Here is a 72,089-nt window from a genome sequence, read left to right as displayed (position 1 = left end):
TTTCAAACTGTGGCAAAATAAGAATCTGTGTATGGGAAGAAAGCGTAGACAGGTTTTTCCTTGTCGTTCTTTCACAATTACGTCAATTTTAAAATAAAAACAATCAAATACATAACATATGAACTTTAAAAAAAGTAAAAGCCCTGATGCAGATAAAATCATGCATGACTTGCAATAAAACATAGATAACATTTTACAAAAAATGGCTAAATCATGCACTGGCTCGTTCTCTCTCAGAACGCACAAGGCAGAAAGCTCAGAATCCTGACTACTACGACTCGCCGCCACCTTAAATCTAAGGGGCATATTCACAAGGAGCTATGGCCAAATTTACGGCACTTTGGCACAGCAAATGTCATGATAAATGTACCCCTCGTCCCCATTCACAAGCTGGTGGTCACAGCCCATAGCATCAGTTTACCGCAATAGCAGCTGCAAAAAACATTGCCACAGAGGACCCCCGCAACTATCGCAAATGAGATGCAGAGTAGGCGTACCCGTGCAAAAAAGCTGCGACAACACCACACCACAACATTCACAATGACCAGAGACACCGCAATAAGAACACAAAACAGGCGATAAGGCGCGTTAGCAGCAGGAAATTAACACCTGCTCTGACCTGGTGTAAAGTCTGGCCACAGTCTGCATTACCAAAGGGAGCACAGCCCAGAGCCACACAGGAAGAACAAAAGTTGCCCACGAGCAACTGAACATGCAGCACGGACACCCAAGAGGGCCACAACACCCACCGACACCACACCCAGGCCCGCAACATCACATTCCGAAAACGCAAGTAGTAGTGAGAAAACATCAGGGATGAAAGCTCCATTGTTCCAATGCAGTAGGCAGGAGGACACCTGCACCTCTGACCTTGGTCCAGAACGCGCCTGGATCACCCTGAGAGAGATTCCATGGCAGATGTCGAAGACTCTCACACCACACATTGCGCAAATTAACTATCTGACTTATCTACACCCCACACACACAAGCCCCTGCCTGAGGATGCCCTTGACACTCACGGAAACAGCAATCCATTCAGCCCAAAGTTGCACACACATTCGAATCATTGCTCAGAGCTGTGGCATATCCTCCACACAACTGCCGCAGTTCAGAATAGTGCTGGTTCCATGAGACGCACAAAGGCAACGGCAGGGTATGCTGGGCACATGCACAACACCCGTCACGTGAAACACTACTGTGCACATATGCTGCATTTCCTGGGTGCAGTGCCACTGGCAGTGCTGTGGATCAGTTACCTGCTCAGCTTCCGCATTGCCTACATCACCTGCGTCCAGCCCTGCTTCCACTGCCGAACATGCACATTCGAGTGTCCCATGGATGTCTGCCTATCCAATACAATCATAGATGAATTGGACTATGACTTGTGTCTGTACCCCCTGTTGGATCATGAACAGGAGTGTAACAGAGACAGCCGTACATGGGATGCCTTGACATGCTGAGTATGTATTGGCAGTTGTGCATGGGAGATGGCACAATTGTATTACAGGACACGGAGGCTTCGGATTATGCTATCTCTTTCTTTACTGTATTAAACACAGCAGCCAATAAAACATTCAATTTGTTTTAACAAACTACATTGCCCATGAGTCTTTGCAATGGTAATGCCTCCTTGGCCCTCCATAAGAGCCCTGAGTCCAATCCCATCATCCTCTTTCTTTGCTGCTCACAGCAAGAGATGAGTGCCCATCTATTGCTCCACATATGCTACATGTTTAGTGGATTTAATGAACAGTATATGTTTTTTTGCTTGACTTAGACTTATGGTTGTGTAATACCTTTGTTAAATCTTACCCGCTGCCTTGTTTGCGGTTTTATTTTGTCTGATATTCTGCCTTTCAGCTTGGGGAAGTTTTTACTTGTTTACAGGACTTAGCGCATGCTGCGCGCGGTGACTGGACTTTGTCCTGAAGTTTTCCAGCATTGCTGCATCGTGCTTCCTTGCCATTGTCAAGCACTCTAGTGGCCCGAGTACCGGACCGCGTACCACGGTCTCCTGAGCCGTTTTCCTTCGGCCGTGCGATCAGCTCTAAGCTCTCTGGCTCCCCGAATTACCGAGCATGACGCTTGAGCCGGGTGGTTCACGGCGGGCGTGCTCAGCTCAAGCGATCCCATTGGGCTGGTTTTGGGCTGGTTTTGGGGTCGCTTTGGGCTGCACACGTCGCACTCGTGCCAAGAGTCATTAGAGCCCCGTTTTTTCTTAGGAGTAAGCAAGAATAGTTGGTGGAGGTGACGCCTGAGTCGGCTGCAATTAATATCTGCCTTTTGGAGTGAGCACACGCTCATTGGGGTTTCAAGAACAGTTGTTTACAGCTTTGCTGAGAAGGCTTGGTGCTAACTTTAGCCATCAGTGGTTGTGTGCTATGTCTCTGCCCCCCTCCTTTACTCCTCATTGATACTTGAATTATTTTATGCAGAGAGTTTTATAGTGTTTTATCTGCACAGTGCAGCACATTCTTTGAAGTATAATGGATGACTGGGTGCCTTATGAAGATGACACAGAGGAGGTGTTTTATGAAGGTCAGCAAGAGACTGTACTTGAGGATAATATCGTGGAGGCCTTGGATGCTTCTGTCCAATCCTCAGTCAATAAGGCTATTGAGAGCACAGTTCCTAACAAGAAGCTCTAGCTGCTGCGCTTAAACCCATCACTAAGCAGCTAGAGAGCTTTGCAAAAAGGCATGGTTTCACTAAAGAAAAAGGGAAAAGCACTCCACCAACTGCATGTGCATCGCAGGGAAGTCAATGGCCACATGCCAGCGCTTTAAGCAATCTCCCTTCCCCTCCTTCGGGAGAACATGGATATTCCGGTGGCGGCAAAGCAAAGAGTAAACACAAGGTATACCCCGATACCGATTCAACCAATACCGATACGTACACTACGACTTCAGATTAACCCTGGGCAAAGCAGTAGGCTACGCTCACGTAGTTTGCGTAGTTTGTGCTACTTCGCCCTACGCGAACTGCATATAGCACAGTGCAAACATGCAGAGTGCATCGTTGTGCAGCGATCATTTTGTGCTTGCTCGAGGTTCTCAACATCAAGTTGGTGACCGCGAGCAAGCAAAATGACATCCCGGCAAGACTTTTTCCTCGTTTGCGATCAGTTGACGATCGTGAGCGTGGAAATTAAACCTCCTGGCGGGATTCTCAACGCGGGGAGGTCAGGTTTCTCATTGCGAGTGATCGCGTATGCTGGCGACCACTTGCGATGAGAAACCACCAGTCCGCATTGAGAAAGCTGCCGCTCGAGTAAAAATCTACTCGAGCGGCAGAAAACTACAGCTCGCACTGTACAAGATGCCGCTTTCAATGACTGCTGCATCTTGCATAGTGCGAACAGGGTACTACGCAGTTCGCGTAGTGCTACGCGTAGCTCGCGTAGTGCGAAGTGCCCATTGCGTAGCTTCGCGTAGTGCTACTTCGCAAACTACGCCCAGCCCAACTTCAGATGAGGAACCCCCTCCTAAAAAGAAAGCAAAGACAGCGGCTCCTGTCATCCCTGAAAGTGCGCACAACACCCCGTTCACCTTCAACCCCAATGATATCGTGCACCCCAGATCTACGGATTGGTCTCCAGCACCGGAAGTCACTGAACATCTTCATGAGCACCTTTGCAAAGGTTTTGACAAGGAGGTTCGTAATCGCCTCAGGTCCGAATGTCCTCGGCCTGAGGTTTCGGATAAGGTAGTCAAGACCCCAGAAATAGACGTAGTCTTCACTCTTTTCTAAAGAAATTTGCCAAGGATCCCAAGAAGGGGATTGACCGCGCCTGGCACAGGTGCCAAGATAAACTTCTTTATGTCGCGGGTCCGCTTGCGTAAATTCTAGAGATGGCCCTGGTGGCCAAGGAGGCGGCAACCCTAATTGAACCGGACATATTAGCAGGTTGGACCCAGAGGGCCATTTGCCTTTTAGGCAATGCAAATTGCGTCATATCCACCGAAAGGCGCAGGACCTTGCTGATGCGAATGGCCACCAACCTTACGGATCTTGCTGCAGCGGAGCCTGGGCCCCTAGTGGAAGGTAATCTCTTCGGGGACTGCTTCGTAAAGGATGTTTCAAAATATATGGGGACATTCACCTCCCTTGGTGAGGAGCAGTCAGGTATTAAGCGCTTTTGCCACGAGGCCTTTTTAACAGGGCCGGACGAGGCAGGGGTCGCTCATCATGGATACATGCAAGGCCCCCACTGAGGTGACTATGGTTGTGGACGAGGAGAATGGGACTCAAAAAGAGGGGTCACCTTCTACCCCACTCGTAGACGTTTCAACGGAGGGCATTTCCACGGCGGTGGAAACAGAGCTGGTTTCCAGGCACAGAATTCCTCAGGTAAGCGTATCAGATGTTTTGCTGCTTCCATTGGGGGGTCGGACTAAGTCATAGACTCCGAAATAGCAGAATTGCTGTAGAAACACTTGATTACGCCTTGCGACGGCAAGCCTCACGGCTTTTGCAGCAATGTCTTTCTAGTCCAAAAGAAAGGTGGTGGATAAAGACTAGTTTGGAATTTGAGGGAGTTCAATCAGTACCTCATTTACCAACATTTCAAAATGGAAGGGATCCACCTCCTGGCGCATCTACTGAAACATGGGGACTGGATGGTCTGGTTAAATGTCAAACATGCATACCTGTCCATTCCGATTTTTCCTCCACACCGCTGTTTCCTGCAAATTCAATGGAAAGGTCGGTGGTACTAGTATTTGGCCATTCCTTTTGGGCTTTCCTCGGCTCCTTGGTGTTTCACCAAGGTAATGAAGCCGGTTGTGGCCCACCTGCGGGAGCAAGGGGGGGCGCATGACTTTTTATCTGGACAACATCCTAATCATGGAGCAGAGCCCGGAGCTGGTAGCTCAACATCTTCAAATGACAATGTCCCTATTGCAGAGTCTGGGTTTTGTGATCAATCACGCCAAATCTGCACTGATTCTGGCGCAGGTGACGGACTTTCTGGGGTTTGTGATAGACTCCCAGTCGGCACAATTGAGTCTTCCCAAATCGAAGCTGAAGGATCTCAGGAAAGAGATTACGTCGCTTCCCAGCAAGCAACGGGTGTCTCTCAGAGTTATTGCAAGAATAGTGGGCCTATTAGCGTTGTCCATTCATGCCATCTTCCCCGGGACCACTGCACTGCAGAGCATTGCAGACACTGAAAATCCAACATTTACAGAAGGGCCTCTCTTACACGGACTTGGTTCCGTTGACCCAAGAGGTGAGAGAGGAGATGCAGTGGTGGCTGGGCCACGTGGAAGCGTGGAACGGAAGAGCCATTTTCGGCTCCCAGTCAGAAATTATCATCGAATCCGACGCCAGCCTTTGGGGTTGGGGGGGCGCTTTGCGGAGATATCTCCACAGGCGGTCGATGGTCACCCCAAGAACTGTCATTATACCTAAATTGTCTAGAGCTTCTGGCGGGGTCCTTTCCAATTCGGACTCTATCCCTCAAGCTGGCTTCGTGCTGCATCCTTCTATGGATGGACAGCATCTCAGCGGTGAGATACATAGACAAGTTGGGGGGAACGAGAGTGTCTCTTCTAGTAGGGATTGCCAAGGATTTTTGGCATTATTGCCTGAATCGGCAGATCACACTGATAGCGGAATACATCCCGGGTCAGTCCAATCTAGTGGCGGACTGGAATTCAAGATACCTCAGGGATTACAGCGATTGGAAGCTGAATCAGAGAGTGTTCCAGTGGTTCCAAAATCTTTGGGGTCCATGTCAGACGGATTTATTTGCGTCCAGGTTGACCCGTCAGCTTCCAAATTTCTTCAGTTGGAGGCCAGACCCAGTGGCGAAAGCGACGGACATATTCCTGCAGAACTGGTCGGGAGCATTGAATTATGCGTTCCTGCCATTCCTCTTAATACCCAGGGTTCCATCACACATTTTCAAGCAGCAGGAAGAAGTGATTTTGGTGACGCCCCTGTGGAGGTCACAGCCATGGTTCCCAGTGTTGCTTGAGATGAACTGCGACCTTCCCAGGATGCTACCGTGGTCGGGGTCCCTACTCCTGGGACCTCACGGGGAACAGCATCTGTTGATCTTAGAGAGGAGGCTGTCCCTGATGGCATGGCGGCTTTCTGGCAACAGTGGGAGATGCCCGGGTTTTCTGAGACTGCGTCAGCAAGCATTCATCAAGCAGGCTTGGGCCCCGTCCACTAGAAAACGATACTCTTCAGCCAGGAAGGGCTGGATGGGTTGGTGCCTGGAACGGCACCTGGATCCCGTGGGGGCAGGCCTATCCCATGTTTTAAATTTCCTTTCTGACAATAGCAGCCCAGGGTTTGGCATACCGGTAGGTAAATAATTTTAGATCGGCCATATCGGCAGGACATAGTCCAGTGGATGGGAAACCTATGGGTATTCATCCATTGATATGTAAGCTTCTGAAGGGTATACGGGTGGCGAATCTGCCTAAATCTAAATACTCTGGCTTATGGGATGTCTCCCTTGTTGTTTCCTTGTTTAATAACTGTCCGGTGAATAATCTTCTATCCCGGAAACAGTTGTTTGCCAAGCTGGCAATGCTTCTATGTCTTTCTACATGCAGGCATTCATCGGATGTTAGAGCATTGGAAGTTACAGGTAGAGTATTTACTCCGGAAGGAGTTTCTTTTACTATCTCAGGTCGTACTAAAAGGCATATTTCATATAATGCTTTTCCCAGCAATGAGAAACTATGTGTTGTGCACTGTTTAAAAGAATACGAAGAATGTACTAGGATATTGAGACCAGAGGGTTCCACTCAACTGCTCCTCGCAGTACAGAAACCTTTTAAGATGGTGTCAGCAGCAACTATTGCCAGATGGCTACGTTACCCTATGAAAGAGGCTGGTATTGACATTCAGAAATGTGGGGCACATTCAGTGCGGGGTGCCATGGCATCTAAGTCTTACATGCTAGGGTCTAGCATTCAGGATATTATGCATTGTGCCGATTGGTCTGCAGAATCAACTTTTAAACAATTTTATTATAAGCCGGTGGGAGATATTACATCTGTGGTATTTAATGAAGCGTTAAACTAGCATCATCCGAAGCCTCCGGTCCTGTAATAGAATCAAAAATTTGCTAGCATTCGCACCAAGAACTTTCAATTCTATAAAGGACACAGAGGCGAGGATTATCCCACCCGGCTATGTACAAGACTGTTGTTCATATTACCCACCCGTTTATATAATGATGATGATTTGTGACACTTGGATGTTACGGGATTTTTTTTCTTTTCTAGGCGCAGACAAGAAGTCTGAATAGATGTTCGTCCAGTTGAAGACTACAGATGGAGCTTGGATCCTTATTAACTTCCATGTTGGACAGTTATTTGTTGATATATGGACTGTTGCAGTTAGAGCAAAGAAAGAGGATGATGGGATTGGACTCAGGGCTCTTATGGAGGGCCAAGGAGGCGTTACCATTGCAAAGACTCATGGGCAATGTAGTTTGATAAAACTAATTGAATGTTTTTATTGCTAGCTGTGTTTAATACAGTAAAGAAAGAGATAGCATAATCCTCGCCTCCGTGTCCTTAATAGAATTGAAAATTCTTGGCGCGAATGCTAGCACATTTTTGATTCCTCGTGTGCAGTGATTACATCAAGGCGCTCCCATATTAGGTTGTGTTGCGGATTGGTGAAACGGCATGGGCTGAACACACTTGCCTCGACCAGTTAATGGATTGGCTCAGCCTGGAGTTCCATGAACATGACAACGACGTACTATTGGAACAAATTGCACACGAAGCTGCTCAGGCATTCATGGATGAGAAACTATGGTCCTGCAGTCACATCCGATTGTTACCCACAGCACAGGTCCAAACAACTTGTTGCATCGTGGGAATTGCTCACATATCCCACCACAACAGTGGACACGTCTGCCATTGTCTGGACCCAGGATGCATGTGCGTGGAACAACGCGTGTGTACACACACCTGTGCAAGTGATGCAGGTCCATGGTTGGAGAAACACAGCGTCGTTCTGCAATGTTGCCAATTCGGACACACTGCTGGGGGAGGGCACACACATGGCAATGTAGCGCGACATGTGACCCTGTCGGACCCTTTCTCCTGATCAGACAATCGGCGAACTCCGGTGGCAGAGCACTAAGCAGGTTCCAAGGGCAGTGAGTCATGCCCCCTCACAAAGGGCAATGGGCAGATGCTAAACAACACATGAGTCATCCAGCAAACAAGGTGGGGTGAGGTGCTGCCGTACGTGATGATTGTTGTCCATTTTTGCACCAACATTTTCTGAACCTCGAGATGTACCCATGCTGCGTGTAAGTGTCTTAAGCATGTCCCTGCCTTTTATTTATTTATTTATTAATACAATTTATAAAGCGCATACGTTTGCCCGTGGGCGTCTTGGTAAACCTGTTACCTCGTCCATACTGACACCCACATGCCAATGAAGTCTATTCCACCCCACTGGTGTCTAACTGTGAAGTGTGTTGATTAAATTGTCCACTTGTGTACCACAATGAGCATCGTCCCTACACCAGGAGGAACTGACTGATGCATGTGTAATGGGGGTGTGTCCCTTCTGCAAGCTCAGCCTCTGTGAGCCACACATTGTTTTGGGATAGGTGCTGGCCGACATGTGCATTTATGTGACTTCAGCAATGTGAGTATGGTGTCTAACCTCTGACCATGTGGAGCAATGTCATATATCATAACAGAATGTGTCTACACAGATCTGAGTAAGTAGGTATACGTCATGAAGTTCTGTTGTAGGACACCACTCCTGGCTTGCTATCGATTTGGTCACTCCTACACATAGCCCTATTCAATGTGTGCCTACGTTGGGGGGTCATGAGATTGTTGTTCATGTGTAATGGGTACATAGCTAGTACTCACCTTCACAGTCATCCAATTTGCCATGTGTCTCAGGGATACACATGCGCATAGATGTCAACTACCATGGTGTACCTTCATGTGCAATCATTGTCCCTACATCCAGCCATTCTACTATACCTGAGTGAACATAGTAATGACACATCTGTGTGATTTAGAATGTTTTATTCACATTCAGGAGATTGACTGAGTTGGAGCTGTACATGGCCATCCAAGCCCAAATCGCAACGAAGCCCAGTTGTGGGCCAACCAGAGTCCCTTGGGAATTGAGAAGTGATTAGGAAGTTGGAGAGTGCAATCCGTAGCAGGATTGCTGTGTAATTGGCCAACAGTGATGAAATGGAAGTCTGTGTCAGGGTCCGGGTTAATGTTTCAGATTGTTCCTGGGGTCAGTAGGAGGTTTTTCCCAGGGCATGATGCATAGGTCATGACCAGGCAGGGACAGGGCATATGCTGGTGATGGATGCTACTGCCTCATTCCTCACACAGTAATTCTCATCCCCTTCTTACTCCCCTGATATGGGTTCTGTGTCCAGTATGTTCAGTGTGTGTGGCGGGGTGAAGGCTGCATTACTGTGTGCCACTGACATAACAGACTGCGAAGGTGATGGGGCAGCATCCCTGTGTGCCACCGACACATATGGGGTCGGAGCTGTGTGTGTCGATGTTTCCGCTGCAGTCATCTGGAATGGCTCAGTGACAGCAATGGCATGATGAAGTACTGCAGGGCATTGAAGTTCCCAGATACTACTCACTGGTGTCCAACCGTGGCAGACATACTTCCAGCCTGCATCTACTCCATGGTCTCCATTAAACCTCTGCATCTGTGCCTACTCCGTGCTGTAATATCCGGTGCCTGTCTGACCAGACAGTTCTTGTATTCGATTCATGGCCCCTGCGAGGTCAGCCAAGGTTTGTGGCGGAGCATGGTGCGTACATGGGGTCTCCAATAGGGACTGTACATGGTCCGTAATGGGTCCCAGACACCCACGAATGGCATCAAGTTTTGCTGCCATGAGTTCAAAACCCACCCACAGCTGTTCAGTCAACTCCACCTGGCAACCCCACACACGTTATTGGAACTCCAAGTATTGGTCAGGGGTGCTGGGAGACAGCTGTGGTGGTGTTTGTTTCCTGCTGTGTGGTCTATGTAGGTGGTGGACTCACCTCGGGCAGCTGGCCTGCCCTGCTCCTGGGGATGGGGTGAAGAGGCTGTCCATTATCCGTTGGAGGGTGTCTTGACATGTGTGCAGGTTGTCCTCTTCATCATCAATAATGTGAAGTGTAGTGTGCCCTGCAGGAGGGGTTGTTTGTCCTTCAGCAATGTGAAAGGTGAGATGCAGGTTAACAGAGTTACACATGTATGATGAGGATTTGCAGATGTTTACATTCAAACTACATGCCACTGTTTTGGTGGAGCTGGCTATTTGATGGCAGTCATTGTGTTTTTCGACTACATGACGGATGTCTGGTCAGTAGCAGACTCGACTATGGAAACGCCCTCTACGCGGGAGCAACGGCCAAGCTCATCAAATGACTGCAACGCATTCAAAGCGCCTCTGCACGCCTGATCCTCGGCGTACCAAGCCACAGCCACATCACCCCCCACCTGAGAATTCCGCACTGGCTCCCCGTCAACAAGAGGATTTCCTCAAGCTCCTCATCCACGCACACAAGGCACTCCACAAGACCGGCTTAGCCTACCTCAACAGACGACTCTTCTTCTACATCCCCAACCGCCAGCTCCGTTCCGCTGACCTCGCCCTCGCCACCATCCCTCGCATCCGAAGAACAACCACCGGCGGCAGATCCTTCTCCCACCTCGCCGCCAAGACCTGGAACACCCTCCCACTGAACCTATGACAGACCCAAGACCTGCTGACCTTCAGGAGGCTTCTCAAGACCTGGCTGTTCGACCAGTAGCGCCCCTGTCCATTTTTTCCCCCAGCGCCTTGAGACCCTCACGGGTAAGTAGTGCGCTCTACAAATTCTTGATTGATTGATTGATTGATTGATTGGTAGTACCCGTGCATTATCATCACACAGTGTCAGGCAATTCCAGATGTGAGTGGACAGTTACTACCTATGTTCGGGACCTTTTGTGACCCGTGTCCTATGGTGTTGAAGTTGCACTTTGTACTTCATTGCTGTCATTGCTGATGTTCTGTGTTTGCTATGTGTGTGTGCAGCATTGTGGGGGTGTTGTCCCTGCAGTTCTGATTTCATGTAGCCTTCTCCCTTTGAAGCGGAGTGCCTTTAATTTGTGTGCTTTTCGGGGCCTGATTTGTTTTTGACTTGGATCATATGTGCTTGTGGACAGATTTTGTGGCCTGGTGCATTGTTCATCTGCTGCGTGCATTGTACTGCATGGGTTGTGTGTGCACATAGGCATGTCAGGTGTGACCTGCTCCTTTACGGATGTGATCCGCACTGGGCTAGCTCTATGTCGATTTGTGGGCCATCTCATGTTTTTTGGGCTGCTGCCATGCTATCGGGCATGCAGTGTTATTTGCGTAGTCAGTGTGGGTCACAGAGACGCTGCTTTGCTGGATTCAGCACATGTGCATGGGTTGGTTGTGACATTGGAGATATGGAGGGGGCCCCTTTGTGCACATTGTGGACGGGGCCTACTTGGCATTTCTATGTGTGCTGCAGTATGCCAGGGCTATCAGTGACATGTTACACGATCATTGTGGGTGTGTAGTGTGCTACACATAATTGTGCGTGTGTGTCATTGTGCCCATCTCAACCCATCCCCCACCGTCCCTGGTCGTTACTCACCCTGTTGTTGTTGGGTCAGGTTGTATTGTGCTGTGTCCAGGCCCCCAATTCCTGCCATCATCTACAAACTGCTGACTGAGGCCACCATTTCCTCCAGCTCATCAATCTCCTCCTGTGTCGCAGGACTCCCACCTCCAGTCGCCCTTGCTGCCTTCCTGTTAGAGGAGGCAATAACAACAATTGATGGACAGAATGCAGAACAATGTCATACTTTCACCCCAGTACAGAGATCTGGCCCTAAATCCATCGTTTTTTTGCTCACCATGCCATTTCAGTTTGAACCCAGCCATATGCAAATCAGTCTTGACCCTGCACCCAATGGGAACAGTCCAGCCCGAACTGCCAGGCCAGGTCCTCTCTGGACTGGAAACAAGCCTCCTAGGACCGGTTTTAGGCTTTCAGCCCTCATCAGCCAGGTTAGCTTGACTCCAGTGGCATGGAGATCAAGGGACCCACGTCTGGGAATACCCGTCCCACTCGGGGTGACAAATGCAAAAACAAACAATTGATGGACAGAATGCAGAACAATGCCATACATTCAACCCAGTACAGACATTTGGTCTTAAATCCATCGTTTTTTGCTCGCCATGCCATTCCAGTTAGAACACAGCCATATGCAAATCAGTCTTGACCCTGCGCCCAATGGGAAACGTACAGCCCGAACTGCCGGGCCAGGTCCTCCCTGGACTGGAACCAAGCATCCTAGAACCGGTTTTGGGCTTTCAGCCCTCATCAGCCAGTATAGCTTGACTCCAGTGGCATGGAGAGCACGGGACCCACGTCTGGGCATACCCGTCCAACTCGGGGTGACAAATGCAAAAACAACAATTGATAGATAGAGTGCAGAACAATGATATACATTCACCCCAGTACAGAGATTTGGTCTTAAATCCATCTTATTTTGCTCATCATGCCATTCCAGTTTGAACCCAGCCATATGCAAATCAGTCTTGACCCTGCGCCCAATGGGAACAGTCCAGGTCCTCCCTGGACAGAAAACAAGCATCCTAGGACTGGTTTTGGGCTTTCAGCCCTCATCAGCCAGGATAGCTTGATTCCAGTGGCATGGAAAGCACGGGACCCACGTCTGGGCATACCTGTCCCACTCGGGGTGAAAAATTAAAAAACAATTGATGGACAGAATGCAGAACAATGTCATACATTCTGCCGAGTACAGAGATCTGGTCCTAAATCTATAGTTTTTTTGCTCACCATGTCATTCCAGTTTAAACCCAGCCATATGCAAATCAGTCTTGACCCTGCGCCTAATGGGAAAAGTCCAGCCTGAACTGCCAGGTCAGGTCCTCCCTGGACTAGAAACAAGCATCCTAGGACTGGTTTCGGGTTTTCAGCCATCATCAGCCAGGATAGCTTGACTCCAATGGCATGGAGAGTACGAGACCCACGTCTGGGCATACCCATCCCACTCGAGGTGACAAATGCAAAAACAACAATTGATGGACAGAATGCAGAACAATGTCACACATTCACCCCAGTACAGAGATCTGGTCTTAAATCCTTCGTGGTTTTGCTCACCATGTCATTCCAGTTTGAACCCAGCCATATGCAAATCAGTCTTCAACATGCGCCCAATGGAAACAATCCAGCCCGAACTGCCTGTCCAGGTCCTCCCTGGACTGGAAACAAGCATCCTAGGACCAGTTTCGGGCTTTCAACCCTCATCAGCCAGGATAGCTTGACTCCAGTGGCATGGAGAGCACAGGACCCATGTTTGGGCATACCCGTCCCACTCGGGGTAACAAATGCAAAAACAACAATTGATGGACAGAATGCAGAACAATGTCGTACATTCACCCCAGTAAAGAGATCTGGTCCTAAATCCATAATTTTTTGCTCACCATGTTATTCCAGTTTGAACACAACGATATGCAAATCAGTCTTGACCCTGCACCCAATGGGTACAGTCCAGTCCGAACTGCCAGGCCAGTTCCTCCCTGGATTGCAACCAAGCATCCTAGGACCGGTTTGGGGCTTTCAACCCTCATCAGCCAGGATAGCTTGACTCCAGGGGCATGGAGAGCACGGGACCCAAGTCTGGGCATACCCGTCCCACTCGGGGTGACAAATGCAAAAACAACAATTGATGGACCGAATTCAGAACAATGTCATACATTCACCCCAGTACAGAGATTTGGTCTTAAATCCATCTTTTTTTTGCTCACCATGCCATTCCAGTTAGAACACAGCCACATGCAAATCAGTCTTGACCCTGCGCCCAATGGGAACAGTCCAGCCCGAACTGCCAGGCAAGGTCCTCCCAGGACTGGAAACAAGCATCCTAGGACCGCTTTCGGTCTTTTAGCCCTCATCAGCCAGAATAGCTGATGGCAGCTGATAGCTGTTGATAGCTGTTGGAGGAGAGCTTCTCATTGGTTTGGCTGTGCACTTCATGCCAGCGCCTCTTGACCTCCTCCAGTGACCTCCTCGACACTCCAAATTCATTGATGTTGTTGACAATGGCCTGCCATATTTCCGTTTGGGTTGCCAGTGCCGCAGTGGAGGTGCCGAACAGTTGTTGATAGTGTTCTATTACCTCTGTGACGATGATCCGGTGTTCCTGCGGACTGAACCCCGTCTTTCTCTTATTCTTGTCCTTGGCCTTCCCCGAACACAGTGTTCCTGGCAGTACCTCCGTGGGGCTCGTGGAGTTCAGCTTGTCTTCTGCACTCAGACTGGGTGCATACATGTTGCAGCTCAGTTTGAATTTCTATTTTTTTTATTTTTATATTTCTTTTATAGTGCATTTTCCCACCAGATGCGTGGGATTTGCAGGCCTGTGACTGTTTGTATCGCAATTGGCCTCCTCGCATGGTTTTTTGCATTACCGTTTCGTATTTTTGTGGCGTGGTGTTGATTTTCACACGTTATCTGGTGACTATCACATGCTTCAGCCTTGTTGTGAATTCCGCGTTGACACAGGGTTATTTTCCCACGATGGGCTGCGATGTTGAAAGTTGCGTTACGCTACTCTTGCAGTAGTTATCACACGTTCTTCTGAATATACCCCTAAGTCTCCTACCTCGCCCACCCTCGTCTCATTTCCTGGACTTCTCCCCCTCCAAAAATGGACGTCGCTCATGAGTCAATGTATACATTAGTTTTATTGTTGTGATTTCTATGCTACCAATTTTTGGTAAACCGAGTCAATATTTTCGACCTGTCATGAATCAATGTTTCTACTATTTCCAAACTAAGTAACCAGTAACCTCTCCGCTGCTAATGTTGTAAAGCGCTCCGATACCTTCGGGTCTTGCCAGCGCTATACAAAACTCATCAATAAATAAATAAATAAAATAAGCATAAAAATACCACTAAATCAACTTGGAATATTTTAAAAACTGTAGTTTGAGACTACAATATAGCAACACTGATAAGAAAAAGAGATCTATGGGATACACTAAACTAAACAAAAATAATCTGTTTCAAAATTGTTCATCAAAACTGGCATGATGTGCCCTCCTGTTAGAGAGATCAAATCCCTTCCATAATCACTGCAGGTTTTTGACAGCCGTCTATAGGTGATGAGAACATCATTGGCCCGGTTGCCCGGCTGTGTTCTTCCTGCTGTGTTTTCTTTCTCCGATGCAATTAAGGCATTGCGGTTATGGTTGTTACGGGAACCCACCAGCTGGAAGTCACACTGGCTGAAATAAGCAACATGCTCAGGTGATGTCCCCTCGCAATAACTTTGGTAATGCTGCCACCGTGAGTTGCGATTGAGTGCGTGTTGAAGTGACAAGCATTGTCAGTGAGGAATATGGAAATTGGCAGATGAAGTCGAGTGTGAAGTATGACAAATGGTTGCTGTGCGAGGGGAATTCAGCGATGCGTGACGATTAGAAGTGAACTGACATTTTCTGCAATTCATTTGGGGCTTTTAAGGACTGGCTGAAAGACATGAAGTAAAATATAGGCTCGTAGCAAAATTAAAAAAAAACACAAATCATTGGATTGGATTCAATAACAGTAAACCAACGAATAATAAAATATTGGGATTCATTCTTAACATTTATATTTCTGATCTGGGTTATTGCAAGTTGGTGATGTACACATTTTGCATTTGTGCAAAAATAAGAATTTGTGTACACATAAAACTGTGCAAAGAATTTATTAAAACGTTAACGTGTACAATTTACTTTTTCTCATTGATGCAATTAGCAAAATACACCTCGGTGCGGGCAGGGGGTTCTGACAATAACGAGGTTGTAATCTCGTACAAAGTATTTTACCAAAATGTGGTTGTCAGAATATTGTCTGTCATAATTATTGTGTCCTATACATCATTTAAAAAATGATCACCGCATGGCAGTTAACAGTAGAAGGGCAACACTCAATAGTATGCTAATTTTTGTAAACTTTTTAAAACATAAGAAAGGTAAATAAATCAATCGGGCATTAGCCAATTTCTATACATGTTAGGGGTCAGAACACACACACTGGGCAGTGATCAACAGTGCCCAGTGTGCAGAATTTAAACAAACGCAAGGAGATGATTGACGGAGCGCTGAAACGTTTCAGAAACTCACCCCCATTTACAAATCTGGATTGAAGATATCATCATTGTTTAGCTCACTTCACCACCCTAGTTAAGACCTAGCCATATGCAAATCAGTCTTGACCCTGTGCCTCAGACTGGAAAAAGTTTCAGTGCCCCGTCCATCATCTTCTTGTGTTTGCTTTGTTCGCCCTTAGTTGGCACGGTATGCCCAGACTTTGCCCCTTGCTCACTTTGCCACTGGTTTCAAGCTAGCCTGGCTGATGAAGAGTGTTACCATGAAACCGGTCCCAGGATGCTTGTTTCCAGTTCTGGGAAGACTTGGCTTGGTAGTTCGGGCTGGACAGTACTCATGAGGCAAAGGGTTAAGACTGGTTTGCATATACCTGGGTCTTAACTGAGGTGGCAAAGTGAGCTAAAGCACGATGATGGATTCAACCCAGATCTGTGACTGGGGATGAGTGTCAGAAAAGTTTCAGTGCTCCGTCTATCATCTCTTTGTGTCTCCTTGTGTTTGCTTTGTTCACCCTTCTTTGTCAGGGTATGCCCAGACGTGGGTCCCTTGCTCACGTTGCCACTGGATTCAAGCTAACCTGGCTGATGAGGGGTGTAAAGAAACCGGTCCCAGTATGCATGTTTCCGGATCAGGGAAAAATTAGCTTGGCAGTTCGGGCTGAACTGTACCCATGAGGCAAATGGTCAAGACTGATTGGCATAAGGCTGGGTCTGAACTGAGGTAGCGAAGTAAGCTAAAGAACGATGATGGATGCAACCCAGATCTGTGACAAGGGGTGGGTGTCTGAAAACTTTTTAGTGCTCTGGCCATCATCTCCTTGTTTTTGCCTCAGGGAAACAGTCCAGCCTGAACTGCCAGCCAGGTCTTCCCTGGACAAGAAACAAGCATCCTGGTTCGGGGCAACATCTCTCATCAGACAGGTTAGCTTGAATCCAGTAGCAAAGGGAGCCAGATACCCACACCTAGGCATACCCTGTCAACTTAGGGTGAACAAAGCAAACACAAAGAGATGATGGACAGAGCGCTGAAACTTTTTTCAGACACTCACCCTCAGTCATAGATCTGGGATGAATACGTAATTTTTCTTTATCTCACTTTGTTCAGACCCAGCTATATGCAAATCAGTCTTGACCCTGTTCCTCATGAGAACAGTCCAGCCCGAACTGCCAAGTCTGGTCTTCTCTGGACCGGAAACAAGCATCCTGGGACCAGTTTTGGGATAACACCAGCAATATCATTCTGCAAAAAGAGGAGGAGAACACGCAAAAATGCAATTTATCACAGTGTCTTCATGCCTAACTTCATGTAATTCTGCAGAAAGTTTTCTTTCACTTTAAAACAAAACAAAAAGCAGCAATATTTCATATATGAAAAAGAAACAATAATCACATACTAGGTCTTAATTACAGCACACATCTTTCAAGCAAGGGTGTACTTGAAGCCTCATCACTTAAAACAAAGGAACATCATGTAACAATTTACACTTTACATAATGTTATAATCGTAAAATCCATAAAATACCCTAACTTTAATACAATGACCTGTCCTCTTTAGTAAAGCTACTAAGCATGTTTCAGACTGTGAGAAATTGAGTTGTTGGTTAAGTGGGGTGTTATCCCTGCTCAAGCAACAGTTACAATCCTTGACAGGGCGAACAACTAAAGTCACAAAATTAACCTGTGCTTAACCCACTGGTAGCTTGGCACGAATCAGCCAGGCTAAACTGGAAAGTAATTTGTAAAGTATTTGTGCAACCCACAAACAGCAATAAAGTGAAAAGACAGCACAAGGAAAAATCCCACATCAATTTAGGAAAATAGAGCACCTTTTTAAAAAAAAAATATCTTCATAGCCTTTTCGTTTCACATGGTAGACAGAACCTCATCTAGTGTACAGTAATAACACTCCATATTGGTGGAAGGAAGTCAGGTAAATTTCAAACACATCTGCCCATATCTCTTTCTAATACAGCATGCAGGGTATGCACATCCGCCTATGGTGGTCCATTGTCCCAGGAGAGCCCTCAGACTGAGCTATATTGGCATAAAGTATTTACCAATACCAAGCAGATAACCATTACAAGTACATTGACATCTCATAATAAACACAATACAATGGCACCAATTGAACTGTGTAAACCACCCTTCCCCAAACCCCATACTGTGTGTATCCTTGTGAATAATCTCCGCCTACACTACTATCTATGTCCCCTGCAGGTCTTATGTGGTATTCTAGCAGTGATTGGAGTGCCCCAAAGCCACCAACCCCATTGACGCCTCTCAGGGTCCATTCAGTACCTATGCTCACCCTTTCTTCCAGATCCCCCTTGATAGTCAGTCGTATCTTAAGTCAGTTGATGTTCCTTCCCTCCCTACCTGAGTAGGACTGGTGAAAGTGCCTTCAAGGATAGCGGTAATCAGTACACGCCTCTAGCTTCTCTAAAGAAGTGTCTCAGACTCCCTGTGGGTGCACCCTTTCACCTCTTGTGCATAATTATCTGGGTCTGCTATCTCGACCAGCGCCCATTTACGCATGTCTGTCAGCCGTTATTTCAGTGAAGATGCTGTGGCAGATTTCGAGGCCATGGTGATGCAACCAAACTCATTACCAGGTTCTGGCAACCCATTTGTTCTTTTGGTGATATGTCCCACATTGAGTAGCCATTGAACTGAGTCTAATGGGAACAGACTGTTCGTGACCTCTAAAACAGCCTGCGCAATCTGCACCCAAAAGGGACGCAACACCATACATGACCACACAATGTTCAGAAAATCTGCATCAGTCGGCTGCATCAGGGGCATGTGTCAGGTGTATCAGGGAACATCCTACCAATCCTCTCAGGGTTAAGATAAGCATGATGTAAACATTGAAACTGAAAAGGCAAAAACGCGCTTTATGTGCCACCTGCCTAACAGCTTGAAAATATTAGTTCCTCTTTGACCGGGATGTCTAGTTCAAACGCTAGGTTCCACCAGTCTCATAGTTCTGCAGTTGCTTCTGTGGGTCGATGTTGCAGTGCAGAGTATTGGCATGGGATGGCCCTGGTAGAGGTTCCTCTCACCAAAACTGACTCCAACAATACCCCAAGAGGAGACTGTACCTGGTAAGACCGCCATATTCTCCTCAGTACATCCCTAAGGGCCGATTAGAGTAAGAACTAGTCTGGTCATAGGTGTGACCAAGTGACAGGGCTTCAAAAGTACGGAATTTGCAGTCCCTTGTGAGGTATGTGCCCCTCAGTCCCACAGTTTCAAGCATCGTCCAGATCAGTAACCTGGCGCATATGGCATGGAGTGCGAGCCCTTGCAGGTGTGCAGTCTTCAAACATGGAGAGCTGTTCACAACAGCATGCTGTCCGAGTTTCGAGTAGTGTCGAAGAACCTCTTCAAAAGGGAGCATCCCACTAGCTCGTCACTAACAAGCCTGGGAAAAGCTCAATGAGTTGCACTCTGCAGAATTCCGCGGAGTTGCGGAAAAACTCTGCCAAATTCAGCGTAGTTCTGTGAGAGGGTGGAGTATTGCTCAGCCACCCCTAATGAAGTACCCATGGCTGCTGAGGGTCGTTTGGAGGCAAGAACCCCTATTGTTGTCACAAGTAAGTCCCCCACAGCAGGATTGCTGAGACGTTGCTGAAAGCCTGCACCTTTTTCAACTACTCTCCAATGGGGCCTCCTGGAGCACTACTGGTTGGGGGATGAAGTTGCCTTGGTTGCTGAGGATCGCTAGGGGCAGGAACACCTATTTTTGCAACCAGTTAGTCCCCCACAGCGGGACTGTTGAGATGTCATCATATGCCCACCCCCTTTCTCTACCACTCTGCAAAGGGGCCTCCTGGTGCATTACTGGTTGGGGGATGAAGCCCCCTTGGCTGCTGCTGGTCATGTGGGGCAAAGAACCCATATTTTTTCCACAAGTAAGTACCCCACAGCGGGATTGCTGAGACATCATCAGAGGCCACATCCTCATTCTCAACCACTCTGCAAAGGGGCATCATGGCACACTATTGGTTGGGGGTAGAAGTCCAAGTGGCTGCTGAGGGTCGTTGGGGATCAAGAATCACCATTGTTATCACAAATAAGTCTCCCTCAGTGGGTTTGATGAGACATCATCGGAGGCTCCATCCCCTTTCTCAAAAACTCTGCAAAGGGGCTTCCTTGTGCACTACAGGTTGCAACCATGGTGGCACAAGCTTGATTGCAGTTGGCTATGGCACAAAAGAAGCACCAGAAGCCACTGGTGTGTACTAAAGAGGAGTTAGTGGCTGCAAATTCTTGTGGGCATGCGCAGGTGGCTAGAAAATCTCATGGCCATTTGTGAGCTTCAGTCAAGTCTTGTCACGCTCCCCACGTGCACAAAAGGACATGACAAGAGCACCAACCTAAATTACCAATGCCAAATTCTGTAAACTCCGCAAGTGGAGAGGAATTTTACACCCAGGCCTAATCTCAAATCCCCACAAATTTGAATGATGGTGAACCAACTAGCCACCTCATTGGCCTCTGTAGCTAGGCCGTGGCATAGGGCATAGTAGAGTTCTTTGTCGAGGGCGCTAAGACCTCCCCCTTCTAAGAGGCAAATCATTTATGCCATCAGCTGGTACCCTATATCAAACTCATCAGGACTCCTTGCAAGTCCTCCAGGAATGCTTTCCATATAATCAGTGGGATGGCTGCAAAGAAATTCAGTAGCTTGGTTAGTACCAACATTTTGGCGATGGCAATTTGGCCCATTGGCGACAGTGGTAACTGAGTCCCAAAGGGAAGTGAGTGGCAGACAGAGGACACAGGTTTCCACTTGGTTTTCTTCCATGAGGGCATGCACCTCATAGTATATTTGCACCCCCAATTAATTAATGGACTCAAACTGCCAGGGCAACTCTGAGTGTTGTAGCGCCTCTCTCCGGTCATTGGGTATTGGAGACAAAGGAAGTAGGCAGAGCCTATCTCAGTTAATATGGAGTCCCAACAACCACCCAAAACCGTATAACACTTCCATAGCAACTGGTAACACAGTGTGGTCTACCCTTAAGTTAAAAAGTGTGTAGCCCACAGATAGAGATGTAATCTGGGGCATCCTAGTATCAGGAGGCCCCACTGTGTGCACAGTCTCTTATCAAGCATGCTAAGGGTTCCATCGCCATGTGGAACAATATTGGAGACAAGGGGCAGCCCTGTCTAGTGCCTCTAACAACTGGGTCTTATGTCACTTCCCCTGTGCCTATCCAGACAGCCGTTCTGGTGTACAGCAGTGCAACCCATCTATGGAAGGGCTGCCCAAACCCCATATGTGTCAGGAACGTCATATGTGAAGGCCATCACATGGTAGCAATCGCTTTGTCTGTCAATCAACAAAGGGGGGGCCATAGGGCTCTTTATAGAGGTCCAGCATGCATGCCCTGTCAATCAGTGAGAGAAGAGGGTATGCAGTTCCTCGGATAGAGCAGGGAGAGAAAAGAGGCGACTGATCAAATGTTGAGTCAGTGACGCTGAAGAGGAGGGAGGAAAGGAATTCCTCCTGTTGGAACTTGGGTCCTCACACACCCAGCCAACTAGGTGTCATGCTACATCATATAGACCTGCTCCTTATCGGGTCGGCTCTGCAATACCCGACGGGCACCCATAAAGGGGCTCTTTGACAGAGATCTTTTGTTCCTTGCTGTTTGATGCAGTGGGTGTGAGGGACCTAGATGGTATATATGTAATAGAGATAGTGATTAAAACAGGTTAGATAGTCCAAAAAAGACTTTATTTAGGCCGGCTATCCACCTGATTAAAAAGAGAATGAGAGTGGCAGCTTTCTTGACATTCACCCGTTTACCGCTAGGAAAATCTTGCTGCGGTGCAGCAGTTCGACTGAGTGGGCGGGGCTGCATCAGCTGTTAGTCGTGCGCAGCACCAGGGAGGTAGTGCTTGCGTCGGCCAACGGCCGACGTGAGCACAGAAGGGGTTAAGGTTGAGTCTAGCTATGGTCAATTCTAACGGTCAACATATTTAATGCCTTTTGGTCATAGCGATCAGTGGCAATTCTTCAGGACCTAGTGCATAAACTATCCACACAATGTGGTGGGTGCAAGTACTACCTACCATGTCCTAGTACTGTAGAAACAGTCTCACCAGTATCAATAGGCGACCGAAGAAAAATACTGAATGGAATCACAACTGTTTCAGTGGTAATACGGTAGTCCTCTCTTCAGCTCACACTTTCAACTCTTTCCCTCTGTGTCAAATCATATTCGTGAGTATCCAACAATGTGGGCACAGAAGGTGGTATATGATGATTAAGGAGGTGCCAATGATGGCCTCCAATAAGGTTAGGTAACCTATCACTATGTGATAATAAAAACAGAAGTTTAAAAACAGAAGTCTGTATAACCAATGCGGCGTACACTCAAGAGTGCCTGCTAGCGGAGTGGATCAAGCAGTTATTCTACTCACCTATCTTAATATATATTGACGATCCAATCTGTGTCCAATGCGGTTCTGGAACACCTAGAGCATGGTGTCCTGTAAGTCAAAGATAGTATGAGAGGTAATGTAAGCCACAGTCGTAAGGTTGTGATGCAAGGGTATCGATGACCCCTGCGTCGCTGTGCTCCGTATATATGGCTAATGGGCAAGTGGGGGACCATCACTTGTCAACTACCCCATGAGGAGGCGGTCTTGCAGCCGCACCCAGGTGCGGCCGATGTCGGTGTGTAATCAGGTAGCACAAGTCCGTGCAGAAAGGGCTAGTACCTCCAAGTACGAAGGTGTCCCTCAGTGACTGGTGTGTATCTCATAAACACCCATCTAGGGGCTCACTCCAAGATACAGTCAGAGGGGTGCCATGGTAGTAGCATGTTTGGTATTTAGCCAGCAACCCCCCCCCCACCACCACAATGCCAAGGCACACAGTTCTGAGCAAATCCTGCAGACCGTGTACTCACAATTCTGTTCGCCGGAGTGGGCCGAATATCCTACCCCTCACCGCCTGGACTGGGAAGACAGCAGCTACCTGAGGCTGGCACTGAAATACATTCTGGCACTGCTGGCGGGGCGGGGGAGGCTTCCAGGATTTGTTCGCGGGGACATGTGATGGGTATAAAGCATTACTCTCAGTGGTACGTGGCGGACATCTTGTAGTGTGGTATACTGTACATGAATCTATTGACAGCGAGAGGTCTGGGATCGGATGATACCCATGAGGACCTGTATATAAGATATGTGGTGCGTTCAAAAATCATAATATTGTGCAAATGTCGGCAGCATACAAAGTACCCCTGATAGATCGATATCATGTACGTGTGGGCATGATTACCAAAATGGGCAAATGAGCGGGGGGAGTCTCACTAGTGCAATCAACCCAGGTCTGCGGTGGGAATCCAGTTGATATCCATCAAGTGAAAACTGAGGCCGAAGTGTAGATGCCTTGCATACTAGACATAGTGCATGTATGCGTAACATGTGTAACTCCATCATACCTATCTATTCATGTTCCTGGGTGGTGGTCTCCTCATTGTGGGCCAGCGTGAAAAAGGGGGAGGGGCAACTAATGGTGCAAGTAGGGGATGGTAGTAAGGAGACATAACCTGGCATCATATAGCCCCAGTCACAGATAATCTGGTTGGACCAAGCGGTTAATATAGAGGTGGTGATCCTCATCTGACAGTCAAGGATGCCCAGGGAATATCGTTATTCAGGCTATGGAGGTCAGATAAAAGACGATGGACCCATCTTTGTTCTATTCTGAACAATGACTGTTGTGTAATTCTGGGGTGGGTTTCCAGAACGAGCCATCGTAAGGACTCGGGGGTATGATTGAGTTCCTTGTAATGTGTATATATCTTTGTGGTGGCCCGTTGGTCTTATGCTCAGTGATGCGCGTTTTGACTGCTCTCAGGGTCATACCCACATATCTCATGCTGCATGAGGTATTGCAGTTGGTATGTCTTAGCATTCTCCAAGTGAATGTGTCCGAGAAAGTTATCTCCTTAATCGCTCTAGTCTGATTCCACACTGAGCAAGTGCCACAAGGGTGGTGCCCTATGACAGGAGGAAGATCCCACAGTGTTCTTCAGGCTATGCTAACCTCTGTCTTAGCTCTAGCGTGCACTAGAATGTCTTTAAGGTTTTGTATTCATTCGAAAATGAACCTTGGTGTGGGAATACACAGGTTTACTGTCTTCAGAATTCCCCAATGCTTTTTAATAATGCCTTTTACGCACGTGGAATCTTGTGTGAAAGATGTGACACATGTCATAGTGTCTGTTAACTCCTTAGGGGTGGGTTGCAGTTGTGCTTCATGGGGGTTGTTCCTTGCCCTTTTAAGGGAGTTTCTGATCTGGCATTCTGGGTAACCCTTTGATCTCAGGTTGGACCCCAATGATTGTGCCTCAGCTTTGTAGTCTGTGATGGAGTTGCAATTTCTCCTGATCCGAAGTAACTGCCCAAAGGGTAAATTGTCTTTTAGGGCCCTGGGGTGGTGACTGCTATATGGTAGCAGGCTATTCCTGTCCGTCGTTTTCTTGTAGAGTCATGCTCAGTCCTGAGCATTACACTCAGATCCAGGAAAGGTCTGCTTGTGATGGAGATGATGTGTGTGAATCTGAGGTATTCATTTTGTGTGTTGATCCACTAGCAAAATTCAATACAGGTAGGTTGATCCTCTCTCCAAAAAATCAGAATGTCGTCTATGAACCTCTTTCATGAGGTCAGGTTGTTGATATAGGGGTTACTTGGGTGCATGATGACGTTCTCCTCGAAGGTGGCCATGTAGATGCAGGCCAAACACGGGGCAAATGTACATCCCATGGATGTACCTTGGGACTGGTGAAATAGCTGTTTCTTAGATTCAAAGTAATTTTCAGTCAATGCTAAAGTAGCGCACTCCATGATAAAGGAGACCGGGGTAGGCAAAGTCCATTCCTCTCTCAAAAGTGATGTTTCAATCGCAGTCAAGGTGGCACATTGGGGGATATTCGTGTATAGTGCTTCTACATCCAGTGTGATTAGAAGGTTGATTTCGTTAGGGCCATGCTTTTCCTCTATAATCCCTAGGATGTCTGTCATGTCGCGGACAAAGGACAGGGCCTTTTTCACTAAGGGTTGTAAAAATTGGTCACAAAATCTTGACAAGGGTTCAAGGAGCGACCCTATGCCAGAGACTACAGATCGTCCTGGAACCGGTGTTGTGCCCTTGTGAATTTTGGGTAGTGTATAGAAGTAGGGTGTTTTAGGGTCCTTAGTTATGAGGAAGTCTGCCTCTTGCCTATTTATCCACCCGTTACTCTCTGCTTCAATCACCAGCGTTACGATCTCAAAAGCAAGTCTGGGTGTTGGATCTACAGAAATAGGAGTGTAATACCTTGTATTCTCAAGCTGGCGCAGACATTCAAGTTCATAGTCAGTGGTGGATTGAATCACAGTGGCCCCTCCCTTGTCTTCCTGTTTTATGGCAATGCTGGTGTCTTCTGCTAGTGATCTGGCAGCAGCCAATTCAGCGCCCAACATGTTGTGAAATGCATTCCCTTTAGTAAGGGCAGCCAGGTCTTTAAGAACTGCTTTTTCAAATGTAAGCACTTCCGGAGGGACCATACTATTGTTGGGGTTAAAAGTAGAGGGATTGCGTAGGCCACAGTAGTTGGTATCTGCCTGGGGTTTATCTTGAAAAAATGCCTTCAGGCGTATATTCCTGAGGAATTCTTGGATCTCGCAGTTGTCTCTAAACCTATCCACCGTGGTGTAGGGACATAACCCAGTCCTTTTTCTAGTATGGTCTTTTCTAACTCAGTTAGTGGTCTATGCGACAGGTTAACCACTAGTCCTTTTTGCCTCTGGTCCTGCTCCTGGTCTACACTGTGTGTTGTTCTTGGTTTTGCCACTGCACTCCTTTTTGCATCCCTCTTTTTCGCCCTCTTCCTCTGCCCTAGCCTGCCTAAAATAGGGGGGTTACCCATGGGGTAGACCAAGGTTGCCCTTGCCGGTACACAGGGAATTGCCAAAAAGTGGGTGGTAGGTGACCCAACCCGCTGTCCCCTCACGCCTTGCCCTGTCCATATTGTGGAACATTTACAGCTGGTTTATGAATGTGTTGTGCCCAGGTATAAAACTGTTTTGTTCCGAATCGACTAGCAAGGAGACCACCATCATCAGGTGGTTGGCCAGGACTTTGTGAGGAACCTTGCAAATGAGGATTAAGAAAGACAGAGGGCGATAGGACATCACATTCTGGGAATCAGGGCCAGGTTTAGGAAGGATAGAAATTACTGTTTATCTCATGGAGTTCAGTAAGGTCTTGTTTACTACCACTGCCTCATACACCTTCAGTAACCGAGGGGTCAACTAGGTGCAGTAATGTACATAGAATTTAATCGCAAACCTGTCAGTGCCTGGCACCTTTCTGTGGGCCATCTGTGTTATTTCCCCTTTCACTTACTCCAAGGTGATCAGGCTATCTAGTTTGTGGCACTGCAGGAGGTTAACGATAGTGGTGTAAATGCATGCTAGGTAAGTTGAGATCTACTATGGTCCATGGCTGTAGCATTCCTCAAATGGACTTTATAACATTTAACAGAGTGTTCACCACCCACCCTGTCTGGAGTGGGAGCCCAGCAGTCAGGTTTCAGGGGCTCTCATGAGCACAGCGACCATGCTATAAATTGGCTGGCTTTGTCACCATGCTCACATTGTCATCATAGGTGAACTTTGCAGCCAAAATATGGCTGCCTATCTACTAGTGGTCTGTACATCTTCTGCGTAGCTCACAGAGTCACATGCCTACTATGGTCAATCAGAAATTCCCTTTCCAGCCTTCCAATATGATCCTCTGCCACAAGCACTTCTGTGTTTAAGCCCCCTACACACACCGTACACTATCTTAAGACACAACCCCGTAGGTCCACCTTGAAGAAATCCCACACAACCATGAAGTCTGAGGCTGTCCCTTCATTTTCTTGAAAGTAATGGTCTATGGCTTCTCAGATCTGAGCACTAAATCCTGACTCCTCTAAAGCAACCGTGGCAAATCACCAGGTGGGAATGTTCTGTGGCGCAACTTTGCTCTGTTACACCTCTATTTGATCGTTGATATAATTTTCAGGGTCAATTGAAGTATATGTTCTGTCTTTTAAACACAAAAAAAGAAAAAAATGATTTATATGCATATCTATGTTCATTTACACCAATAGAAAATTGGTCAAGTGGTATTATAGTGGAACACTCTTGTTTTTAATGTCTGGAATGTATGGTCTCGCTTACGAGTGGGAATGATTGACTTGAACTGTGAGGATATGGCTGTGTTTTTTAGTTCAGATTTTGAGTATGTAGGGAGCTCATATAATACCTGTATATTTTTGTGAAAATTGATCAATGTAAAATCTCTTTAATATATATTTTGAAAATAAAATATAAACAAAATTGGTCTGACTTATGGCTATAAATATTTAAGGAATTTTCCTTGTTTCAAATCTTCTGGAGAAGCAATTTCTGTGTTTCATTGTGAATGCTATGTCCCCTGGGTTGCTTCTCATGATTTATATTTCAGGGGCCTTCTTCTGTCCTGACCCTATCCCATCCAAACAAGATCAACAAGGGATTATGAAGGGAAATGGTGTGTCTTAAATGCTCTGTGTGCAAGCACTGTGACTAGCACGGGGGAGGGGTCAAAGATCATGTCCAATCATGAGTGCAGTGCATGTACTGCAGAGTAGTGGGAATATTTCCTATCAAAGGGTGTAAAATGTTGCAAAGCTCCCCAATCTACATGTTATGGGCTCAGACCTTCAGGTGTTGCGAGACAGTATAGGATTGTGCCCCTGGCAGGGTGGGCATGGACCTATCTGCTGTCAGGTCTAGTTAATCCCCACACCAGAGTGCGGGGTCCATTTGGTCTGCAAAAAAAGCAAGTGTCGAAGTCATAAAGAATGTCACCTGTCCCAAGATTAGAGCACAGACCACCACGAAAGTCAACGGCAGACCATCCTGTACCCCTCCCACCATTGTGTAGCGGCCCTCTGGGTCTATTTTTGTGTGAGCCACTGTGAAAAGCACTCCAGGGGCCACCCAAACCAGCATTCCTCTTGCATAGCTGGAGTAAGCTGTACCATAGTCCCTGCCCCTCCATCACCAACTCAGTCTTGTAAGTTCCAGTGTAGTGAGGTGCGGCTCTTGGAGACATGCAAAGTGTACCTGTCGCCTCCTCAAGTAAGCATCGATCTGGTTTCAATTCACATAGGAGCCCATGCCTCCTAATTTCCACGTGAGTAGCCTATAGTCCTGAAAAACCTGTATCCTCAGGGAAATCCCAAGTGTTGAGACCAGGGGGGGTAGTATTATTCAAAGTAACTGCACATGCAGGTACCTAAACATAACCAAACGCCCAAACTCTCTTCCCCAGGCCACTGTGCAACAGTGCAATGTCCGGCCACAAATCTTACTGTGTGTATAGCATATAAAAAAAAGTCCTATGGGTAGTGTGTGGTAATACGTGACAACTATAGTCTTTGTTAATACAACCCATTGTGTCTCCTGACCCACTGTTCAGAGTGAGATCCCGCTGCCACAGTATATCAAAAGCACTACGATGTAATCTGAGACAGGCACAACATCAGTAACTTTAACTTCCCTCCAGAGTAAGGAAAAAAGGATATATGATCTACAACGTCTTCAGAGGAGATCAGCCGTCAACGGCCCACTTCTCAGTGACTTCAGGATCCTCTTGAACCGGGAGTCACTCATGGAGAGCATCTTTGAAGCATCCAAAGTACCCTCTGAACCCTTAGTACGGTGTTCTTACAACACCTGGACTAAATACAACGCAATTTCCTATGCACACACAAATCAATTAAGGTACAAATTGTATTATAAACAGACATCAATAAATTTCATCCTAGAAAATAAATGTTTCCGCTTCTTTTGTTTGAGCAATATTCTGCTGTTTTATTGCCCAAAAAATCTTTTCGCCAGCCGACACGTGTTTCGTCAGAGTCAAGATTACTCTGACTCTTTCGCATCATTCGAGAAGACTGGAGAGGCAGACCGCCGGATTCGTGGCTGAACACTGCTTAAGGTCCAGGGACATACGGATCCTTATATAGCAACGCCTACACGGTAGGAGGGGATTCCCTCGCCCTCATTGGAGCACGTAATTTTGAATATTGTGACTGCGTCCTTACTAAAGATTTCGAAGATTCGTGAGAGGATCTATTGCAACCATTGAACGTACATGATACCCTTACCGGGTTGGAATTATCACCGGTTAAGTGGGACTACAATATTCGCCATCATTGAAAGAAAGCCCTGAAGAGTCAGAGTAATCTTGACTCTGACGAAACACGTGTCGGCTGGCGAAAAGATTTTTTGGGCAATAAAACAGCAGAATATTGCTCAAACAAAAGAAGCGGAAACATTTATTTTCTAGGATGAAATTTATTGATGTCTGTTTATAATACAATTTGTACCTTAATTGATTTGTGTGTGCATAGGAAATTGCGTTGAACTATGTATACGGGTCATTCCTCCCGTCATCCTAGCCCGACATGACACAGCAAGGTAGATCCCCGAGGGTACCACTTTGGGTCTATAAACACCGTATCTTTGCTGAGAGAGAGAGAGGAGATTAAGGACTTCCATGCTGATACACTGATGCAAGACGCTGAGGTTTCTGCAAACAGACACTCCAACTCGCAGTGGTCTGACATCCCTTGTAGTGTGCCCATATCGAGACCAAGACGGAGTCTCACAGTCTCTCACTTCAGGTAATGGGATTGGCTTCAGCCTAGGGGGATTCTTGGCTCTACACCTACATACATGCTAGGTACACGTAGGTACATCTGGTTAGAGTTGCATCGTAGGAGTATGCATTTTACTGTCAGGGATTTTTATACTTGCCAGTATTCATTGTTTTAGCACTGTGATAGGAATCTACCGTCCTTTATATTCTATTGGTGCTCACAATCATTTAGAACTGTTTCTGTCTTATGGTTGTTTCAGCACAACTATTTTACACTAGCTGTACCCTGCCACGCATTGCTGTGGCTCAGTCTGGTTAAATGGAAGAGAAAGAAAAGAGTAAGCGCACGTTTCTAATATGTTTAATTACACAATGCTTGTGGGCACACAATATGTTTTTGTGACTATTGTCATGTTGTGTATATATAAACACATAATTTCACAATGCTTGTGGGTATACAATATGTTTTTGTGACTATTGTCTCTATGTGTCCCTTGTAGTTGTTGAGCAGCAAGCAAATCGATAGGGTCTGTTCCTCCTTTCGATTAAAAACACACACGTATTGTACACACGCGTATTCGTTTCCAACGTTGTGTATATATAAACACATGCTAATGTTGCAAAGTGAACCAACTCCACCCACTTCCCGGTCTGCCATCCTGACACCAACTGTCCATCCTAAAATATGTAGACTATTGTCTCTATGCGTCCTTTCTTAATGTTGCAAAGTGAGCCAACTCCTCCCCCTTCCCTCCACCCACTTCCCGGTCTGCCATCCTGACACCAACTGTCCATCCTAATATATGTAGACTATTGTCTCTATGCGTCCCTCGCAACAACCAAATCAGTAGGGTCTGTTCAGCCTTTCGGTTAAAAACATGCGCGTATTTGACACGTGCGCATTCAAATCCAACATTGTGTATATTTAAACACGCGCTTAATCGAATTCAACGTCGTGTCAAAATTTCAAAATAATTGGTGAAGAACTTTCGGAGATTTAAGATTTTGAACAAACAAACATTGACATTTTTATGTGTCTGTTTGGGCTTTCGATCAAAAACACACACGTATTCGACATACGAGTATTGGAATCCAACGCTGTGTATATAAAAAAAGCGCGTATTCAAATCCAATGTTGTGTCAAAATTTCAAAGCATTTGGTGAAGAACTTTCAGAGATTTGCAATTTTGAACAAACTAACATTTAAATTTGTATTTATATAGAAGATTAGAGAGATGCTAGTTTAATAAATGCTTATTGAAAAAAGTCCCCACAATTTATTCTGTGTATCTTTCTGGGACAAAGTGAGCACAAGAGACTGAGCAAAATGTACTGTACTGTTGCTACGACCTCTGATGGGACAGAGTTTTCATGTTCGATAGTTGCCAATGGTTATTCTCTCCTTGGTAAGAGGAGTTTACAGTGGCACTGTGAGCTAGCTGGTATACAGGCAAACATTCCCGGTGGGGATGTCTTGTATTAGTCTGGATACCAATCCCGCAGTATATGTTGTTTAAATGTGCAGATCCTTTGTAGGTTTATAGGAGCTACATGACCAGCAGCCCTGGTCTCTTTCTGGCTGTAGTGACGTGAGGCTGTAGGGCCCTTCAGGGCAAATACACAGGTGACTCTGACTGTAATGCCTGTGGTAAACGTAACAAGGTGGGAAGGGGGGGGCAACTTGCTGCTCCAGTCTGCAGCCCTCTCTCATGATGGTTGGTCCAGTCTGCAGCCCTCTCTCATGATGGTTGGTACAGGCTCTCACTCTGTGGAAAAAGGCTGCACTGGTCAGCAGCATGCCACAAGTCTCTCTCCCCTCTGTGGGGAGCCTCCAGCTCACCGGCTGACGACAGGGTGATGAATCCCTGTTGTTGCCGCCCAGGGCGCTGACAGCCCAGTTCTACCCTGCTGCAGCCAACACCAGACCAAGCCCGCTCTGATTCTTTTGATTGAGACTCCAGGTACTTCCTGGAGGCAGCTAAATCTAGGATAGCTATTGTAGCGGGATGGGGGTATCAAGTCCCCGTGAGTATTGCAGCCCCGGGTAGGAGCTCATTACTTTGCAATTGCTCCTGCGACCATCTCTTGGTCATGTACCCAAAATAGAGTTCATCTTAATAAATTGACACCAAAACTACAAAAAATCCAATCAGTAGAACAAAAGTTATTATTTTTTAACATTTAAGGTAAATATTAGTGACTAACAAATCAAAATGTCTACTGCAAACATCTAGGTGTGTGAGACTGGGTTAAAGTAAAAAATAATGCTGACCATAATGGAGCATGAGTTGAATACAAAGAGTGGATTGTGCTTGGTCAGCGCTTACCTTCGGACTTGGAAGAAATTCCAAGAAAAATGTTCTGAGAAGATAGAAATTCAGCAGACAAGGCAGCAAGCAGTCTCCGAGGTGGAGGCTTCATCGTCAGGGAGTTGCTGGACGAAGTAACCGTGAAAATGTCTGCCTTTGGACTTGGTTTCTATTTTGTCATTTGACAATTTCCAGTGGTACAAGGCTGGAGGATGTTGCCGACAAGTTCTCCACAAGGCCAGGGACCCTTCTACTAAGGACCCCTGAACAGGATTTGCTGCTGTGGAGTATAATGCAGAGAGAGCTGCTGTGAAGTTACTATTACCAGTGATGCACCTTGGGTGGATGGACGAGAAGTTTGGTCCCGGTCTCCTCTTTGTTCTCAGAGCAGTTTCTAGCCAAAAAATCCTTAAGTCCCAAGTTTTAAATTTTGGCTTTTGCCTTTAGCACCACTCACAAAGGTCCAAGACTATGGAGGCTCCACTTGGAGGGTGACATTCACTCAGACTGGGTACAGGTGCTTACTGAAGATGGTTGGAGCCTTTTCTGTCCCTGAGCTTCTGATTAGGAGGCCCACAACCTAGCTCTTGGAATCAGCCTGGTAGTCCTGGGTCCAGTAGTAGAACAAGGCTCAAGCAACAGTGCTGGTCTTTGAGGGTTCAAGGCAGGCTTCAAGCAGCAGAGCAGTCCTAGGTGCCTCAAAACAGGCGTCTGAAGTATACAGCAGGCCCCTGCAGCTGTTCGTCCTCTGAGAATCCTTCCGCAGGGGCTGAAAGTGAACTTTAGAGTTGATCTGAGAGTCCTATGTTTATGCCTGGTGCATTCTTTGATCTAGGGGAGGTTTCTAGAGAATTTTCTTTGACATGCTGGAAGTTTCTTTACTTCTCTGCCCTGTCTCCAGGATGCCTGTATGAATAATGAAGTAGTGACAAATCCTTGGTGTGAGGAGAGGACACAGCCTTTTGATTTGTAAGTGGGTTTGTGCTCAGCTCTGCCCCCATATATTCAGTGACGGCCCATCCAGAGACACCTAATCCTTCTGTTGTGTGACTGTCTGGGAGCAATAAACTAAGACCAACTGCCAACTAAACCCAGGCAAGTGACCCAGGAACAAGTTGCAGGCACCAAATAGTTCATGAAACACAAGGAGATGATGGACGGAGTGCTGAAACTTTCCATACACTCACCCCAGTCACAGATCTGGTTAAATCCATCAAATGTCATTAGCTCACTTTGTTACCCAGTTCAGACCAATCTATATGCAAATCAGTCTTGATCCTGTGCCTCATTTAATTTACATGCCCTGGGTATATGATATACCACTTTACTAGAGACCTATAAGTAAATTAGATATGCCAATCAGGTGTAAGTCAATTTTACCATGTTTTAGGGATTCATCACAAGCACTTTAGCACTCATTAGCAGTGTTAAAGTTGTAATGCAGGCAAAAACTAATTCAGGAAATTAGGAGGGTAAAGGCAAAAAGTGTGGGGCAATACCACCTAAGGATGATAGGTCTAACACGTGCCCCCGAGCTGAAAGTGGGGAGCAACACCCAGCTTTCTGGAAGTGCTCATCACTAAGGCAATAGGACCAGAACAAGCCATCAGCACTGGAGTGGTCTGACACAGGAAGATTTTCCACCATGAAGTACATTCCCTGTAGGGAGATGGACCTCCTCAAATTTTAGGATTCTCACCCCTTATCTGCATGAGCCATCTGAGGGGTCTGTGGTCTGTCTGAACCTAGAAGGAATTTACCAACAGGTATGGTCTCAGCTTCTTTAGTGCCCACATCACAGAAAAAGCTTCCCTTTCAATAGCACTCCACCTCTTTTCCCTAGGAAGGAGCCACATATTGATGAAGGCTACAGGCTGGTCTTGGCCCTCCTCATTCAACTGTGATAACAATGCCTCAATGCTATACTCTGAGGCATCAGTTTACCCAACAAACTCCTGGAAAACATCAGGCCTTGAGTACAGATAGTTTTTTTTTGTGATTGGCCTACCCCTGCTACTAACTAGTATTCCAACCACTGTGTAGATGGCAACTCGGTTTATGGTCCTGACGAATTGCCAGTTGATCACTTGTGTGACAGATCAGGCAAGAAACATGTTGATCTTTTTGCAAAAGCAAAAGCAACAACAGAACAATATGTCAATGGCTTGCCCCTTTTATTTTTAGCTAGGCAAGCAGACTCATCCATTTAAATTACTTAACCACTTCCGACATCACAGTGGGCATGTGCTTTGGACGGCCCGGGGCCGTCCGATCTGCGCACACATTAAATTCGCCCACACTGCGGCGGAATGTGCGTGGCAGTGAAGCGGTTAAGAGTACTAGTTAGTCTATTTTTTACTTCCCTATGCACATTCCACATCAACACACCCATCCACACTTCAAGACCCAACACCCGTACTTCACATTAGGGCTTCAGAAAAAAGATCTCCAATTAAAAGCCTCTTCAAGGGTACCCGTCGGGCATTGCAGCACCGGCCTGACGAGGAGCAAGCCCAATGATGAAGCATGACACCCATTTGGGTGTGTGAGGGCCCCAGTTCCAAAAGGAACGCACTCTTGTGCCATCCTTAATACACTAAACCAACCAGTCCCATATTCTCTTGTTTTAACTCTCTCCAAAAGAATTGCATACTTGGTTAATATTACCAAATAGGTTAGGGCAGAATGCCACCTTTCTCCAAGTGGTATTTTCAAAATTGTAACTTAAAAGTCGACTTTACTGTTTTTTTTTATTATTCTTTTTATTAAGTTTGGATATCATATACCACTAGTAAAACATTTTGCCAGTGAGTGCTACATGTATTATCACTGAACATTTATCCTGGATAATGCCACAGAGGTGAGATCAATCAAAATATACATGGTCTTCATGTTCTAGAGTTACAAACACAGTCTTATACATTAGGTTTCATTAGACCTTGACATTAAATAGGCTGTAAATGGGCTCCGCATATCTTCTGGTCTTCAGGGTTTTGACAATCTTCTACATACAGTTAAAATTAGTCTCTGCAATATTTCAATTCCTTGGGCTATTGGCAGTTTTTGGTACAGTCTTTTTTCCTTAATGTATAGTGACCTTTTGCTTCTCCAAGAGGAAGGCCAACGAAGTTTCAGACTGGTCTTTAACTGGATTATGTTTTAACCTAAATCTATAAACAATGGAAGAGTAGAGGAACTTGTTGGTACGCCCGTCAAAAGAAACTTTAATTCAATGTAAGCTTCAGCACCTCTCATGACTGCACTTACCACCTGTGCATCAAAGGCTCTAATTATTTGTGATAAAGCCTTGCCCTCTGTCTAGTTGAAAATCTTCTAAATGCACCACCTCAAAAACTCAATATTGCCAAACTCTTACTTAGTTGACCTTCCCAGTGCCTAGTTTCTGGAAAGTGAATGCTTAGATAATCAAAAGCAGAGACACTCTCCAACATGTTTTTTTTGAGCGAAGTAGCCATCTTGAAAGATTTGTGGGGATTAAATAGACTTCATTTTGCTCTTACTGAGTAAAATACCGCTGAAATCACAAATGTTCTCAAAAGCATTAAGTACAACAGACAATTCCATGGGAGTTAGGGAAATAAGAGCAGCAGCAGCTACAAAAAACTGAGTTTCAACCACGTTTCCTGCACGCCTCGGGACATCAGATAAATCTAAAGTTAGAAAAGTGTGAAGGACATTAATGTAACGTCATAAAGGGGATGGGGTTATTCCACAGCCTTCTCTGACTCAAACTGAGAGCAGAAAATCTATAGCAATTTATTCTCCTTGCCCTCAAATAACTCTGGTATAATAGTTTATTTATAAGGAATTGAGGGAGTCTAGAAGCTTTGATGGAACTCTGATACCTGCAGAGCAGTCCACAGTTTGGACCTCAAGACACTATTGAAATTGCATATAAGAACTACAAATGCAACTTATGAATGTTGATTAATATAGCCTTACAGCCCGCCGTAGTGGGATCTACCTACCATTAAAGGCCTGCTCCAGCTTTAGCAAGGGAACAGTCCTTTAATGGCCAGTAGAGTCCACTATGGAGGGCTCTAAAGCTCTTAGAACATTTTGGGCCCGATTCACAGAACTAACTTAAGACAAAATCCTAAACTTACTACTTTTGGTATTCACAGAAGTTAGGATTTTGTCTTAAGTTTGTCTTAAGACAAACTTAAGACAAACTTAAGACAGACGATTTTTTCTTAAGTCTGTCTTAAGTTTGTCTTAAGACAAAATCCTAACTTCTGTGAATACCAAAAGTAGTAAGTTTAGGATTTTGTCTTAAGTTAGTTCTGTGAATCGGGCCCTCCTCCCCTAGAGGGAAAAATATCCTAATTTGAAATCCCCTCGGTCTCCGTGAGGCCTTTGTTCACAGCAACAGCTGCGGACATACATTGGAATACCAGTCATTAGAAGCCACACTCCATTGTTTTCAATGGAGCTCCCAACATTCGATTTTCTAACAGGTAATGCATATTCATCAATCAGCTGTAAGCATATTAGATCAACACAGCATATTTTTTCCAGAACCTTATATAACGAGGTGAAATGATATTACTAGACTTTGCTTCGAGCCTACTTAGAAGACGTTTGCCCTATAACTTCTGCAGGGAGACAATCAATTCCTGGGGCAGTTCTCCACATTTTACCAGCAAATATTTTATATGACTGAAGATCCTTCAAGCTCTGTAAGTTGTCCAAGTTGGCATATCAGATTCAAACATTCCATTTCACGAGATAATATCTGTCTCTTTCTGAAAGCAATAGATTTAAAAGGTGCGCTTGCAATGCTCTGCGGGCTCATCCCTCAATGTTTTAACTCAGAATGCCCAAAAACCAACCACCTCATTAATGACCTTTCAAAATTCCTAAATTACCTCAAACTTAATGTTGAAATCTTGACCAATCAGATCCATCTCCAGATGGTCCCCAGACAGAGTAACACTTACAATGCTTGTATTCTCTAATATGTCAAAAATGTTTGATGTGGCATACTTATCCTCTCATGTAATGTATATGTTGAATAATTAACCCGCAACCCACCTCTAAACAAAACAGTCCTAGTTTTAAGCAAGAGGGTAAGGTCTCTGAAAGTGCGCCCCTCAATTGCTTTACATTTCTCAACACTATCATTTAGATAAATATGATTCAAAACTTGGACAATACCTCACGTTTTTTGGGAGAGCCAAATAACTTCTAAAGACACTCGTTTTGCAAATCCGCATCTTCGAATATCCATATTACCAGGTTACTGGGTGCAATTTCTCAAATGATTATTAAGGGCCATATGTATCAAGCACATTTGCATTCGTGAAGGCAGAAATTCGCAGAATTTCGGCCTTTGCGAAATTGCGAATTTGCTAAATGGTATTTTGTTTGGATTTCTATGGGGGCGCACAAGAAAAGAAGTCCAGAAAAATAGTCACTGTATATATGGAAAAATTCTTTATTTATTATTGTTCATTCTTTTAAAAGTAATCACCGTGCACTTTACAAACAGATTAGCCAATGCGTTTCACTCCCTACCAGGGAGTTTCTTCAGGGCGACTAAAGCTGGGGACTATCCATGCCGTTGTGGTGAGACGACCGAGGAAACCTTTCCAGGTTCACGACTTTGGAACCTACAAACGACTGTGGCAGGAGAAAGCTACACGACTTCCCTTACCAGAAATCCTAGCACCGGAGCGTGAGACGCCACCAATAGGGGATTCCATATTATTCCTATCATGAGGTTTGTTGGAGACTTTTTAGAACTATCAAAAACTAAAACTAATCCATCTATACTCAATTCCAAGGACAAGTAGAAAATTCAACCGTCAGGAACAAGAGATACAAACTTTGTTTATGAATTTGGAGGATCCATACGTGCGCTTCCGGTGAAAACTTTAGTCGCCCTGAAGAAACTCCCTGGTAGGGAGTGAAACGCGTTGGCTAATCTGTTTGAAAAGTGCACGGTGATTACTTTTAAAAGAATGAACAATAATAAATAAAGAACTTTTCCATATATACAGTGACTATTTTTCTGGACTTCTTTTCTTGTGCGCCCCCCTAGAAATCCAAACAAAGTACTTTTGATCTGGACAGCACAGCGACGCCAATTAGCAGCTGACGTCGGGGTTGGCGGCACAAAACTTTACAGACTTTTTTGGAACTGGGTTTTAGGTGCGGCATCGTACGGTCCGCTGCAATAATTTTTGTGCTTATCATTTGCTAAATGGTATGTATAAAGCAAAATCTGGTGCTAAACAAGGAATCGCAAAATTTGCGATTCCTTATTTTGCAATTGCATTTAAGGAATCGCAAATTTTGCGATTCCTTAATTGCAATGTATGAAGCAAAAAAAATTTGCTAAATGTCCTTAATCCCCTCCCTGCTGATGATGGAACCGCTCCGTCATCAGCCGCGGTGGCGCTGTGCTGATGACGGAGCGGTTCAGTCATGTCCTGCCCGACGCTCCTGCGCGGCGCAAATTCCGCGCCTGCCCTGTACGTTCTATTGAGCGGGCGGGGCCATGACGGAACCGCTCCGTCATAAGCACAGTGCAACTGACGCTGGTGACGGAGCGGTTCCGTCACCAGCATGCGCCCGCCGCATTTCCGCCCCGCCCCCTTAGCACGGCGGCGGAATAGCCGCCGCAGTGAAGGGGTTAAGGAATCGCAAATTACCACCAACTTCTAGTTGTTGGTAAGTTGCGAATTCCTTGAAAAATACACATTTATGCATTTTAGGGCATGTATGTGCGCCACATGTGCACCCATGCATACTTCAGGTGTGCAACAGGGTGTCCTTTGGACACCCCTGCACCCTTGAAATTATTCTCAATTTGTGATTAGCAAATTGCGAATCGCAAATTGAGAATAACTTCCCATTCATTCCTATGGGCCTCCTTGCCCACAGAAATGATTGGGAAAGTATTCCTTAATTGCGATTCGCAATTTGCTAATCGCAATTAAGGAATTTTAAGAAATCTAAAAAAAAATGTGATTTTGTACATACATACCTATTTGCGATACTCAAATAGCGATTTCTTAAAAATGGCTATTTGAGAATCGCAAATCAGGTTGATGATACATATGGCCTTATATGTCTGAATATGTCTACAATATCATGCACGGAGAAACATAACCGAGCATTGGTGGTACTGACACCTGAGTATTAGTTGGATGGCACCGAGATTATGGTGGGGTTTTTACGGAGTTCCTTTCTGACAGATGCGAAGAAGTTATCTGCCAGGGCATGGCATGGTTCTGCAGATGATATTTAGGATCGTACCACTCAATCAAATAATGAAATGTTCTATCAGAGAGTTTTAGTGTATGGTTTGTAAAAAATTCAATAAAATCAGCTTTGGAAGCAATTCTAGAAATTAGATACGTTATATTGTGTTCAATTATGAATTGTATGCATAATAAATCGCGTTATTGCACAAGTTTTTTAGCCAGAGCATAGATAGACAATTACAATTAAATGCAGTGAACTGAGCCACTGAACAATTCTGTTCGAAAGGGAAATCGGTTACAAAGTGGCAGGCTTCTTTTGTTTCACGATGGTTTGATGATGCAATGTTCTTTTCTATTAAAAGTGAAGGAAAGGCTTAGTCCAGAATATAATGTGAAATGAGAATCATGAAAATTAGTGCCTAACTATTTTTTTGAAACCTAAATGTCATTTGTTCCACTGATTTACAGTGTGTTCATATTCTTGTTTGTTTCCTGCTGACCTGCGATAAACTGCAAAGACACAATATGAGGAAACGATCCACCCAATGAGAAAAGGCATACCTTCAAAGTGGTGCCACGCCATTTATACAAACGATCCTAATCCTAATGTTTCTCCATAGTAAATATATATATATATATATATATATGTTTTCCACAAAGTTGCCCTTGAAGGAGATCACACACCTCGGGGTGTCCGCACACTGGACTTCAGGCGGCACCACCAACAGCATGCCACACGCAATCACGAAGCCATGGCTTGAAACGCGTATGGCTTCGTGATTGCGTGTGGCATGCTGTTGGTGGTGCCGCCTGAAGTCCAGTGTGCGGACACCCCGAGGTGTGTGATCTCCTTCAAGGGCAACTTTGTGGAAAACAGTTAATGCGGCTGGTCCGGTCGCGTGGAGGTCCTGACGCTCAAGAGGCGTTCCCTGGCGTTTACATTGAAGCGCCGTTGGGGACCGAGGGGGCCTTGGATTTCCTGAAGACGGGGCAGCATCGATCAGAGTGCCGGCATGTCTCTCACCCTGATGGAATGACATTTTGAGGCAGACAGCGGGCAGCCACTTGGCGAGAGAACTATTGAAGTCCTTGGCAATATTGGGACTACAGGTACCATCATGCCTACAGTGACGCCCACATGGGCGGGACTTTGTAATTGATTAAAACACATGTTCTGCTAAGCCCGCATCTTACCTCATTTCTGCCAGTGAACAAGGGCTGTAAAGGCTTGAAACGCGTATGGCTTCGTGATTGCGTGTGGCATGCTGTTGGTGGTGCCGCCTGAAGTCCAGTGTGCGGACACCCCGAGGTGTGTGATCTCCTTCAAGGGCAACTTTGTGGAAAACAGTTAATGCGGCTGGTCCGGTCGCGTGGAGGTCCTGACGCTCAAGAGGCGTTCCCTGGCGTTTACATTGAAGCGCCGTTGGGGACCGAGGGGGCCTTGGATTTCCTGAAGACGGGGCAGCATCGATCAGAGTGCCGGCATGTCTCTCACCCTGATGGAATGACATTTTGAGGCAGACAGCGGGCAGCCACTTGGCGAGAGAACTATTGAAGTCCTTGGCAATATTGGGACTACAGGTACCATCATGCCTACAGTGACGCCCACATGGGCGGGACTTTGTAATTGATTAAAACACATGTTCTGCTAAGCCCGCATCTTACCTCATTTCTGCCAGTGAACAAGGGCTGTAAAGGCTTGAAACGCGTATGGCTTCGTGATTGCGTGTGGCATGCTGTTGGTGGTGCCGCCTGAAGTCCAGTGTGCGGACACCCCGAGGTGTGTGATCTCCTTCAAGGGCAACTTTGTGGAAAACAGTTAATGCGGCTGGTCCGGTCGCGTGGAGGTCCTGACGCTCAAGAGGGGTTCCCTGGCGTTTACATTGAAGCGCCGTTGGGGACCGAGGGGGCCTTGGATTTCCTGAAGACGGGGCAGCATCGATCAGAGTGCCGGCATGTCTCTCACCCTGATGGAATGACATTTTGAGGCAGACAGCGGGCAGCCACTTGGCGAGAGAACTATTGAAGTCCTTGGCAATATTGGGACTACAGGTACCATCATGCCTACAGTGACGCCCACATGGGCGGGACTTTGTAATTGATTAAAACACATGTTCTGCTAAGCCCGCATCTTACCTCATTTCTGCCAGTGAACAAGGGCTGTAAAGGCTTGAAGCGCGTATGGCTTCGTGATTGCGTGTGGCATGCTGTTGGTGGTGCCGCCTGAAGTCCAGTGTGCGGACACCCCGAGGTGTGTGATCTCCTTCAAGGGCAACTTTGTGGAAAACAGTTAATGCGGCTGGTCCGGTCGCGTGGAGGTCCTGACGCTCAAGAGGCGTTCCCTGGCGTTTACATTGAAGCGCCGTTGGGGACCGAGGGGGCCTTGGATTTCCTGAAGACGGGGCAGCATCGATCAGAGTGCCGGCATGTCTCTCACCCTGATGGAATGACATTTTGAGGCAGACAGCGGGCAGCCACTTGGCGAGAGAACTATTGAAGTCCTTGGCAATATTGGGACTACAGGTACCATCATGCCTACAGTGACGCCCACATGGGCGGGACTTTGTAATTGATTAAAACACATGTTCTGCTAAGCCCGCATCTTACCTCATTTCTGCCAGTGAACAAGGGCTGTAAAGGCTTGAAACGCGTATGGCTTCGTGATTGCGTGTGGCATGCTGTTGGTGGTGCCGCCTGAAGTCCAGTGTGCGGACACCCCGAGGTGTGTGATCTCCTTCAAGGGCAACTTTGTGGAAAACAGTTAATCCGGCTGGTCCGGTCGCGTGGAGGTCCTGACGCTCAAGAGGCGTTCCCTGGCGTTTACATTGAAGCGCCGTTGGGGACCGAGGGGGCCTTGGATTTCCTGAAGACGGGGCAGCATCGATCAGAGTGCCGGCATGTCTCTCACCCTGATGGAATGACATTTTGAGGCAGACAGCGGGCAGCCACTTGGCGAGAGAACTATTGAAGTCCTTGGCAATATTGGGACTACAGGTACCATCATGCCTACAGTGACGCCCACATGGGCGGGACTTTGTAATTGATTAAAACACATGTTCTGCTAAGCCCGCATCTTACCTCATTTCTGCCAGTGAACAAGGGCTGTAAAGGCTTGAAACGCGTATGGCTTCGTGATTGCGTGTGGCATGCTGTTGGTGGTGCCGCCTGAAGTCCAGTGTGCGGACACCCCGAGGTGTGTGATCTCCTTCAAGGGCAACTTTGTGGAAAACAGTTAATGCGGCTGGTCCGGTCGCGTGGAGGTCCTGACGCTCAAGAGGCGTTCCCTGGCGTTTACATTGAAGCGCCGTTGGGGACCGAGGGGGCCTTGGATTTCCTGAAGACGGGGCAGCATCGATCAGAGTGCCGGCATGTCTCTCACCCTGATGGAATGACATTTTGAGGCAGACAGCGGGCAGCCACTTGGCGAGAGAACTATTGAAGTCCTTGGCAATATTGGGACTACAGGTACCATCATGCCTACAGTGACGCCCACATGGGCGGGACTTTGTAATTGATTAAAACACATGTTCTGCTAAGCCCGCATCTTACCTCATTTCTGCCAGTGAACAAGGGCTGTAAAGGCTTGAAACGCGTATGGCTTCGTGATTGCGTGTGGCATGCTGTTGGTGGTGCCGCCTGAAGTCCAGTGTGCGGACACCCCGAGGTGTGTGATCTCCTTCAAGGGCAACTTTGTGGAAATATATATATATATATATATATATATATATATATATATATATATATATATATATATATATATATATATATATATATATATATATATATATATATATATATATGTATATATATCAAAAGAAACATTCCACTCTATCCAAGAAGAAGAGGCACGTAATCGAGGTAGGTAGGAATAGGGCTCATGTATTGCAGTTCAGGTCTCCTTCGACCCCGCATTAGCTGAGATGCATCCATTTCTAACGATAATGGCATTACTCCTAGTCCTACTCCCTCACCTTCCTTCAGTACGATTGAGGCCCCGCCTCCCACCCAGAACCTCCCCAGCATAAAAACTCTGCCCGCCCCACCTCCACCTGTACATCAACAAGCCGAGCTAGCACTCAATTGAACCGCATCGGGAGGGAGGGAGGGTCCTCGAAGGAAGGCGAGGGAGTAGGACTAGGAGCAATGCCGTCCCTCCCTCGCCTTCCTTCGGTAAGATTGAGGACATAGCAAGGAGAAGAAAACAGAGACGGACAACTGAGTGACAAAGAACACAAAAGAGTGCCCCCAAACACAGCAGATCAACATCCCGGGCCCCGCAAAGAGGACAAGACCCCGTGGTCCGAACCCCCAAATGAGGAACCACTCCCACAAGAGGAAGAGCCACCAAGACTGCGGACCGAAACCAACAACCAGAGTTGGACTACAGCGAACAGACAAAGAGACCCCCACCCGGAAGGACTCCACAACAAGCAGGCCCCAGAGCAAAAGACGCTGGACAGACAAACTGAGCAAACGAGACTCCACAGCCAAGAAAGGAGCAGGACAGAACACAGGCAAAACCAACCCGTGACAGAGCCAAAAAGCCGAGCCACCGGAAGGGACAAAGGACGGAACTGGACCCAAAAGCAACAGAGCTGAACAGCCCAGACAGTAGGGAAATGTCCAAGACAGGGCCCAGAACACCCCAAAGCGCCCCGCAGGGGCGATGACAACCAAAAAAAAAGGCCCAAAGGCGAAAGCCGCAACCCAAGACCCCCAAGGGGCCCAAAGGGAGGACCGACAGGACATCCAACAGCAGCAGCAAAGACCCCAAAGGGAAGGACCCGACAGGGCGGGGAACAAACACACCAGACCCGGCAAAAAGAACCAGGCAACAGGCAACAGACCCCAGGCAACACGCAAGGAAGCCAGGAGCACCAAGAAGCCGGAAAGCTGCCCACTGCACCCGCAGAGGGGCCACCGACAACCCCAGCAGAACCCCAGCCGGAGGGAACCTCCACACCAAAAGGAGGCCAGCACCCAGGGAACAACACCCAGAGCAGAACATCAGGCCAAAAAAGGGCAGCAAACACCAAGCACAGGACAGCCAAGAGGAGCCCGCAAGCCACCGCCAACCGAACAGGAACCCCCAACACAGCCAAGTCCAGCCGCACAACCACCAGGCAGTAGGCACAAATCCCACACAGAACTCAGGGGAAGGGCACGAAACTCCAAAGGGCACGGAGCCACCAGAAGGAACCACCACCGAGCGACACACAACCCGGACAGGAGAGGAAAACAATGAGCCCAAGGCCAACAGGGGCAACCAACAACCCCCGAGCACAGACCCACAGAGCCCGCACCAGAAAGGCCCGAGCATCGGAAAGGCAGGGCAGGGGAAGGGGGAGGCACACAGAAGACCCAGAGGCCTAGGAGAGGGCCAGAGGCTGACCCCCCTCCAAAGACCCGGGACCCCAGTCCAGAGACCAGAACCGGGCCACCCAGGCCGACCCCAGTGCCGCAAACAGGACCACCACAGGGAGGCCCCAATGACCCACCAACAGGCCAGATATAGGGAAGGAGAGAGAAAACCCAGGAGGAAGGAAGGACCCAGCACAACAGAACTGCCAGCACACAGGTCACCCACTGAGGCAGAGAGCCGACAGTCCCAGCGCCCAGACCAGAGTCCACAGAAACAGGACGCAGGCAACCAAGGAACAAGGACCAGAACCTGGACCCACCCCGGACGCGGCAGAGGACAACGCCACCGGAAAGTCAGACGGAGCCAACACCCACAGACCCACAGAGAGCCCTGAAAGGGCACCAGGGCAAGCCCAAATGCCGCAACAGCCTCCAGCAAGTGGACCCCCGGGAGAGCAGCAGGAACCAGAACAGGAACCCGAACCGAACCCAGCCAAGCCCGAACAGGCCGGCGACCGAAGCCACCACAAGTGGAGCCCGAGGAGCCAGCGAACACCCAGCCAGAAGGTAACAGCGGCCGAGCCACCAGGAGAGCCCCCCCGTGGACCGACTGACAAAGCAGCAGAGACAACAGACCCCGGAGACCAACCCAACAGGAGCCATAGGGACAGGCCGAGAAGAAGAAAACAAGCCCAGGGAACCAGAAACACCATAGAAGCCAGGCGCCCCAGCACAAGCAGCCACAGGACACGCTGGAGGAGCCCCCGGGGCCACAAGGCTCGAACCCACGAAGGAAGAGAGACCAGGCACCGGCCGGACAAGGGGACGGGGCTGAGCACAGTCCAAAGACGAGCCCCGACAAACACCCTGCCCCAAGAGGGGACCGGAGAAGAAACACCCCAGGTCACCAAAAACCCCGAACTCCAGAAGAACCACCAAGGACCTCCTGCACAGATTAAGCAAAAAGACACTTCACCGGCATGCCGCAAGAGGCTGACCAGAGAAGGAAGAAGGAAAACCCCTGCTGCATGAAGGAGAGCCACAAGAGCGTCGGGACATGCGTGAAAACCCAGGGCGAAGGCCCGAGGCCGAAGGGGAAGGACACAACACAGAAACGGGCGTACCCCACTAAGAACTGCAGGAAACGCAGAAAAGAAGCAGTGACTGGGAAGCGGAGAGAAGCGACCCCAAAACACAGGGCACGCCAAAAACCACCAGGTAGGCCCTGCGGAAAGGCAGCCCGAAGCGCCAACACACGCAAGGGAACGGGCCGAATCCAGGAGCAGAACCCCAGGAGAACCAGGAGGGGCACAAAGCCCCCGGACACCCCAGCCCCAGCAACAGAATGGAGCGGGCCCCAGACCGGAGCCCCACCGACATAATCCAGCAGACGGAACACATGGCAAGCAAACAGGACTCCCAGTCCAGCAGTGCCACCCAGCAGGAACCGAAGACAGGCACCAGAGGCAGCCAAACCCTCTCCAAACTGGTGAAACCCGCACCAAGCCGACCCAGCACCCAAGAACCACCGTACACCGGACCCCGCCAACAGAAACCTTCCACTGCCACTGAGGAGGAAACGCCAAAGACGACCACCCACAGCCAGGGAACCAACCAGACAGCAGGGACAGGAACCCAACAGGGCAAGGCACTCAGACCAGGAGACAGCAACCCAGGGTGACAAATAAACGGCCAAAACCAGGCCCACCCGAAAGAGGAAGGAGACATCCACAGCAGGGACCATGGAGAGGCCCCAGTGCAAGGCACATGAGAAAGGCAGGATGCCCCAACCAAGGCAAGGCAAGCAGAGGGCCCAAAGCGGCGACACCCAGCCACCACGAACCGCCGCCGCAAACTCCACGAAACCCCGCACCAAGGAGGGCACAGAAGAAGCAGAGAACAGGCCCGCCAGTGCCTTGGCAGCAGCCAAGCAGAATAACAGACCCACCAAGCAGTGCGGCCAGGACAGAGTCCAACAGCACAACCGGAGGAATGGACCCTCACCAAGAAGCAAAGCCACTGGAGGAAGAGAGGGACGCGCAGCCCAGAAGCGAACGCCCCGGCGCAAACTGAGCACGCAGAGAAACCTGACACTAATCAGGACTAACACAGTGCAGAAGGAATAAGGAGGGCCGAGAAGAGAACGCCAACGGCAGGCCGCACAGGCAATCGACAAGCAACTGTCAGCAGGGCAGCACCACAGTGGACAAAGCCACACGCACAATGCACATACAACAAGTACGAGCAACGTAGGCCACACACAGCACCAACCCCCACCCTGGGACCTAAGGGCAAGCCCAACCGGGAGGGTTGGGAACACCAAGGAAAGAAACCCAGAGGCCCTGCCCAGCAGGAAAGAGGAAAACCCTGCCGACCAGCACAGGAGTCCAGTGACCCACGGCCCAAACGCTCACCACCCTGGAGCCACACGCAAAGCAGAGGTGAGAGAAGGATGCACATCCAAGGACCCAGACGGGAACCAGTCGCACACAGGACCAGCCGGTTGAGGAGGGGACGCAAAAGGCATCAACCAAACCCCATAACACAGGACAGGGCAGCTGACATGCACCTCCCCTTGTGAAAAAGCAATTCTGCTTTGCTTCATTGAAGCGAGAGCAGGTTTTCCTGCTCCCGCTTCAATGGAGCAAATCAGGGTTTGCTGTGGCAGGGTGGGAGCTGTGCTCCACCATGCCATAACAAATGGCAAATTCCCGGGGGTGGGCAACCCGGGACGTTGCAGGAGCCGGCCCTGGGGGTGGCGGTCCCAAGGGTCATGAAGGGCTCCAGGAGGGGGGGCACGCGGCCCCCCTCTCAATGTGTGCAAAGCCCCGGGGAGGTGGTGGTCCCCAGGGCTCAGGGGTTTGTAACGGACCCCTGCATTTGCATACTTAGTGCACCGGGGAGGTGGTGGTCCCTGGGGCTATGGGGGGGCTGCGATCCTCCCGCAAAACATAAATAAAGCCCCAGGGAGGAGGCGGTCTTGGGAGCATGTGGGGGGGCATGAGCCCCCCAGAGGTTTTTTTTTTAAAAGGAAAGCCCCAGGGAGGTGGTGGTCTCCGGGGCTGCAGGGGGCTGTGTGCCCCCAGCAAAACATAAATAAAGTCCAGGGAAGGTCGTGGTCCCCGGGGTTGCGGGTGCCCCCATGGGCCCCCGCTATTACTATTGCGCATGCCCCCTGGACCTCGGCCACCCGGGAGATCAATAAGAACAAAGCATGAAGCCCGCGCTTCGTTTTTTAAAAATGTTATCAGCAGGATTTGCGCACCTAGTGCAAATTCTGCTTTTTTTCAGAAAAACATGCTTTTTTGGGCCCTGGGGGTCCTTGGGGGACCCCTGCGCAGGCCTATGGGGTCAGGGTGTTTCTACCCTGCCCCCTTTCCTTGTTTTTTAACCTTTGTCTTACTGTTGTCTTATGACTCAGTTCTACCGAGTCACAAGATGGCTGCCAACACTTCCTGGTTTGGAGTGTTGGCAGCAAATCAGATTGAAGCTCGTGCCCGGGAGGGTTCGCGAACCCACCGCCGCCCCAGATATAGAAACGTTTTATTTTTCTAATTTCTCAGGAACTACTGAACGGATTTACATCATTTAACAAAAAAAGGGCTCTTTCTGAACCAAGGGCTACCTTTTTCCCAAATTTGGTGTAATTCTTTTCAGCAGTTCAGGCTTTAGCTTTGTTTAATGTTTCCTATGGAAAATAATATGAGGAAAACGCGTTTTGGGACCCCCCTTTTTTCTCAGCTCCCCCTTGACATTTCACCCTGAAACTTTCAAGACAGAAGCTGACCGGAGCACCCCACTAGTTTTGAAAATTTCACGAAGATTCATCAACCACCGCCAAAGGTATTGGGAAAACAAAAAACGCTTTTTGAATAGAAACTAGGTCCTAACTATAACTACCTACTGGCTACAGTGAAGTAGTGTGGCTCACTGGTTAGAGGCGGCAGACCCGAGAGCAGAGGACGGCCCGGGACCAGGGTTCGATTCCCGGCGCGGCAGGTTTCGGGACCAGGGTCAGCGGACTCGATAATTCTCTCGCCTCGGTGCCCACTCTGATCAGCGGTCACACTCGGCAACTCTGGGCATTAGCTTGCCTCATCTTCACTAACGGCCCCCCAGACCGCCGGGGATGCCTGGTCGCACCCTGGAGATACCCATTAAGGGACCATCTCTCAGGGAAGCCAGGAAGGGTTTCGCAGCGGTCGAAGCGCCAGGACGCCTACGGGTAGCAGTGCGCTATATAAATGCCAACACATTTACATTTACTGGCGACCGCCAGTAGGTAATATATATATGGAGCTCTTCTTTGAATGCTTTATTTAAAAAAACATCATAAACTGACAAAAGCGTTTCGGTCTAACAGGAGTTTGTCAAAGTCAGCGTCTTAGTTACCCACCATCATTTTTAACCCTTCAAAATCTTTTACTTCTGGCATAAAGTATGTAATTACAATAAATAATGGCCTTATATATCAATTGCAGTTTTGCAGTATGTAAACAGTGCAGCCATTTTAAAGAGATGTTTTTCTTCATATACTCTTTCGTCCAAATTACATCATTTTGCAATTGCCCAGTAATAACACTGACATTTCTATTATAATTATACTATCAGCAAGCAATTGCAATAAGACACTGAGGGCCAGATGTAGGAAGCCTAATTCCGGTCGGTAACAGCCGAAATTACTGAATTTTGGCCGTTAGCGACCGGAATTAGGCTTTTCAGATGTAGGTGTCCAAATTGTAGGATTCAGTAATTTACCGAATCTGTAACTTAAGGAATTGTAAATTACCGAATTCTTAACATACTTATTCGGTAAATTACCGAATCCTTAATGTAGAGAGCACTCAAGTGAGTGCGTTTTACATTTAAGGATTCGTTATTTACCACCAACTATTAGTTGGTAGTAAATTCTGAATACCTTTCAAAAAGCAATTTTTAGCTTTTTATTCAGTGCCATGTGGCAGACATACATGACCTTAGGGCATGTATGTCTGCCACATGTGCAGCCATGCACTATACAGGGGTGCAACAGGCTGTCAATGTGACACCCAGCCACTCTTGTAAGTCTACCCCCTATTACCCATTCGGTATTTACCAAATCGGTAATTCTCATTCATTCCTATGGGCCTCCATGCCCATAGGAATGAATGGGGAATACCAATTTGGTAAATACCGAATCGGTATTTACCGAATTTTACCGATTTGGTAACATTTACCGAATCATTATCTACATGTCATTATCCGATTCTAAAATACCGAATCGGTAAAATTCGGTATTTTAAAATCGGTAAATGATATTTACCTACATCTGGCCCTGAATCTTTATTTTTGCCCATACAGAGCATAATGAAATGTATTATGGGGGTTTGGGTGTGTCACTTTATCAAAAGTTAACTGATAAGTTTAGATCAGCACTTAGGCATTTTACCCAAGCCCATTTGGGGCGTAAAGGAATGAATTATGCAATAGGAAATGTCTAGTTAAAAATAATGCCAGGAATGCCAGAGCAAGGGGTTGGGCCATACATCATCAGCTTCAAAGGAAGAATAGGTCAAGCCAGCCTGTCAGCCAGGACCACCCCTGTCACTGCCAGATGGGAGGCTTAAGGAAGGGATTCACAGATGTGAGTGGGGGAGTTTATAGAAATAAGCCATGTTCTGAGTTTGGTTTAGTTAGCTCTTGCTGCTCTGCTGGAATTTCAGTCATGAAGGATTTTCAGAGAATAGTGCTTTCTGGGACAGAGCTTTTCCACACTTTGGAGGAAGTTATCATGTTTGGGGTGTTGCCCTGCACCTCGTTAGACAGGGATGCTCCTCTGCTTGTTGCCAAAGAACACTGGATAAATATGTGAGGTGCACAGCCCCTCAGTTCTGGTGCTTGAGACTACAAGAAGAAGGAACATTGTCCTGCTGGAATACTCAACTTGACTCAAGGGCCTGCCTGGTGAAAACCACGCCTACTGCACTATCTGGAACAACAGCTCTGAGGACTTTGCCTTTCTTAATGAAGGGGTAAGCACTGGACTCCCTGCAGCTAGAGGTTAACAGAGCTCAACTGACCTTTCTCCAGCCAGCGTCCCCCTCCTGGAGTGTGTTCAGTGGATTTTTAAGGGGTTTACCAAGTGCATTGTGGGAAATGAAGTCCAGGCCTGCCCAGGACCATCTAGGGAGATTCCAGACCCTTGGATATGAGTTTTGGATACTTGGAACCCACCAGGAGACCTTCTGGAGGGACCCACAGTGTAAATGTATTTATTTATTTATTTATAGCATTTGTAGAGCGCTCTGTAACCCTACGGGCATCCTGGCGCTAAAGTACATATAGATAAGAACTCTGTGGGGACAGGAGAGTGGACATGGTGCTGATCAGGATAGGATTATTTATTTTAGTGGGTTTTTTGGGGATTTTTTGGGAAAAGCCAAGTTTTCACCTTTTTACGAAAGGTCATAAATTCGTTAGTTTTTCTAATGTCGATAAGGAGGTTGTTCCATAGGTGGGCTGCGGCTATACTAAAAGCTCGTCCCCCACAGGTGGCTTTCTTGATCCTAGGAATGCTAATGAAGTTTAAAGATGAGGATCGAAGAGACTGAGTGGGCTCATACCAGTTGAATTTGTTCTGAAGTGGTCGGGGGCCTAGCCCGTGAGCTGCCCTGAAGACAACACATAGGGATTTAAAGCAGATCCTTTGATGTATGGGCAGCCAGTGTAGGTCAGCCAGGGCAAGAGTGGTAGAAGATCTTCGCTCACGAGAGAGTGCCAGTTTGGCTGCTGCCGCCTGGACACTTTGAAGTCTGGAAATAAGATAGGCGGGGGATTCCAGCAAAAGGGCATTGCAGTAGTCCAGGCGGCTGAGGATGGTGCTCCTGACTATGTCGGCTCTAGTCTGTGGGGGCAGGAGAGGTAGCAGCCTTTGGAGTCCTCTTAGTAGAGCGAAACAGCAGCTGACCTGCTTATTGACGTTGGTCTCTAGGCTCAGTTTGTTGTTAATGGTGACTCCAAGATTTTTTACAGAGTTCACTGGGGTGGGCGAGTCCCCTAACAGCTGAGGCCAAAAGTCTAATTGTAAGCTTTTGGGGATTTTTCCTACTGTGCAGTGCAGTATTTCAGTTTTCTCACTATTAAATTGTAGTGAGTTCTGGTTGAGCCAGAGTGACATTCCCAGCATACAGGTGTGGAAAGTTTCCAGTGAGTTTGCTTGAGCTCCATCAAGCGAGATTATCAGCTGAGTATCATCTGCGTAGTTTGTCACGCTGATGCCATGGCTTTTGATGATCCGCATCAGGGGTTGCAAATAAATGTTAAAAAGTATGGGACTGATGGCAGACCCCTGTGGGACCCCGTGCGGGACTTTGATGAACTCTGATTGGTATGGAGGGATAGCTACTGCCTGCCATCTGTCCATCAAATGAGAGCGGAACCAGTCGAGCGCGACACCTCCAACTCCGATGTTCCTTAATCTTTCTATCAGGATGCCATGGTTCACCGTATCGAAAGCGGCGGACAGGTCAAGCAGAATCAGAATTGCTGGTTGCTGTCTGGGGCAACTCAAAATTGATATAACACTAACTTATAACATTTCTATTATATGAAGGAACAAGGACAAAATTGTGTATATTGGAAAGTACAAAAATAGTTCTTTATTGATCATTTTACAATAAATATATATATACAGAAATGAATCTGAAACAATCCACAAACACACCACATTCTTGTCATCATTCATACTGAGCAGTCATAGTGTGTACATCACGGGCAAAGTGAACACTTGAAACAGATTCGATCCATTATGTACATAATCAAAAAATATATATTGCCATTATGATAATTATTGATTTAATAGGCTTTTAATTCCTAAATTGGTGTCTGTGTCACTGAGTGGCTGTAACTCCGGATGGTATCCTATGCACATAAAAATGCCTTCTTCAGGAAAAGCCACAGCAGATAAAGGCAATATCATATGCCTGCTCTTCATTGGAATGAATAGCGCCACTTAGAAGATGTTCAATTTATGGTTTTAAAATCACGGTAACAATCATCTCAAAAAGTTCTTGCTGTATTTTCTCTCCGCTGATGACGCTGTGAGGCTCTTTCAATATAGTCTGTCTCTGGTTTGATGTACCTCAAGCCATATACGCTTAGTGTTGAGTGGATGCAAAATGCATAGAGAGGGACGCCGTCTTGCTGCTTAACCTTCTGGAAGGACCTACAGAAGTTTGGGAAACTTTTGTGAAAAAGCTCCAGGAGTTGACCTACTTGACAGTGAGAGCCAAGCCGACCACCTTCAACCGCTACCCAGCCCGGATTCCAGGTTCACCCTGCTGAAGAGCTCCAGAGGCCTCAATTTCAGAGTTTGACCAGTCCTTAAAAGTCAAGCCGGAGAACCCTTGCTGAATCCGGATGGGAGAAGATCAGCGAGGGCCTTCAGCGGAAAAAGATCCAGAAAAGTTTCTAATTCCGAAGGTAAAATTTTGACCAAGGTGAAAGTTCTGTGAGACACAGGGGCTAGTATGACTATGGTTATGGACAGACTAGGGTCTCAAGAGCAGATCCTACCTGGTGAGTTTCACTAGTTGACCTATACAGACAGCGGACAACAAGCTTCATCCCCTGGCTATGGTGGATTTGGAATGGGGAGATGAGACAGGCCCAAAAATATAGCTATGTCTCCTGTGCCCCCAGAACAGTATTTATTGGGAATGATATTGAAGCTTCTGGGTGGTAAGAGGTGGTGAGAGGGCTCCATATGAGACTATTGTAGCTCCCTGAGTGAGTATGAACTGTGACCAGGTCACAGACTATCCAGAAGTGAAATGTGGGACACTTGAACTTTGGAAAAATGGGCCAAACATCCCAGGAAAAGGGCAATGGGTCTAGTGAGCCAGCCCAGGGAACTCCAGAGGTGCAGCAGGAATCTGACCCTGAGGGGATGATCTGGCCTCAGAGGAAGGGAATCCATCCCTGCCAGAACTGGAAGAATTGACAGAACTGACAGGAGCAGGTGGATCCTCCAGGGAGGAGTTTTATCAGGGACAGAAACACTATCCCACTCTTGAGAGCTGCCTGAGGAAGATTGCCTTAAAGCAAGAGGAAGGGAATGATGGGTGGATTAAACAGTATCTACTGGGAAGCTGGACTACTCTATACCAGAAAAAAGGAGGGATCACCAGGAGGTTGGAGATACCCCAAATGTACAGAGGGTTCATTCTGACTTTGACTCATGATATCCCTTTTGGCAGGACATTTGGGGTTGACTAAGACTTGGAACTGGATGTTGAATCATTTCTACTGGCCTGAATGTCTGAGAAGGTAAAGGAGTTCTGCAGCTCCTGTGTCACCTGTCAGGCGGATGGCAAAGCAGAGGGCAAGACAAAGGCTGCCTTGATACCACTGCCAGTGGTTGGAACCCCCTTTGAGACTGTGGGGATGGACATTGTGGTCCCCTAGAACCCCACACTGAATTGGGGAATAGGTATATCTTGGTGGTAGTGGACCATGCCACAAGATACCATGAGGCAATACCCCTCAGAACAGTCACTGCTCCTGTAGTGGCTAGGGCCGTACTTGGGGTGTTCACCAGAGTGGGTTTCCTAAAGGAGATTGTTTCAGATAAGGGCCCAAACATCCGGTAAAGCTATCTGAAAGGTATGTCGGATGAATTTGGTGTTACCAACAAGTTTACCACCCCATAGCACCCCAGAATAATGGTCTGGTAGAGAGGTTCAACAAGACCCTGAAGGGCATTATCAATTGGTTGTCTGACAAACTCAGGAGAAGATGGGATGTGCTCCTCCCATGCCCAATGTTTGCCTACAGGGAGGTCCCACAAAAGGGTTTGGTTTCAGTCCCTTTGAGGTGTTGTTTGGGCACCCTGTGAGGGAGAGTCCCAGAGAGATTCTTTGGAGAAGCCTCTCAAGGAAGCTAGGGAGAATGTGCTTGACTACATACTAGGCCTGAGATTTCGCATGGCAGAGTACATGTACAAGGCAAGCAGGAAGCTGGAAGCTGGAGGCCAGCCAGAAGCCCATGAAGCACTGGTATGATCTGAAGGTTGCAATGCCTGATTATGCTACAGGTCAATTGGTATGGGTATTGGAACCTGTAGCTCCTAATGCCCTTCACGACAAGTCAACTGGGCCTTATCCAATCCTTGCAAAGAATGGTGAGGTTACCTACCTTGTAGACCATAACCCCACCAGGAACCCTGACAGTGTCCTACATTCAACCGATTGAAACCATACCATGACATGGCAGACATGCCCATGCTGTTGATCACCGATGAGGGTGGTGAGGAGGAGACTAAGACAGTGCCTGACCTCCTCTCCCACACTGTGCAAGATGGGTCAGTGGAGGGATCGCACTCTCTACCAAATTGACAGTCCAGAAGCACAGAGAATGTAAGCAGGTGCTGGGGCAGTTTGCTGGCCTGTTCTCTGTGACCTCAGGTATCACTGATAGGTGTGTGCACCACATTGACACTGGTGACAGCCTACATTTTAAAAATAAACAGCACAGGTTATCTGACCAAATCAGGAACAGCATGAAGGCAGAGATAGTTAAGATGTTTGACTGGGAGTAATTGAGCCCTCTGACAGTCCATGGGGCAGCCAGTAGTGCAGGTGTCCAAACCTAATCCCCAGAGGGGAAAAAAGGAGTTAAGGGTCTGTGTGGACTGGGTGCAGTCATTAAGACTGATGCTCACCCTATACTCAGCGCTCATTGATAGGTTAGGGGCTGCTAGAGTACATTTGATTTGACTTCAGGCTACTGGCAGATTGCCCTTACTGAAGAAGCAAAGAAGGGGTCAGCATTCTCCACTCAAGAGGGAAATTACCAATATAAAGTGATGTCCGTTGACTTAAGCAATGCCCCTGCCACCTTTTAAAGGTTGAGGAACAGGGTCCTGTCTGGGTTGGAGTAGTTCGGTGCAGCCTATCTGGATGATATAGCTGTGTTCAGTTCCACCTGGGAGGACCACTTAAACCACTTGATGGAAGTGCTTCAGGCCATGCAGTACGCAGGTCTCACTATTAATGCCAGCAAGTGCCAAATAGGACAGAATTCTTTGGTGTACCTGGGCCACCAGGTAGATGGAGGCCACATACAGCCTCTCCAGGACAAAATTCAAACCAATTTGGATTGGGTAGCTCCCATTACCTAAACACAGGAAAGGATATTCTTTGGACTGACTGGGTACTATAGGATGTGCTTTCATAACTATGAGACCATTTGTGGCTCCCCTGACAGAACTCGCTTCTAAGAAGAGGCCAAAGAAGCTTGTGTGGACCCCAAAGTGTCAGAAGGCTTTTGACACTCGGAAAGATACAATGTGTCAAGCCTCAGTGTTGCTGGCCTCTGACTACACCAGGGAATTTGTTGTTCATGTAGGTGCTTGAATGAAGAGGGCCTTGATCAGCCAGTTTTCTTCATTAGCAGACAACTTCTCTCCAGAGAATGAAGATGCAATACCATTGAGAGGGATGCCTTTGCTGTGGTCCCTGAAAAAGCAGAGAACATACCAGTTTGGTAATCATGTTTGTGTTCAAACTGACCACAGACCTCTCATATGGCTTATGCAGATGAGGGGGAGTATCCTGATCTCTTGAGGTGGTCTATTTCTCTACAGAAAATCAACTTCACAGTGGAGCACTGACCTGGGTTTGCCCATGCTAATGTGGATAGACTTTCCAGGTTTTTTCACTTAGCTGATGAAGACTACTCGGGTGAAGGTTAGTGACCTCTCACCTTTCCTTTGAGGGGCATGTTAGAAAGTCACCCTTTTTTCCTGTTCCTCCCCTCATTTCTGGTTGACACTGATAGTAGCTGACTCTGACTGTGCCCTGGGCTCTGCCTGCCAGTCCCAGGACAATTTCTATGTTAAACACAAACACATGCATTGAGGCACTCTTATAATTGGCATGACCTACCCTTTAGGTCCCTAGTAGATAATAGGGTATTAAAAGCTACCTATAAGTCCCTAGTATATAATAGGGCATGGCAGTTTAGAGGCCAGCAGCCTATGTTGCACTTGCACATGTGCACTTCTGAGAACCTGGGGTCATTTTAAAAGCGGCACTGTGTTACAGTACTGCTTTTAACAGTACAATTTACTTCAAACTCGACTTTGGTGGTATGCGCATTTTAAAAGTGATAATCTACCTTATTTTTACCTCATGGGTACCCCCAAGGTCTCCCATAGGTTTTCCAGCGGTGGGGGGGTGGGGTCATATAACTATAAGCAGGGTCCCTATAAAAGATGTTTTGCCAACCCTGGTGAGTGAAAGCTGCCCAATGTATTTTAGCCCAGTGTAGGAGGCTCACTACAAAGTTGACTTTGGTGCTGTGCGCACTGCGAAGTCATAACCAAAATTGTTTTTGCATATTAGGAACCCCCGAGGTCTCCCCTAGGTGTTCCAGAGGTGGGGGTCCTGTAATTATGAGCAGGGACTTTATAAAAGAGATTTTATAAACCTGGTGAGGGAGAAATTGCACATTTCATTTTCCCCATTGAAGATAGTTGGCCTCGTTGGCTAACATGGCAATATTGTATGGACACATAACAATTGCTACGTATGTATGAAAAATATAATTTGAAGACTGAACAGAATGGTATGAATACATCCATCAACCTGGCATTGTCGAATTTATCATAACTTGTTACAGAAAATAAGTTATAAGACTTTCTTTTCTGTAATCCAAAATCCAGCCTCTAGCTCTCTTCCCTGATTAGTCAGTCCTGAGAGCATTAGCCAAACTGCCTTGATTAGGTGATAAGTGGTCTGGCCAAGCACAGGCTTTCTGATGGAGTGAGCTCTGTGGGCCACAGAAATGCCAAAGTAGGGGGATGGGCCTTAAAACGTCAGCTTCAAAGGAATAACAGGTCAAACCAGCCTATCAGCCAGGGCCACCCCTCTCCCTGCAAGATGGGAGGCTTAAGGAAGATATTCACAGATGTGGGTATGGAGAGTTTATGGATATAAGCCATACTCTGAGTTTGGTTTAGTTAGCTCTTGCTGGTCTGTTAGATATTCAGCCATGATGGATTTTCAGAGAATAGTGCTTTCTGGGACAAGACTATGCCACACTTTGGAAAGAGTTGTCATGCTTTGGGGTGTTGCCCTGCATCTCATTGGGCAGGGGTACTCCCCTGCTTGACATCAGAGAACACTGGATAAATATGGGAGAGGTGCAGAGTTCTGCTGACTGAAACTACAAGAAGAAGGAACATGGTCCTGCTGGAATCCTCAAGTGCACCCAAGGGTCTGCCTGGTGAAGGCTGCACCTGCTGCATTATCTGAAACTACAGCTCTGAGGACTTGGTCTTGCTTCAAGATGGAGTAAGGAGTGGCCTCCTTGCAGCTACAAGTTCTCCAGCCAGAGTCCCCCTCCTGGAGTGTGTCCCGTGAAGTTTTAGGAGGTTAACCAAGTGTATTAAGTCATGAAGTCCAGGCCTGCCAAGGACCACCTAGGATATTCCAGAGCATTGAATTTGTGTTTTGGAAACTTGGAATCGACCAGGAGACCTTCTGGAAGGACCTCCAGAAGTTTGGGAAACTTTTGGGAAAAAGCTCCAGGACGTGACCGACTCGACCCGAGAGCCAAGCCAGCCAGTTTCAACGTGGCCCAGCCCAGATTGCAGATTTGCCCTGCTGAAGAGCTCCAGAGGTCTGACTTCCAGTGTTTGACCAGGAACTCTCTGAAAGTCAAGCCGGCGAACCCTCACCAAATCTTGACTGCCGGAAAGCTGTGAGGGCCATCAGCAGGAAAAGGTCCAGAAAAGTTTCTAATTCCAAAAGGAAAAATGTTGACGGAGGGCAACCGCATGGGGTATCCGAGCAGGGCTTCATCAGGGACAGCCTCAAACTTTGACTTTGTCCCGGTCAAGTGCGACCAGATGTCCAAAAGAGGGGCACTTGGATTTTATCATTTTAACCACTAGAAACTGTAATTCATATCTCCGGTTCCCTACATTGGATTGTCAAAGTTTTGGTGTCATCTTAAAGATACAAATATTTCCTAATTTTATAAATTAGTGTGGGATTTGTATTGTGTGTTGTGTCTTACCTATTTACTTTAATGGTGATTTCAAATGCTTTACATGCCTGTCTCCTTGGTCAAGCCTTACTGCTCTGTGTCAGCTACGAAGAGTTGGGCAAAGGACTCATTTATAGAGACACTATTTAGGACCCAGTATCGGGTTAGTGGCCTTACTGCTGGTGTTAGGTCCTTACCTATCACTTCTAATAACCCACCTCCAACAAATATATGTTATTAATTGTGGCAATGATGGCCGACACGATTCAAGACACTGTTTATGATCGCAACAAACTATTGATTGTTGTTGGTTAATCCTGATTTATTGTCACCAACTCGCCACTAAGCCTTATCTGTTTAGGTTATGTAGTATTTAATTTAATATCATTTGCTATTATTTATGTTGTGAGGAAAGGCAAACACTGAACATTTATAACACAGATAGGTAAACAGGAGACGTTCCAAAATGGCTGACCGATTTACATGACAAGAGGACTACATTACATACATTGTCTATGTCAATGTATATTGCACTTAAAAAGTAGCCGTAACAAAACTTGCCCACCCTTAATCAAGGCGTGGTGACACTGAAATGCATTGGATTGGATTCTGGCAAGTCTGCATGAATAAACAAAGCATAAGTCTTTAATCAACTTTGGAGTTATTGATGCATCTGAGTGAATGTTTCCTAAAGTTGGCTACGATTGGAATAGGATCTTAGTATGAATCATGTCCCTCACCCTAACACACACCACTACCATGAGGATCCAGGCTACGAAGGTCAGTGAAGCTGATATGTGAATATATATATATATATATAGAAACACTGCAAACCTCTGCAGTAACAAAGGAATGGCACTCCCAGCACAGTATAAACCCTAGTGTATTTTAATATGGCTGATACAGCAAATTGTTTGGTCACAAGCTATACAGATACATATATATATATATATGCCTACATGCACGTATCTGATTGTATGCATTTATGTCTGTCTTCTGTCATAAACATGATCAGTTCTCTCTTTAAAAAAATGTTGGACTCCTTTATTATGTGCTTTTGTTTTTACGTCGAGTCTAACATCGCAGCGCATGCGCTGCTTGCTCTGCGAGGCATATTGTAATAGGGACAGATGTGGAAGTGTCGTAGAAGCCCCGCCAATATTTTTAATTGGCTGGCGTGATCGTCCATGGTAAATGCTGGTTTCCAACTGAAATTGAGTCTTCTTAGTCCCTCCTTGTAACCACCCTGTCTCCTTTTGTGACCACTAAGCAAGGGCTGAAAATTCGTTTCGCTGGCGGAATTTGCGGATTTTCTGCGATTTCGCGTTTTGCGAATCTCGCGAAATCGCGGTAAAATCCGCGAATCAGCGGGGACGACTTTTCAGCCAAGCACTTACAGGGTTACAGCAGCAGGTGCAAAAGTTGAAGCTAATTTTTTGTAACCTTTTACAAAAGGGTCCCAAAGAAATTAACTTCAACTTGGGCACCTGCTGCTGTAAGCCTGTAAGTGCTTCCTGGCGCCTCGTTGCCTACTTGCAACTATTCTCTGACCCTGCTCTGACCCTTGAAGCAGGGTCAGAGAATAGTTTCAAGTAGGCAATGAGGCGCCTGAAACGAAAATTAAACCTCAACAGGAAGCACTGACAGATATAAAAACAAGCATTTGCAATGCAATAGGTCTCGCATTACGAAAGTTTGAGCTATTGCTACAATGCCAATAGTTATAACTTTCGCAAATGTGACACCTATAGCATTTGTAATGCAACATGTTTTGTATTTACGTGACTTAGATGTATTGATATTACAAATTACAATGGCTTTTAATTTTTTTAAATAATTAAAACTTTAAAAAAAGTTATTTTAATTTATAATGGCAATAGCTTAAACTTTTGTAAATAACTTTTGTGAAGAATATGTTCAGTGTATTATTTGACAATGCGGCACACCATGTGGCAAAAACGGCACGGATGCGTAAAGCATCTGTGCCGTAAAAGCAAGCGCGACGCAGCTGCAGCAATGCTCTGGGGGGCCCTATCTCCCCAATGCTGCGTCAAGCCTTGCGCCTGCTTCAAGCAGGCGCAGGGTTTTGACGCAGCATTGGCCTAAAAGTGACTGAGTGAAACCTTGTAGATTTCACTCAGCCACTTTTAGGAGGCGTTCCTGCGCAGGAACGCCCTCCCCTGCACCGGAACGCCTCCTGATGGCGCAGGGCTTTACAACGTGACGCATCTCTCAGCTGCGTCACGTTGGTAATACCCAGCACCATGGCGCATCTTTTGTGCTGCTGCTGCATCACAAAAGTGATGCAACTGCGGCGCAAAAGAGGCGCAAGCGGCTTGTAAATCTGCCCCATAGTGCTTTTACTACACTGTAGCTGCGTAAAGGGCCAGAAGATGTGTCTCCAGTGACCATGTGTGCCTGTGCCGGTGTTACAGGCACACATGGTCACTGGAGACACATCTTCTGGCCTTTTACGCAGCTGCAGTGTAGTAAAAGCACTATACATTTACCCAATGAGGGAGCACTTACTGGATTAGCTTCGCAAATTTCGCCCATGCTTAGTGACCACCCATCCAGACTGGATCTTTTACTTGAGACGTTACACTGTCTCCTTCATAAGTCGGTAAGCACTATGTTTTTTTAGTCACTCGGCTTTCGTTGCCATCCACTCCTGTCGCCTTGTTTTCTCTCCCTCTCTGCTTTTCTGTTTCTGTGCACCCACCATCTTCTCCCTAAGTGCCTACTTTTCACAGACTGTCTCTCGCGCCTCTTTCCTGTCTCACTGATAGCCGGGTTGACATCTCACTTCAGGGGGAGAACTGCGCCACCCTGTGAGAGCTCTTTTATGCTTGTTTGAATCTTAAGACTGGTTCAGTGTTTTACCGTTCACACTATGTATATTTCATACTTCCTTCTATTGCACTTCGAATTAAATAACTGTACTGAAACTTCAAGAGCAATTGTCTTAATGTCCAACACCAATGACAGAGAGTGTATAAACATTGGTGCGCTTTAAGACGCGGGAATCAGGGTTGCGCATTCTTTTGAAGCTGGCCAGCCCTGTTTCCACCAAGAGGTGTCTTGCAAAGTGTGGTATAAAAGGGCATGTGCTGTATCGTCAGGTGCAGCAAGGTATTTCAAGCACACTCGTGTTTCACATTGTTATATTTGGGGGTCTCTAGTTGGCACAGGTAGGTACTTGTGACAAATAGGGACCCTCTCCTCTAGTCAGGATAAGGGGATTACACTCCTAAAATTACCCCTGCTCACCCCCTTGGTAGCTTGGCACGAGCAGAATGGCTTTACTTCAGAGGCGTTGTAAGTTAAGCAGTTGTGACCACATACAGTAACCCAGTGACAACACTACAAAAGGACACCACACAGGTTTTATATAAAAAATAAGTAGACTTTATATAGAGTTACCACAAGACCATAAACGACAAAAATACACATTATGATTACTTTAAGATGGTAGATTTAAGTGTAGCTCAGTTCAGTTCTGAGATGCGACACTGCGTCAATGTACCTTAAGTTGCATTGCTCTTCCACGACAAGCAGTGTCGCAGCGATGGGAAATGCGGAAAAGTTCAGATACAAAGAAATGAAGACGTGAAGATCTTCCAGATGCGGCATGCTTCTCGGGGATGCGAGAAGCTCTCTGTTCGATGCGTGGATAGCAGCGGAAACACCCCTACGATGCGACAACAACAGCTCCAGCGGCAACTCTCTTCTCCCACGATGCATGAAGCTCCCGCTCGATACGACAGCTACAGAGGTGACATCCAAGATGCAACGGCAGCAGCTCCGACAGCGGTGCACTTTTTGGGGATGCGAGGTGCTCTTAGTCGATGTAGTGCAATGCGACAGTTCCAGCGGCAACACCCTCCTTCGGAGTTGCGACAGCAGGCACAGCAACGGCAACACGCTCCGACCTCGTTGCGAGATTCTTCTCCTGATGCAGTGCAGTGCGACAACTACAGCGGTGACACCCTCCTTCGGAGTTGCGACGGCAGCAGCAGCAACGGCGATGCGCTTCCTCTTTGTTGCGACACGCTTCTCTCCGATGCGGTGCAGTGCAACAGTTCCAGCGGCGACACCCTCCTTCGGAGTTGCGACGGCAGGCACAGCGACGGGGACACGCTTCTTCTCATTGAGTCGCGCTTCCAGCACCTCGCGACACGCAGTTCCTCAGAAGGCCCAAATCAGCAGCAGGCATTTCCAAAGAACTCTGGGTAGCTGGGGGGTGAATTCTGTTGTCCCTGAGACTTCAGCAGGAGGCAATCTATTTTCCAAGCCCTTGGAGATCCTTCACAAGTTGAAAGCAAAGTACACAAAGATCCTTTCTCCTTTCTTTGGCAGTAAGGCAACCACTGCAGGCCAATCCCCCAAGCAGCACTTCAGCTTGGGAATAGCCTCTCCTCAGTTTCTTCAGATTCCTCTCCTCAGTAAAGGTTTGTTCTTGTAGTCCAAAAGTGATCTAATTTCATGGGATAAGGGTCCTAATATTTTTACCCCAAAATCCTTTGTTCTCTGAGGGGAGAGGGGCCTTTGCCCAGTCCAAACCAGTTCTGAACCACTCTGTTTATCAGACTTCTCCTTTCCTTTCACAGTGCAGGGCAGGCACATCAGACGCCCCACAGGAGGTGGAGCCAGCATTGTGAAAGGCAAGTACAGTCCTGGAGCACTTTGTTTACAGAACTCCTTCTCTTTTTTCAGTGTGCAGGGCAGAGACATCAGCCGCTCCCCAGGGAGTGGAGCCAGCATTGTGGAAGGCAGGCACAGCCCTATTCAAGGTTCAGGTGCAACTCATCCCTCCCATCTAGATGCAGATCTCTCTATTCACCACTGGGTGACTCAGCCTGTCTCCTGGAATTCCCCAGCCCTGTCACTCACAAAACCAGACATAGGAATACACAACGTAGCAGAGGCAGATTTGAAAGGTTAGACAAGCAAATACCTACTTTCTAAAAGTGGTATTTGCAAACAAAGAAATATTAAAATAAACTTCACTAAAAGATGTACTTTATTATTCTGAGTTCAGGCATACTAAACTCGAATTTCTACCATATTCTCTGAGACAGTTAGGATTATAAAATGTAATAACTCTAACAGCCCATTCTGGCCTATGGAGAACAGGTAGCCTTGCAATAGTGAAAAACGAAAATGGCTGTAATTCACTATTAGGACATGCCACACACATCAGGCCTTGTCCTACCTTATACTTACAATGCACCCTGCCCTTGGGCCTATCATAGGGGTGACTGATATGAAGAAATGGGAAGGTTTAGGGACTGGGAAGTGGGTGCACTTGCCCAGTTCAGCATGACAGTACCAGACTGCACGCAGGCTCTGCAATGGCACACGTTTGACACATTTTACAAGGCTGTTTCTGTGGGTGGCACAACCAGTGCTGCAAGCCAACCAGCAGCATTTGGATTTACACCCCCTGGGCACACTCAGTGCACTAGACTAGGGTCTGACAAGTAAACCAAATAGTCAATCATGGAATCATCAATTAATACATTCATTTACAATAGAGAGAGCATATGCACTTTAGCACTGGTTAGCAGTGGTAAAGTGCCCAGAGTCGTGAAACCAACAAAAAATGTCAGACAAAATACAGGAAGAAGGCAAAAAGTTCAGGGATGCCCCTGCAAAAAGGGCCATGTCCAACACACAGCCACTACTCCACTTTTTGAAGACAACAGCCTCTAGGCGCTGGTTTCGTGACAGCGCTGTGGGCATTTGTAGGTCGGAAATCGAAGAAGCGGAAATAAGGGAATGGAAAGTCGGTAGTAGAACACAGTGTTAACTGTCTCTTAAATGCAAGTTTTTAAAGGTGTGTAAAAAAAAACTATGGGAATCCTCAGGCGGCTTTTAAGTGTGGCAGGGCCCCATTGTAACACATGCACAGTGGGCTGGGGAGGCATGGGGCTACTGTAAAGAGCTCCAGACCTTCTTGTCCATAGTAATGCAGCGCTAACTACAGTTGCAGGAGAGTAAATATCACTCATTTAAAAAAAATATTATTAGATGTTAAAGCTAAAAAGATAGCCGATATTTCCATCCATTGTCCCCTACAGTGGGGAATGTGAGATAAACATGCAATACGCCTTTCATTTGTGGAGGACTATATTGTGCTGTGCAACTATTTTCCTCATTCACACCACACTTCTTCCTGTTTTACCCTGCGTGGTATCTCTGATCTCCTATTAATACTGATGCAGCTAACACGGTCTCTCACTCCTCCCTGATACTGAGGCAGCTCAAACCTGGTGTAGCCCAAAATGGTGGGAGGAAGATATTGAGGTTGCACAAGAACACATGGAGGATTTGGAATTGTTTTATTTTACAGAATAGGGAACTCAGATATTCACTCTATTCCATATGTACCCCCATACAGTACAAGGTGCAAAGAGGAGATGAGAGGCTGAACAACTTGGTAACTCCTAAAACATGCTAAGAGGGTGTAGAAAGAAATCCTAGAGAAGGAGTGCCTGACAGAAAGGGAGAAAGGTCCAAAGTCCTTTATTCCAAGATACCCACTGATTCAAACTCCCCAATTTTCCCAAAGAGATATTGGAAAAAGTGGACACTACAATAGCGGAGTAAAGTGTGACTGTTTTTTTGGGGGGGGGGGGTTCGGGGAAATAGAGGCAAGGTGATCATCACAAAGGTGCTTGCCCAGAACAATCTTAAACATCTCACCACTCACCTTGAAAATAATGTGCCCCAGATAAAAGTGAACTAGAAGGCGAGGCCTTGTTCAACTCAAGCTATCTGTACAGAGTTCAAGTCCCAAACAATCCCACTATAAACAAAAAAACATCTGACCCAACACACTACATTATACTTCTCCTAAAAGGCTTAGAGTCTATTTGAAGCAGCCAAGTAATTAAGAGGAATATCATATCATGCATTCATAATCCTCCTTCTAATGCCCTTCCCATTATAATTGTGTGGAGAGCCCTCATTGGCTTATTACCACTTGAGACCTTTGTACTATCTTGTTCAAGCAAGCAGTAGCAATATAGATTTATATTGACCCTTTCTCAGTCGAGCCTGGGCAGCGTGCGCTGCTCTGCGAGGCATGCTGTATTCGAGTATGAGCTTGAAGCTTCACCCATATTTTTCATTGGCTTGTGTCATTGTCCTTTGTGGATGCTGTTTCTTCTGATTCGTTAATAGGCTTGTTAGTCCCTCCTTATTACCGCCTTGTCTTCATTTGTAACCTCCCATGAGGACTGACCTTTTTACTTCTGTTGTTACACTGTATGTCTTATTTAGTCTGTAAGCACTATTTTCTTCATTAGAGTTTCTCCTACTGCAGGCACGACATGCTTTCCTGCAACATTCAGCGTGCCATGCCCGCTTCCATTTTCCAAGCAGCCCGGGACAAAGGAGGCCCTTTCTTTGAAGTGAAATAGGTCTTGCATTTACAAGAGTTTGAGCTATTGGCACTGTAAATGACAATGCGTTTTATTTATGTGTTAATTATCAAAACAGATAAATAAAAGGCATTGTCATTTACAATGACAATAGCTTAAACTCTCACTAACGCGAGATCGATTGCATTGGAAATGCTTGTTTATAGATATTTATGTGTACTTTTTTTGAGAAAATGTATGCTGAATAATTTAAACCAGTAGTATTTAATTCTACCAACTAAGGGCCTCATTAGGATGGCGGACGGACCTGCGTCCGTCCGCCACCCCCGAGATGGAGGAACCGTCCGCAGGGGCAGCGGCGGTCCCTCCAGTGCAATTAGGATGTGACCGCCACCCTGGCTATAATATAAAGCTCTCACCATTATCACTATATTCAAATTGTGGGATTCATTCAAATATTTTGAGGTCTACAGAGAGTGCCCCTCTGTGAAAATAATAGTGTTTGCACCACCGAGCCAGAGAAACTGTGGTGGGTTGCATAACAATTGTTTTGGTTTATTACTCCATGCAGATTTTTATTCTAAGTGCCATATTAACAGGTGCCACTGTAGCCCAAATCAGAAGTGTTAAAAGAAATGCTATATTGTAAGGGAGGACAATGTACACATCTAGGTGATAACTATACACATGTGGCTTTCAAAAGGAAATTCTCTGAGATGTATTTTTAACGGAGGGTGTGGAGGAAGAAGGTGCAAGGGTAAACCTAATTAACAGTAGGATGTTCCTTTTGTGAGCCTGAGTTGAACACAGGGTCAAGCACAGCCCTCCAGACCTGTGGATCACCAATTCACATTACCAGCAGGGCTGAAGATCCCTCTGAAGTTGTGTAATAGCAACTTTCCTTGAAGCACTTAGAGACTATTTAATTTGTAGTGTGAGCTGTAAATATGCATTAATAATAGTGGCACTGGCATCAGTACAGAAGTAAAACGAACAAAGGGCTCCTACTTCTAAAGGGGATTAAAGCAACACAAATGACACCTCTTGCACCCAAGCTTGTCAATAAAGAAATATTTGTTTTCCACAGGATGACTTGTACCCATTTTATCACCTGGAATCTTTGAATTACCTAGCTGTACTTCCTTTAATTCCCAATGAAGAGACATAAAGACAATCTTGTCACCAATGTATCAACTAAGAGGGGGAGGTCAGGCGTAACGCCGAGTACTTTATACTGTAAACATGCTTTCTTTACTTTAGTCAAAGAATGCATTAATAATATGTACAAGGAAAGGCTACATTGATAGCAGCCTTCTCTACAGTCCCATATCAATGTTATCTTTCTTACTGTTTCTTGCATTTTTCTCTCACACATTCTCTTTATGTGTCTCTCCATTTCTGTTTCTCCTTTTTCCAGTCTTTCTTTCTCAAACTCTTCATCATTGTGCTGGCATCTCTCATTCTCCTCACTCATTTTCACATGCGCTCCTTCCCTCACTTTTTCCCTCCCCACTTTCATCTATTTCTGTCATGTAGTCAAACCCTCTCTCCGCCTTTTTAACCTAATGAGCTGTCTCAAGAAAGCGTGGTGGAGAGAGGGGTTGTCGACGAGTAAAAGGAAAGAATGTGTAAAGCTGCAAGAAGGGAGAAAGTTAACAGAGAAATGAAGAAAAAGGGAAACGTGATAGTGGGGAGATCAGCTGGGGAAGAAACCATCTGAGATAGATGGAAAATGCTGAAAGAGGAAGAGATGAGGGATAGGGCAGCATGTCAATAAGTGTGGACATGTAACATAGGATGATGGGGAGAAAACACATTGTGTAGATGAGAGAAATGAAAAAGGGGGCCAAACTAGAGTGGAAGGATTACAGAAAGGACTGCCACCTACACAATAACAGAATGAGATTTTAAATGCTGAATCCTTATAAGCCAAATAAGCAAGATGGACATTTGCAATGGTCTAGAGACCACAAGTTCGAATCCTGACAAGGCAAACACAGAACCCCACCCTTGTAAGGTTTCTCACAAATGGCAGAAGGGAGCATCGAGATACCTTCAGCTGTCAAAATTAGTTTTGCTTGCTTGTACATTGACCCAGTGTTTGTTGTTGGTTGAATGTTGCGGTAAGGACTCAAAGATGTATTAGATATAAGTATCCTTTTTTTACATATGTACACCTTTAAATATTTTTTATTTTTTGTAACTTGCAAAGGTTTTTTAAATCAAGTATCCAATTGTGTGTGAATGTGTTGGTATGTGTTTGTGGGGGGTGTTTGGCAGTTTGAAAATAGACTAATTATTTAGTACTCATGGGGCATCTTTCAGCTTGTTTCTTGCACATTTTCTTGAAATTCCATTCAGATCCCCCCATTCCATGGCTATGCTAAGTCGTGCCACTACTCAGATCTTGAATTTTACCCCCTCTCCTTTTCAAATCAACCAGCTGCTACTGCATCACTTACATTGCAAGAGAGCCAAGTGCAGAAGTAGTATTACCTGCTTCCCCAAGCAATATGGTGTACTGGGAAGGAGTAAATTATGGTTGATAGCTGAATACATTAATGGATGATCCAAAACCTATTGAAGTATGTATGTATATAAACATAATGCAAGCAAATAGACCTCCCGCAAAGCGACTGTATCTTGTCCGATAATATATATATATATTTCACAGAGATTAGAAACATAGAAATGTCTTGGAAAAATATTTTTATTGCAATGTCTTCTATAGAAGCATGACAGGGATACTCTTCCAGGATAGCAAATATTCTTTATTACCCAGGGATAAAATACAGTTTTGGCTTTTGTGACTACTGCCTTTCTCTGTGGTTTTACAGTTTTTATGTCTTTTATAGACTGACTTTGCTTACTTTTTGGCTCTGTTCACTCTGACACAGCCATTGTCACTCACGGTGCTTGTGCATTGTCACTATAACATGAGATAAAATTGGCTGCACCCGAATGGTTTAATTAACATTTTAGTAAGGTAATAAGCCATGTTCACCTACAAGTAAAAGTGGAAAAATATTAGCTCCTGGATTGACAGTGTGGCTTGACTGTCTGCAACCTGAAAAACTTCTGTAACAAATGTTGGAGAAAAGTGCTGTGCCATGTAGAGTGCCTACATTAATATATTAGGTTAGTCACTCGTAAGTGTGGTCTCTGGGCACAAGATGGCTGCATGGTGAATATATAAAAGGGGCATTTGCTAAATATTAAGGAAACGTATGTCTCTAGCATGAGCAGCGACTAAATGCTCGTTTCACTCTATAGCCAATATGCATTTTTTATGTATAGAGTCTCTGTTACGAATAAATGTTTAATGTTATCATTTCAGCAAGGAAAATGCTAAAAAACTCACTTGAAAGTTCCTTTTAAATAATTAACAATAATTTAATTGCACGGCGAATGTAGATTTTTGATAACTACATTGGAAAGCTAACTTTTAAAAACCTATTTTGTGCTGCCTCAAGCTGCAACAGTAATTAACTCAGATCTGTAGGGTTTCCCCTGAGACTGATTAAAGCTTGATGGTGTATGAAAACCTCTTCTGACAGTGGATCATTAGAACTGACTGTAAGAGTAGGAAGGCAGGAGGGAGAAATGACTAATCACTTTTCTTTACCTCTTAGGAGTGGGCATGGTCAGGTATAAAACAAAGGGCCAGGGTGAGGACTATTATTTGGCTTGGTTGTGCCTCAGGGGAAACCAATGGGGTAAAAAGCTGTTCGTAGTGCAAAAAAAAGCCGGGTTGAAGGACTGGGTTCTTTAAGACCCAGCGGTGCCAGGGCACAACACCTGAAACCTTCGTGGGTAACCTGCTCCGGCGTACGAACCACAGAGACACGGGGCACTTCCTTCGACGTCAAAGATTCAAGGTTTATTTGCTGCAGGGAACACAGAAGTCACGACAAGTACACCACGTGCAACTTGGGGAGACTGCTTCAAATTGGTTCTGTGGATCGCTCCTTTTATACAGTTTTTACCCATAGAGTTACATGATACACAAAGGTTTACAACCCGGTTCCCACCATAATCCCCCAGAGGGGTCGCTTTGGTCACTTTGAAACACATAAGGTCCGGAACATAAGTGCGGAAACATTTGGCGGTTCCCAACTGTAAAAACCATCTTCCCACTATTAGCAAATTCCAATCAGCAGTAAAACAGATCGAAATAGGAACAAGGACAGGTGCAGAGGAAGACGGAGACAGTGGGGAGATCGGAAAGGGTGTAAAAGGGGAGGTATCAGGAAACACGAGATACAGGCATCAAAGGGACGTGCCTAATGAGATGCACGGCTGAGACAATAAGTCCGTGCGGCAAGATGAGCCTCGAGCGGCGCCATCTGCCCTACAGCAGCATCCCCCTCGTCATAAAGACACTCACAAAGAACATGTGTCTTCCGCAAATATCTTGGGAGTCCCAAGGTCGCGAAGCGGACAACGTCCGTTCGCTGGCTACTTGAGGGCAAGAGACAAAATGGATGCCGTATCTAAGATGGAACCCGTGGGTACAGATGAAAAGCCCACATAACAAACGAACGGTTTAAGTTAGCACAGCGAAACTGCGCACACTTACTAAACTCGTCATTTGCGGTTCATAGATACCAGACTCGACCATATTCGTGCGAGTCGAAAACACCACTGACAATTGTCACGGAACCTCAGACGCTCCTTTTGCCCTCATGTAGGCAAGCACTAGTCTGAATCATATTCGATATTCATCAAACCATCGAGATGTTGCTGTAGCATAGCTCTGTCCAACTGAGTCCCCTTGGTAACAGGTGGTTGTCTCATACACGTTGTAGCACAGAGGCCACATAAGGCAGGACCACACTGCACACAAAGGCAACACGTGAACAGGAACACCACAACGACTCCGATGATCATCAGAATTTTCCAACCCCAAGTCGACATCAGGCCCCAAAACCATCCAAGTAGCGTCCAATCCCCTACATCCACGTGTATGGATTCGGAGATCTTATGCAACCTCGAGATGGCTTGATAGACAGTAGGAGCATTATCTGGAATGAAAATGCAGCAGCTCGAATGGATCACCTTGCATACCCCACCTCGATCTGCTAAGATGACATCTAAAACCATACGGTTTTGTAACGTCATAAGTCTCTCCGCCTGAAGTTCTGTGGTGATATTACCAAGGGCACTGGCAGTAATATTAGCTGTCGATTCTACCACTCGAGTCAACTGTCTCAGGTTCCTACTATTAACCATAGGTCCCCAAAACGGGAGGAAACCCTTGAAAAAGTCTCCTGCCTCTTGACCGGCAGTATCCTCTTCGCTAATTACGCCTCGTACAACTCTAGTCTTATGATAATCGGCATCTACAGTAAACGTCGGAGGCAACAGATTTGCAATAAAACATGAGCCCATGAAGTCAGCGGGCAACCATGCATATGCACGATCATAGCAGATAAAGTATGTACCCTTGGCAGCCAGAAACACAGGGGACGAGGACATCGGCAGAATGTAATTTTCAGTGCAAGCACTTGCTCCAAGTCGGGCTTGTGATCTTCGGCCACGACCCATAAGACAAAAATTACCAGTGTGGGGTACGACCCATATCGGAGGCGAGCTTTTAAGCTGCTTTTCACTAGTGAACGCACTATATTCACCTCTACTTAGGACCCTATAGGCCTGTACCTCTTCTTCGGGAATAAGCGAGGGATCATAGATATCACTATCTAAATCCTCTATTGCTATCGACAAGGGTTTTTGATACGAGGTAGGACCAGAGTAGGGGGAACGTGGTTCTCGAATGGGGTGGAAACCCAGTGCGCTTCGAAACATTGTCTGAAATGCTCGAGCTGACCCTTGGGAACTGTATGGTAACACCAGATATGGAATTCCCTTATCCGTCGTATGG

Source organism: Lissotriton vulgaris, chromosome 11 (genome assembly GCF_964263255.1).
Source record: "Lissotriton vulgaris chromosome 11, aLisVul1.2, whole genome shotgun sequence".
NCBI classification, from domain to species: Eukaryota; Metazoa; Chordata; class Amphibia; order Caudata; family Salamandridae; genus Lissotriton; species Lissotriton vulgaris.
This window is presented reverse-complemented; position numbering follows the sequence as displayed.